At 34.9% G+C, this 72089-nt stretch overlaps 2 protein-coding genes across 6 annotated transcripts; both read right to left on the bottom strand.

Annotated features, from left to right (window-relative positions):
• Positions 1–21937: 21937 nt before the first annotated feature.
• LOC110101130 (ADP-glucose phosphorylase) lies at positions 21938–27679 on the bottom strand. Its single transcript, XM_020828921.2, has 3 exons — positions 27184–27679; positions 25975–26265; positions 21938–22469 (listed from the first exon to the last, which is right to left on the bottom strand). The coding sequence occupies exons 1-3, from the start codon at positions 27655–27657 to the stop codon at positions 22206–22208; spliced, it is 1029 nt and encodes a 342-aa protein (XP_020684580.1). The 5' UTR covers positions 27658–27679; the 3' UTR covers positions 21938–22205.
• A 1266-nt stretch (positions 27680–28945) lies between these two features.
• Positions 28946–58589, bottom strand: LOC110101127 (glutamate dehydrogenase 1, mitochondrial). 5 transcript variants are annotated; one of them, XM_020828916.2, is made up of 12 exons: positions 58160–58589; positions 57980–58051; positions 47328–47377; positions 47087–47213; positions 46385–46498; positions 36472–36693; positions 36269–36343; positions 32646–32762; positions 30965–31215; positions 30635–30710; positions 30369–30455; positions 28946–29361 (listed from the first exon to the last, which is right to left on the bottom strand). In XM_020828916.2, the coding sequence occupies exons 4-12, from the start codon at positions 47192–47194 to the stop codon at positions 29176–29178; spliced, it is 1236 nt and encodes a 411-aa protein (XP_020684575.1). In that variant the 5' UTR covers positions 47195–47213; positions 47328–47377; positions 57980–58051; positions 58160–58589; the 3' UTR covers positions 28946–29175. The 5 variants fall into 5 exon arrangements, with proteins under 5 accessions (XP_020684575.1, XP_028554996.1, XP_028554994.1 ...); XM_028699163.1 differs by lacking the exon at positions 47328–47377 and having other exon boundaries at positions 58160–58336; positions 58422–58589; XM_028699161.1 differs by lacking the exon at positions 47328–47377 and having other exon boundaries at positions 58150–58589.
• Positions 58590–72089: the final 13500 nt, after the last annotated feature.

Here is a 72089-nt window from a genome sequence, read left to right as displayed (position 1 = left end):
TAAAGAAGTATCATACATGAAAATTTTATAACTAATATACTTTATAATTATCAATATTTTATGTACATAGTTATCAATGCATTATTACATCTATATTTTGAAATTCTCTTGTATATCAAGAATGTATTTTAAAATCTCCCATTATACTGGGGACATTTTAAATATTTATTTGGGTCAACTTCGCCCTGCGTGCCAAGATCCCACGAATAAATATTTAAAATCTCAAAGATATAAAGCCTATCCAAAATGTCCCTACGAGACAGGGTGCATTTTAAATATTCATTTGGGTCGACATCGTGCTACACATCGAGATCCCCAAATAAACATTTAAAATATTAAAATCTAAATTTATTTTGTTTTGAAATGTCTCTATGAAATAGGGGTATTTTAAATATTTATTCGGGTCAACATCGTGTTGTGTGCCGAGATCCCTGAATAAATATTTAAAATTATTAATTCAAAATATTCTTTTATGCTAAAAAATACAAAGACTTCTTTTTCAAAGCATATGCAAGTGATCTTCAGAAAATTCAAGACATCACTTTCTCCAACGTACGAAGATTCAAAAGTTAAGAAAGATACTTTCATGACTATACACTCCTACAAATTGAGCCGAAAAAGATTGAAGTCTTTTAACAGCATGAAGCTTAAGGTTTGAATGGGTGTAAAAGGTCGAATTTCAACAAGCCCAAATATGGCCAGATTGCTAGCAGCTCCGTCTACTCAACATGCCATAAGAAAGGTCGTAGTAGCGAAACCCCCACTTCGTCAACCCATTAGTAGGGACTATAGGAAGAACGAAGGACAATTTGACTCAGCCAGTTCAAGTGATCGTAGTCTACCGAATTCTCCTAAATGACTGGAGAATCAAAGTTCTAATGGAAAGATGAGTCTTAAATAATTACTGAATATTCATAGGCTCCAAAATTTTAAACCACGAAGGATGACTCCAAATCTGTCAACTTCAATAAAATTAGCATTGGGAAGCGCAACTCCCATAGATCAAGTCTGAAGCTTAAATGGGTGTAAGAGGTCGGATCCAACAAGTTCAAATATAGCTGGATCGCTGGTAGCTCCATCTACTCAACAAGCCATAATAAAGGTCATAGTAGAGGAACTCCCATCTCAACAACCAAAGGATGAAGGGATATCAAATCCTAGCTCTCCCGATCTAATGAACTCAAGTGATTCAGATTAAAGTCTTCTCAAGTGGTTAAGGATCAAGATACTACCTACATTCGGTGCTATCAACTGAATACAAAACCGACAAATCCTTCAACAAATCTGCAAAGCACAAAGTGATGATCGAAGGAATTTTTCTTCAACAAGTCAACCAAAGCATAAAATAAAGGATCAAAGAAAACATCCTAAAGTTCACACAAAAACTTAGGCTAAACTAAATGGATTATGTCATCAGCAAGTCCATTATGCACAAAGCTCTGGACCGATGACTCCTCGCTGCTGAGCTAGTATAAACCCAAAGGATTTAGGTCACCGGTATCTACCCCTTCATCAAGCCCGCTAGAGCTAGAAGTATAGGGCCAAAGGTACAAAAATCATCTAATAAGTTAGTAATGACAAATCAGACAATTCTACATCAATATCCGTAGCACAATGCACAAGATAGAAAGAATAAAAATCTCAAGACTCAAGCCAAAGTTGTAGAATGAGCACCCTGAATAACATCTACAAATGTCTCTAAAGACTTGAGGAATTTTAAATATTTATTTGGGTCGACATTGCGCTGTGTGCCGAGATCCCCAAATAATTATTGAAAATCTTACCAAGATATAATAAGATGATAGAAAAATATTGAGCATATATAGAAATGCTATATACTAAAGTAATCGTGGTCATTAAGGAAAATAAAAGGTGGCGATGCTATCCACCATCGTCAATCTACAAAGACATGAAATCTCCTATTTATGGATACATCTAAAGATCTATAGAGAAAGAATACTAGTGTGACATCCAAACATAATTTTGAATATCCACTAAAGGAAAATCTTAGTGTAACATCCAGGCAAATTCTTGGAGATCCACTAAATGAAAGACCTAGTGTGACATCTATAATAAATATTTAGAGATTCATAAGGTCAATCAGCATACAATAAATGTGATTTGCTCTAGCCGCGTACCATATTTATTGGGGGGCATTTGTTGACCTGCTGTATCAAAATAAAAAAAAAATCAAATCAAATCTCACCTGCTCTGCCGAAGCCATGATCTTGGTACGACTCGCATGACACACATCATCACCCATATCGCACAACCCTCACCTTGCCTCGCTCATCGTTAAAAGGGGGAAGGGATAAGGCCTTTGGCCTTCTAGCTCATTCCCAATCTCCACTTCCACTCTCTAGCTCTCTCTCTATTCCCCTCTCACTCTCTCTACCGCTTTCACTGTCTCTCTCTCTAGCTCTTCTAGTGCTGCTCGACTTTGCTGTCGAGATGACCTCCCTTTCGAACGAATGGAAGTTATGACAGTTTGATTGGGAGCAACGATAAGAGCTCGCAGTGGTGAAGGCGACTTTCTCCCTTCACAAGCTTCTTAGCCAAATCCCAATCTCCAAGTGCCAACCTCCTTTTCCTCCCATCTTCGACGCCCTTTCTCTGTCAGATCAAAAATTTTGACACTCTGATCAGAAGCAAGAGCGAAGAGTCTGTTGTTGTGGTGTCGCTTCTTGCCTCCTCTAGGCTTGATATATTCACTCCATTGTCAACCTTCCTTACCTGTCAGATCTGAAGTTACCCCATTTCGTCGGGGAAGTAATAACTAGAGCTCGCTCGCTGTGGAAGGTAGCGCCCCCTCCCCTTTTTTCATGTGCTTCTGCGGCTTGTTCCCGGTGAACAAAGGACGTTAGGTGGGAGGGATTTTTATTTATTTTTATGTTATTAATTATTATTGTTATTTAATTTATTAAATTAGTTATTACTTAATAAAAAGTAATTAAATTAATGATAATATTATAATTCAATTTTTTAATTATATTTATTATTATAATAATAATCAATTTAATTAAAATGGATATTAGATTAATTTATAATTATTCTAAGTTAATTATTATTATTATTATTTATTATTAACTATAAGTTAATAAAATTATTATGAATTAATGTACTTTAATTTAGATTTATTATTATCACTTATAATTAAATATGATTAATTATTTTAATTATATTTTAATTATTGTTAATTATAATTAATTAATTAATAATAATAAAATAATCCCTCTATTACTTCGACATGCGTGTCGGGCCGGCAAACCATCTATGTACGCCTTTATTGAGCATGGTAGGAGGGAACCCTGGTGTGACACCTACGATGAGATAAGCGAGCAACCCCTCGGCCCCTAAAAACTTATCCTCGGTGTGTTCGACGAGCCGGCAAACCTCCTATGCACATCTTTATTGAGCGTGGTAGGTGGTAACTCGGTGCGATGCATACGACGAGGCAAGGTAAGCTTGGTGCATGCTTTTCTTAGTGTGACTAGAACAAGTCTTAAGTAGCCGTATGCGGCTCTGTTCGTACAGGGAAACAACTGCTCTTTTCTTGTAACAGGTACCATCAAAGACCCCATCTACGTCTTTATTGCACGTGGTGGGAAAAAAGATCACTACCGCGGTGTCTTCGAAAGAGGGCACCTACCATGCAAGCCTTCATTACGCGTGGTGGGAAAGGCCCAATTTTTCGTAGTTTTCCCCTAAACGGGGCAGACGCCGGGAGGCTGCCGAAATTTCGGGTGAAAATATACTCTACTCTGACCTATTTTAAACTCAAATAACAAGGACCTAGACTAAAATGAGCATGAACTGAATGGGCCTAAATGAACTCAAACTCGAACCCAAATAAAATGGAAATTGAATATAAAGCTTGAACTTAAACTTGCTTTTGATTTGGAAATCAAATGATATGAACAAAGATTTGAATATTTGGGCAAAATGAAAGAACTTGAGTTAGACTTCAAAAGACTCTGAACTCGTACTTGAACCCAAGGAGTTTGAGCTTGACACTAGATGAACTAGATTTAGGCCTAAATGAATACAAAAGAGCTCAAATGAACTTGGTTTTGCTTATAATCAAAAGAAAAGATTTATGTGGAACCATTATGCACGCTGCAAACAACATGTGGAGGCAAGGGGTCCACAATTATAACCAGTCTACGATCAGTGTAATAAAGTCACAAATAGAGGCACAAGAATCCTCCAAGGAGTATTACAAGCCATATGCAAGATGACCCATTTCCTATTGAAAGTGAAAATCAAGTTATCACCAACAAAGAGAAAGGAGGAAATGTAACTCGATTGCAACTAAACACTTGGACATGCAAGTCATACATGAATAATAGGGATAGATGTATGGCACCTACATCTATCTTAGCAAGCAACAATGTACTGAACAAAATATTCTTAAATGATATCAAGAATTATGCAATTAGATGTTCATGAAAGACAAGAGCAAATGCTAATATAATCTCCAATACAAACAAGTTCTTGTTGATTGAGATGGTAATACTGGAGACCAATAATGGAGGATCCGTCCACACAAACAGGTGAAAACAGTCACACCCACCTAAGATTGGTGAAAGGTGGATATGATACCGGGTCAAATGGCTCTCCTACAAACATTTCTAAGAAATCGTAGTGAATACAGTGGTCCCCCGCAAATGTACACATGCTACTTATGGATAACAACAATGGGTATATCATAGGCACAACAAACCACTGTGGACACAAGTACATATATCACCTACGATAATTATGATTAAAGATCTTCAAGTACGTCGGGTACAAGAGAAACTTGATGTACGAAAAAGGACACCTCCTGAAGGAATGGAAGAGATGCTTGAGCAAATTCAAACTAAACTTCTTGGTGTTCCAAAATCTTTTCCTGGTCCTATACTTAAGAAGAAAAAAATTCTGGCATCCATAAATATAAAAAATAATAGTACCACTACACTGAAGATCTTAGGAGTCCCTTTCGAGGAAGTGGCCACGGATTTCAAGAAAGACCTCACAAGTGAATGAGAAAGGGGGATTCAACATTAAGACCTTCCCGCCATCGGATCCACAACATTCATATTAGCGGATAAAAGGCGTGTATAAGCTCTCAAATGAAACGTTGTGTGCACTCAAATGATAATTACTTGCATAACTAAAATATTTTAAAATACCCCCGCATGTGCACCGTAGATTGTATACATATAGGTTCACTAAAGGGGTAAATACAATCATAACTTGCATGGGCCCTAGTGAGCGTGTTATTGGTATACACGTTACATTTAGGGATTATGCGCGGGTTAATAAGTGCATTCAAATTCAAACCCGATCTTTTATATAGATCAATAGGAATCGATAAGGTTATAACCAACAAATAAGTATATGGTCACGAAGACCGGTATATTTATTTTATTGCATTCATATTAGGCCGTCAAGGCCTATAATCAAAAGAATTCACTAACAATGGCACAAAGCCTATGAAACTTGATCCTCCTAAGCAGGTAAATATGAGTTGAATGGAATCAAACCATCGGATAAATATGTGGTCATGAAAATTTGCTGGAGTATTTATTTTTTTTACATTCATATTAGGCCTTCAAAGTCTTTAACAAAGAAAATTCACAAATAGAGGCATTAAGCCTATGAAACTCGATCCTCTGACGATAACCAGACAGAGTCGATAAGGTTCAAAGTACAAATGAAAATGCCCCCAAACACTTCAATGATGGCCATGTGAATGCAGATCTCAATCGCAGGGGTTCATAAATATTTTCAAATGCTATCCCAAATACCCACAAAAATCTCAAAATCTCAAAATATTTAAATTTAAATAAATCCATTAAAAATACTTAAAGCAAAATATATCTACCCTCTACAACAGTTTCTCACGTAGACAAATTAAAAACTACTTCAACTCACAAAGAGCTAAATGCCTAGTCAAAAATATCACTAGGATCCATTCTCAAACAATCTCCTACCAAAGACGTGGTATGTGTCCTCTAATCGATGGTTTTGCCGCCAAATGGCACTGCATGATAAATGGTTATAACCCGGGGCCCTCTGAACTGAGTGATTTTGCCACCAAATGGCACCAAAAAATACTTATGATAGTCAGAGTCAATACGTTCCTTAATGGCATCAAATCCTTGAGATAGAAATTAATAGGATATGATCAATAGGGCACAAAGCCCTTTGTTAACTAAGGTGGATTCAAATTTGTTCCGTTAGGCAAATATTCACCCCAGGTCTACAAGGTCTCCTTGGACGAAGCAACCCATGGCTGCCTCAAAGTTAAAACAAAAGCCCCTAAGAACAACAAACACAAGGTTTTCCAGGAGAAATAAAACGTGATGTATGAAGAAAGCAGAGAAGCCTATAAAGGCCGCCGGAGGGTGTTGGCGGAGGGCCAATCTTGATAGGCTTTGCTTCGGCGAGCATGCTATTGATGAAGGTGGTGCCGGCAACCCCTGCGATGAAAAGCCCAAGTATGGCGCGACGCCCACTCTGAGGTTCTCCCTCGGCCACAACCGGCAACCCGCAAACTCGTCAGACCCTTAAGCCTGCTTCCTCCATTGTGCTAGAGGCTTCCTTCCAGAATTTCTGCAAGGAGCCACACTGAGATTGGTGGATTCGGCATCGGCATGGGTGAATTTGGCATCGGGATGGTGGATTTGGCGTCGAGATGGTGGCTTCGGCATTAGGGCTGATTCAACGAGGATGATCGTGGAATGAAGATATGAAGTCGCGGTTAGGACAATGGAGATCGATAATATGACAGATTTATGAGTAGCATTTTGTCTTAGTCTTTTAGCAGCGGTTTAAACCGTTGCTCTAAAAAATTATAAAAACTTCAGGTTTAAAATAGAGATTTTAGTAGCGGTAAAAATTGCTGTCTATTTCTATCTATAGTAATTGTTAAGCCACACAGGCTTTCGACTCATCTACTCCAAGCTCCAGGCTTTCGGCTGTACACGTAATATTAAACTGCAAACTTATCGAGTCGGGAAGACTTTGGTCCAATGATAACTAGCCATGCAAACCAGCCATTGAACCGGATCAACCATCCGGAGTACCTTGATACCATGAAAGAGTTTGGTAAAGACAAAATGGAGACAGTTGGAAAACTATACTTGTGAAGCTTCATTCATTTTTGATACTGTTTACAGGGTATATATAGAGTTTAAGAGGAGACATTCTATTACAGAAGACAGAGCTTTAGCAGAATTATAATTATGTGAGTAAGTGGTGAAATGCTCCGTGAGCTGCAGCAAGCCAGACATTTCCAGTGGGTGCAGCCGAAAGCCTGGAGCTTGGAGTGGATGAGCCGAAAGCATGTGTGGCTTAACAGTAACAGTTTTAAAATCGATGCTATAAAATGCTGTGAAAATATCAACTTATTAGTAGTGTAATGGAGATAACTCTTAGCTAGCTAGACACTACAACGAGCATGACAAAGATGAGGAATATTTATACTCTGATTCACACCAACACTAAGAGAAACACTAAGAGAAATCTAACTTTCGCACTAATGAGTTTTTAACTATCATAGGTTCAAAGTTACTTTGATATAATATTTTTAGTTTAACACTTAGTTTATAGCTTTTATTAGCATGCCCTTAAATGTTCGCATGTAAGATAAATTTGGTAATTTACAGACACAGATCACACTCGTTGTTGTTTTTATTTTCACCCGGGATGACGGAACCATGGGATCTTGATCGGGTCCATCATCCATTCCCCCACCATCTACTTTAAGTGCAAGATGGTGAAATTTTTATTTTAAATATCAAATCTTCCAACCCTTTAAACTTCCAATTCTAAAACTCATTGGTGCTACTATATGCCAGATACCACGTACTTTTATATATCTCATTGACGACTGGCCTTAATTAAAAGTTCTCTCTCATTATCAGGAGGGATAATTAACTATAGGGGCTTACGCCTATAAGAAACCAGAACTCAGATCGTAAAGTCTTCAAAAAATGAGGGCAAAATCTTTAGGTAGTGTCTTATCTACAAATCCATCTACCTTCCAAAATTTACCCCGGAACTTAAATTCGTTAAAACTCACTCGCTAAAAAGAAAAAAAAACAAATAATTCGGTGGGGAGGCCGAGGCCCAATTTTCGGAGCCCACAGAGTTGTCACTCTTTACCCGTTGGCACAATAAGCATCTTCTTATAATTCTCAATCAATATCACGTTAATTAGTAGAGGATAACACCCAACCATAGTAATCAAAAGAAATTGTACATGTCAATATGTCTCCGGTCAACGTCATTGAATAACTAGTCTTTACTTGCTTTTTCCCACACATATTATGATCACAATACTATAATAGTAATAACGTCCAACTGTTACTCAATCACATTTACACATTTTTCTAAAGTAACCAAATTTTTAGGGATTGTATATAATAATATTCTGAAGCTTTAATTGAACTAAAACATTATTTTAAGATGTCAAAATAAATTTCTAAATAGATAAAAAATGCTAGTTTTTTTAAAATAATACAACAAAAATCTCAAATAAATACTTAAAATATTCACAATCTCGATCTCGATGACATAGAAAAAATTATGCAGTGAATATTTTACTAAAATAAAACTATTCTTATTTTCAATAACAAAAATATAAATTTGATCGAAAAAATACTAAAAAAGTAAAATTTATTAGTTAAGAGTTTGTTGATGATTTTTTATATGATGTTAGGAAGGGGGATTGGATAATAGTTGGTGATGCTCCTAGTATAGGTTGATTTAGAAAATAAAGTAATAGTTATGGCCTTGATATGTTTGGGAAGTTTCTTTTTTTATAAGAATAATTTAACAGTTGCACATATATCCTCACAAATGACATCCATATGAAGTTGTGAGTTGACTAATAATATTGGTATTTCATTGAGTCTTAATTTTGGTGAATAAGAATTTTAAGTCATCCTCACATCGTGTACCCATTTTGCTTTATCTTGTTGTGATATTCAACAAAATGCATGAAGAATATAATGTCATGTAATTTATTCAGGACCTACCTCTTGCCATTCATATTTTAAATGATTGGCATAGTCCCACACATGCAACTTTAAATTTTTATTTTGTGAATTTTCATTTTAAGGGACAGAGAAAATTTGGCCTACATGTGAAGTTGTGCCTTCCAAATCAAGACAATAGTAGAGAGAGAGAGAGAGAGAGAGAGAGAGACCATAATTCTTCAATTGGAATTTATGATTGAGGGTTTAGAATGAGGGAGATGTTAGCCATAATAAGATAGATTTAATTGGGCTGAACACAATGAAGTAGCACTATTAATAGTTGTATAGGAATCTTAATGTGATAAAATCATTATAATTACTAAAAAAATAAGCTTTCGTAGCACTTTTTATGACCTAATGTAGCGGTTTAAAAACCTAATAATTTATTTGTAGTGGTTTAAAAACTGCTACAAATCCGATATTTTTGCGTTTGCTGCAATGGCTTTAGCAGCGGTTTCATGAGTGCTGATATATGAAGGCTATAGAAGCGTTTTTAGCAGGTGTTAAAACCACTGCTAAAGGGTAGCACAAATTAGAAAATATATATATAATGCAAAAAAACTACTACATTAAAAGTAGTTTTCTTTGCCTTATCATTTCATTCTTCCATTCAACAAAAGAACAAATTAAAAAGAAACAAAATGAAACAATAAAAACTAGTAGTTATGATGAAAATGCAAAAACAAAAGTAACCTCAAAGTTAAAACAAAAGCCCCTAAGAACAACAAACACAAGGTATTCCAAAAGAAATAAAACGTGATGTATGAAGAAAGCAGAGAAGCCTACAAAGGCCGCCGGAGGGTGTTGGCGGAGGGCCAATCTTGATAGGCTTTGCTTCGGCGAGCATGCTTTTGATGAAGGTGATGCCGGCAACCCCTGCGGTGAAAATCCCATGCATGGCGCGACGCCCACTGTGAGGTTCTCCCTCGGCCACAACCGGCAACCCGCAAACTCGTCAGACCCTTAAGCCTGCTTCCTCCATTGTGCTAGAGGCTTCCTTCCAGAATTTCTGCAAGGAGCCGCACTGAGATTGGTGGATTCGGCATCTGCATGGGTGAATTTGGCATCGGGATGGTGGATTTGGCATCGAGATGGTGGCTTCGGCATTAGGGCTGGTTCAACGAGGATGATCGTGGAATGAAGATATGAAGTCGCGGTTAGGACAATGGAGATCAATAATATGACAAATTTATGAGTAGCATTTTGTCTTAGGCTTTTAACATCGGTTTAAACCGTTGCTCTAAAAATTATAAAAACTTCAGGTTTAAAATAGAGATTTTAATAGAGATAAAAATTGTTGTCTATTTCTATCTATAGTAACTGTTAAGCCACACAGGCTTTCGACTCATCCACTCCAAGCTCCAGGCTTTCGGCTGTACACGCAATATTGAACTGCAAACTTATCGGGCCGGGAAGACTTTGGTCCAATGATAACTAGCCATGCAAACCAGCCATTGAACCAGATCAACCATCCGGAGTACCTTGATACCATGAAAGAGTTTGGTAAAGACAAAATGGAGACAGTTGGAAAACTGTAGTTGTGAAGCTTCATTCATTTTTGATACTGTTTACAGGGTATATATAAAGTTTAAGAGGAGACATTCTATTATGGAAGACAGAGCTTTAGCAGAATTATAATTATATGAGTAAGTGGTGAAATGCTCCGTGAGCTGCAGCAAGCCAGACATTTCCAGTGGGTGCAGCCGAAAGCCTGGAGCTTGGAGTGGATGAGCCAAAAGCCTGTGTGGCTTAACACCACCCCTCAAACGAAGTATCCAGTTTCTGGATTGTGAGTTTGGTGCAAAGTTCACCGAATTGTTTCGGAGGGAGTGCCTTGGTTAGCAAATCTGTTGGCTGGTCTTGAGAGGAGATGTGATGAACTGTAATTTCTTTGGCGCCGATGAGATCTCTGAGGAAATGATAATCTATTTTGATGTGCTTGGTGCGAGCGTGGAAGACCGGGTTGTTTGCAAGTGCCATGGCTGAAATGTTGTCACAATGAAGAGGTCTTGGTGAATGCTGGGGAGTGTGTAAATCTGCTAGCAGACAGCGTAACCAGACAATGTCCATGGCAGCTGACGCTAAAGCGCGGTATTCGGCTTAGGTAGATGACTTGGCGACAATTGGTTGCTTTTTGACGCTCCAAGAGATGAGGGTGTTGCCGAGATATGAGCAGTGGCCGGAGGTGGACCTGCGATCGGAGGGGTCCGAGTCCCAGTCGGCGTCCGAGTAGGAGCATAGAGTCAGGTCGCCGGTGGTAACGGGTTGGCCAAAGTCGAGGGTGCCCTTTATATAGCGGAGGAGACGTTTTAGTTTTTGAAAGTGAATATTGAGTGGTTGATGCATAGCTTGAGAGAGGAGATTGGTGGTGAAGGCAATGTCCGGCCTGGTTATAGTGAGATACTATAGGGAAACAAGAATTGCTCGGAAAAGCTTAGGGTCGGAGACAGGTAGAGAGCTGTCAGTTGCTAGTTTCGTGTGAACAGAGAGAGGTGTAAGGGCTGGTTTACACATTTCCATGCCAGCCGATTATAGTATGGAGGTGGCATATTGGGTTTGATCAAGAAAGTAGGACTGCTCTATTTTTGTTACTTGAATCCCCAAGAAGAGGGAAACAGGACCGAGAGTTTTGAGATGGATTGTTGCTTAAGGTTGGAGAGAAGAGAGGAGATATGAGTGGGGTTGTTTCCGGTGATGAGGATGTCATCGACATAGAGAATGAGATATGTATGTGTGCTTTGAGTATGATAAAGAAAGAGAGATGGATCAGATTGACTTATAGAAAATTGTTGGGTGGTAAGGAACGAAGAGAAGGTTTGGTACCATTGACGAGGAGCTTGACGCAAGCCGTAGATGGCTTTATGTAGTTTGCAAACGTGATTGGGATGAGAGGAATCTATGAAACCGGGGGGTTGCTTCATGAACACGGTTTCGTGAAAGCATCCGTGGAGAAAGACATTTGAGATGTCACATTGTGTAATGGACCAATGATGATGAAGAGCAATGGTTAGGAGGAGCCTGATTGTCGGCATTTTGGCCACAGGACTGAAGGTTTCGTGGAAGTTGATGCCAAATTGTTGAGAGTAACCTTGGGCCACTAGCCGAGCTTTATAACGATCGATGGTGCCATCAAGTTTGAATTTTAGATGATATGTCCATTTACAGCCTAAAATAGGTTGGTTTGGTGGTGGAGATATGAGATCCCAGGTGCCTTGATTTTGTAAGGCATAAAATTCTGAGGACATGGCTGCTCTCCACTTGGGGTCTTTATTGGCTCGAGTGAAGGTAGAGGGAGTGCTAGTGTGTGTTTGGGTGGCCGAGAGAGTGAATATTTGTTTTGGTTTCAGATTTCCGGTCTTAAATCTGGTAAGCATGGGGTGAGGGGTTGGGTTAGGAAGTGATTCTATCGGTGGTGTGGGTAAGTGGTCTGAGTGATGGGAGGACTTGTTTAAGGAGGAATGGATTGGAGATGTATGTGAAGGAAATGTATGGCCTGGGTTGTTGGTTGATTGATCGGTGGGTGAAGGTTAAGTTTGTATGGATGTGGGAGTGAGGAGTAGAGGTGATACAGATGCAGGGGTGGAGGTGGTGAGTTATTTGGGTGAGATGTTGGCGTAGGGGAATTGATCTTCATAGAAGGTTACATGGAGGGAGGTGATAATTGTTTTGGTAGATGGGTTGTAACAGCGATATCCGTTTGAGTTGTTAGAGTAACCCAGGAAGGTACATGGAGCTGAGCGTGGTGAGAGTTTGTTGCTTGACAGTGGTTTAAGCCAAGGAAAACAGAGGAAGCCGAATATTTTGAGGTGATGGTAGTTTGGCTATTTTGTTGTTAGTAGTTGATATGGGGATTTGAGAGAGGTATTTTTGGAAGACGATTGATTAGGAAGATGGACATGAGGAGGGCGTCGGTCCAGAAGGTGAGAGGGAGACTGGCTTCATGTAGTATAGCTCGGGTCGTTTCCAGAATGTGTCGATGTTTACGTTCAGAGACACCATTTTGTTCAAGAGTGTACGGGCATGTTAATTGGTGAATGATGCCTTCGGCGGCGAGAAGATTTTTGAATGGTCCTGAAGTGTATTCGCCGCCATTGTCCGATCGAAAGTACTTAATGTTAGTGTTGAATTGATTTTTTAGCATTTGGAGAAAGTGAGCAAATGTGTGATACGTCTCTGATTTGGAGTGCATAAGATAGAGCCAGGATAATTTAGAGTAGTCGTCGATAAAGAGGACATAATATTTAAAGCCATTAGAAGATAAAATGGGAGAGGGCCCCCATACATTTCTATATATTAGTGAAAAAGGTGCTGTTACAGATTTTTGAAGAGGCTTGAAGGGTAGTTTGTGGCTCTTGGCCACATTACAAGAAATGCAGCAAAATGTTTGCGATAGTGCATTCAAGTTAAGTGATTTCATTACTGATTTAGTTATAGAATTGTGAGAGTGGCCTAAACGAGAATGCCATGGTTTGCTGGAGGCAGTACGAACAATGAGAGCAGTGGTTGTGTTGGCCGAAAGCGGTGGTGGAGCGACGATTGGGTAGAGACCGTGAGAGCTCGGGCCGTTGAGAAGGACTTCACGGGTGGTCAAGTCCTTGATACGGTAGCCATGGGAATCAAGCAAAACAGAGCATTTGTTATTTTTGGTGAGTTGGTGTATAGAGAGTAGATTATGAGAGATATGAGGAACGTGAAGAATTTGTTTGAGGTGGAGCTTACGATGAGGTGTAGGCGTGGGAAGAAGTCCGTCTCCTGTGCTATATATCGGGAGGGTGGACCCGTCGCCAAGAAAATCTTCCAAGTTACAAATCATCAGATGCCACACCAAATACAACAGACTCAAGAAAGGAAAAAGATTACAAACTGACACATACCTAGTCTACCCAATCTTGAGCTGGTTCCAAATTGCAGTCTGATCGTGTGAACCTGAAATGTCAGTAGAAAGCAGTCATAGAGAAAAAGAATGTTTGCTATCATCAAAATCATAAGCCATAGATCCGCAACACAATGTAGAGCAGAATGCCCGGACTTTCCACAGATTTGACAGAAGACGCGTTAATATGGTGTTGATTTTCCTCTTCCCCGATTCATTGGTGGTGTGGAGCGATGCGACTGTGAAGTGTCGCTGTAGCTTCGACCACGACCTCGATACGAGGAGTTGCGACCTCTGGTTGCTCTGTATGCCACGGTTGGCGTGTCCGCCGAAGTTAGCTTGAGGTGCTCTGTCATTAAGTTTATTTCTTCACTGCATAAGAGAGAGTAGAGTTCATTAAGATTAATGGGCTCAGATCTGGTTCGTATGGCTGTTTTGAAGGATTGGTAGGATGATGACAATCCGTTGAGTATGTAGAAGATGATATCTTCTTAATCATTTGCAGAGCCTGCAGCGGAGATATTGTCCACGATCGTTTTGATGTGGTTAAGGTATTGAGACATGGAGAGGTCTTTCATGGAGACATTATACAGCTCGTTTTTGAGTTGGATGACACGGCTGCGATTGGAGGGCTGAATTCACTTTTCAAGTGTAAACCAGATCTCGTGACAGGTTGAGAGATTGAGAATATATGGTAGTATGGGTGCTGTAATGGTGGAGCATAGGGCGGAGGAGAGGTTTTGGTGAAGAAACGACCAGGAGGCATAGAGAGGGTTCGGAATGATGCCTGAGGCGGTGGAGGGGATGTATTCCGGTGGACATTTGGAGGTTCCGGTGAGGTGGTCGTCGAATCGATTGGCTGAGAAGATTTTGAGAGTTTGAAGTCTCCAAATGGGGTAGTTGTCGGAGCTGAGGTGGATGTGAACGATGTTTTTGAGATTAGAGATAAGGAACTTCAGGGCGGGTGGAATGGTGGTCTCGGTGATCATCGGAGTTTGATGCGGGGAGCTGGCTTGAGCATTGTCGGATGTGCTCCCAGAGTCTGCCATAGTGGGATGTTGCCGTGAGGCTATTTGGGCTCTGATACCATGAAAGAGTTTGGTAAAGACAAAATGGAGACAGTTGGAAAACTGTAGTTGTGAAGCTTCATTCATTTTTGATATTGTTTACAGGGTATATATAGAGTTTAAGAGGAGACATTCTGTTACGGAAGACAGAGCTTTAGCGGAATTGTAATTATGTGAGTAAGTGGTGAAATGCTCCGTGAGCTGCAGCAAGCCAGATGTCCCCAATGGGCGCAGCCGAAAGCCTGGAGCTTGGAATGTATGAGCCGAAAGCCTGTGTGGCTTAACAGTAACAGTTTTAAAATCGTTGCTATAAAATGCTGTGAAAATATCAACTTATTAGTAGTGTAATGGAGATAAATCTTAGCTAGCTAGACACTACAACGAGCATGACAAAGATGAGGAATATTAATACTCTGATTCAACAACACTAAGAGAAACACTAAGAGAAATCTAACTTTTGCACTAATGAGTTTTTAACTATCATAGGTTCAAAGTTACTTTGATATAATATTTTTAGTTTAACACTTAGTTTATAGCTTTTATTAGCATGCCCTTAAATGTCCGCATGTAAGATAAATTTGGTAATTTACAGACACAGATCACACTCGTTGTTGTTTTTATTTTCATCCACACAAGAGCTCAATGTTATGGCATTGTCAATGCTGGCGTCTCGGCATACATAGAGCAATTTTGATGACTTCACATTGCACTTGTCCAATCTAATTATTGACTTATACAAGGCTCTCTTACGCACTCTATAACTTAAAACTTCTAATGAAATTAAAATTAACAATCATTAATAGAAACTACCTAGATTGTTATTGACAGATATTATAACTAGTATCAGTATGACCTCATTGCATCCATGGTTGGAATGTTTAAGAGTTGGGAGCTATATGGACACCCATGGTCAGTAGAATGTATTCCCTAGCCTCCTACCGATTGATTTTTACCTTGGTGTGACTCCGATGATAGCAGTAGCATCAGAGCTAGCAGAGGAAGAGGAAGATGAGTAAAGAGAAATGCGTAAGATATTGTGTTTTAATCTTATTTTTATTTCTTGCATTTCTTATTTTTTTACCAAGATATAATTTGGATGTATTAATGAAAATCACAAACCAGAAATTTCATTGCTTTGTAAATTTTAGTAGTTGTCTTTAATTATTTCTATTACAATTTTTTAGTAATACATAGCTTATCACTGCTTAAATTATGAAATTAAACATTCAAAAATGAATAATAATAATAATATAATTAACTAATTAACAGTACATTATTTGGCAATTTTATCAAATAAAGAAATTAAAAATAATAACTAATTATTTAATTTAAAAGAACATTTAGCTTAATTATAAGTCATACATTAAATAAGTAATTTGAAAATTATGCAATCTTTAATGAACCTTAGATATAATAAAAAGTGGAGCAAAAAGTAGGAATTCAAAATTATTAAAAAGTATTTACCAAATTAAATTGTTAAAGTGAAACTAAAAATAAAAAATAAAAAAAAAAACTAAGAATTGGACTATTAAAAATTAGTACCTATAATGTCAAGCCTCGATTAAACAAATAGTAGAGGCAATAAAAAAATATTAAAAATTATTATGTTAGATTCTCCTCTTTTTTCATCAATGACATTCAAACCTTTGTATAGTATATTGTAAATGACTCGCGATGCTTTGCCTCTCCTCCTCCGCTAGGGTTTCGGGGCGGCGTGCCTCTTTTCCCCCTCCGGGCGGGGGGTCCGTTTCTCAGGGAAGTCCTTTTTTCTGGGTTTTCCTTTCATTTTCTGTTGTTTTTGTCGGCATGCATCCGAATAAGTTAAGAGATCCTGGTTTTTTGGGGGGAACCTCTCATTCTAAGTCTTTTCTTCAAGCTCTTGCTAGCTCTTCATCTTCTTTTCTGGATTTGGAGTCTTCTACCTTCCGTGGCCTCCCTGCTTTGTTGGTTTCTGATGAAGAAATAAGGGCTTTGGCGGAACCTTTTAGGTTTTCTCTGGTTGGTTTTTTCCCTACGAAGCGTCCCTCTCTTGAAGCTATCCGAATTTTTTTTTTTAAGTTGAAGTTGATTGGAGAGGTGTCTGTCACAGTTCTTGATTCTACCCATATTTTGATCAAATTGGATAATGACTTAGATTATTGTAGAATTTTTTGCCATCGTTCTTACTTAGTTGTTAACTGTTTTATGAAAATTACGAAATGGTCACCGTCGTTGGATATCGGTGCCGAGTCGCCGATCATTCCAATCTGGATCTCTTTTCCTAAACTTCGTCCACATTTCTTCGCTCCGAGGATACTGTTTGGGCTGGGGGAATTATTCGGCAAACCGCTGAAAATCGACGAAGCTACGTCGGTTGGCTCTCGTCCGTCGAATGCTCGAGTTTTAGTTGAATTAGATGTTACTAAAACTTATCCTAAGCATGTCTGGTTGGGCTCGGAGTCGTTAGGGTATGTCCAAGAGGTGATTCTAGATGAGTTTCCACAATTTTGTGGTGTTTGTAAAAGTCTAGGCCATACTACTGGGAAGTGCAATTCTGTGAATTTAGCCGGTGTTCCTATTGCTGCTGGGAATGTTGAAAATGTTTCTCACTTAGGAGTTGTGAATGGCGATAAAAGCATTAAGGATAATGGGGTTATTGGTCTTGCAGAGGTTTCTGAGGCTGTGGAGGAGGTTGTGCCCCCGGTTGTTCATGCGGGTTGCTCTTCTATTGTTGAAATTCCTCCTGATACTTTGGTTGAAACAGTGGCGTGATTAATGGTAAAGGTGCTATTGTTGCTACGGATGAATTTGTTTTCTCTCCTTATGCATTACCTTTTGTTCCTGAGGTGTTGGATGGGAATGTTCGTCAGGAAATTCTTGTGGATTCTTCGGTTTTGCTGGTGCCGGAGGTAGGTCATGGGGCTGTGAATGTTGAAAATTCTGTTGTTTTGCCTGTTCAGGATGCGGTGAAACCCAATGATAATGTTATGTTGCTTGAGAAGGAGGGTGGTGATGCCGATGGTTTTGTTTCTGTTACTGTGGAGCAGGGTGGGAGTGATGCTGGTGGTGTTAAGTCTTTAAATTGTTTTGTGGAGATTCCTGTGAAACAGGTGGATTCAAAAGAAATGGATGATTGTGTGAGTAAGGATTCGGGCAAGGAGATTAGTTGCGCTCTGTTATTGGTCTCTGGACGCGTTCGATGTCCGGACACAATAATTACTCCTTGCAGGGACCTATTGGTGTTAGTTTCATTTAGGTTTTTTTGGAATATCTTTTTTAATATAAATTTTTATTGAAAGTACAAAACAATAGTAGTAAAAAATTATTCAAATGAATCCTAAATGGGAAGCCTAAACAAGTAGAATTTGATCTCAAGTCTTTTATGAAGATTTTAGTGTTATTTGGGGTAATTTTTTCTGTTTTCTAAAGCAACTTTTTAGCTGTAAAAAAAAAATATATTAAAAATTATTATAAGATACTTACCCAATTCAAAAGACAGAGAAAAACAAAAAGAAAAAAAAAGTTGAAAACAAAAAAAGTTAAATACTGGACTATTAAAAATTGATGCATGAAATGTCTAGCCCCACTTATATACTTCTAAGAAAAATTATTAGAATCAAAATACTTAAATAAAGCTTATAGTATGATTAATGAATTAACTAAATATGTTAATTTCATTTATTCCAAAAATCATTAGCCCTAAGTAAGTCAGTCAAAACTATCATATACACTCTTTGGAGTTTTATTTATAAGGAATATCAATTAAAAATTAAAAATAGGTCATTATGAATTATTTTACTGAAAAATTTTACAAGCTATGTTAGTGTATAAATACTTAAATTATTGATTTTATAATTTCCAAATATCATATTTTTGCAAAAGAAATTTTGATTTTAATTCAATTACGATATCAATTACTTGAGGACAAGTAAAAAAAAAATTAATCTTTCAAAGTTTATAATCCAAATTATACTTATTTTCACAAAAAAAAAAAAAAAAAAGTTATCTTAATTTATCAATTTGTGTAGCAACGAATAAACATATTTTATAATTGAAAGAGTCTCGCGGCGCCATAGATAGAGCACCACAAAACTATGCTTATCCTCAATACTAGAGCACTATAAGGCAACACTACAATGCTATAAGGCGTAGAAGCGCTAAAAAAGGAGTGTCACAGTGCCAGGACCAAGCGCTATAGTGCCAAATCGTCACAGCGCCATGGCGGGTGACAGTTACTGACGACTGAACTAGCGAATTGATATGATGACTAATGAACTAACATGTCAATTCAATAGCGTCGCAACACTACCTAGGTCAGTACAATGGCACTAGCTTAGCTATTTGTAAAAATTATAAATAGAAACCTTATTTCTTAGGGAGCTGTTCTTGTTGAAAAGGGGCTGGCCATTTATTCCTTTGTATAGAACTTCTTGATGATATATATATATATCATAACTTACCTCTTGTACTAGGAAGACCAGTGGAACCATAATTTTTTTATATACAACATTAATCTTTAAAAAAAACTAACGATTTTTAAACACATTTTAATATGATTTATATCAATATCCAAACAAAATTCTTTTTCCAGCAATATTATTTTGATAATGTATAAAATTTGGATGAGGATATATAATCTAAGTATAATTATGATAAATTTTAAAATATTTAAATTCATTTTGAGATGAATATATAATATTAATAATTAATTAACGTTTAAATAATATTAATTTTAAAATAAATTCAAAATTTTTAAAATCCAAGATTATTGAATTTAATTAGATTTTGAAAAGTGAGCCTCTCTGTTTATTCAACCAATTGAAGATGAAATATTTTGGTTGGTTAGATATGATTGAGGCTTCATTTGGGACGCATTTCACACTATTTTCTTCAAGACTTCTTCACCTTTTTTGACGACATTCCTTTTGGTCGACTCAGAAGCCACGAAAGCTTGTTGTCTTTAGTTGGATCAGCAGTAATGACGCCGACACCAACGAAAGGAAGGGAACTTGTTGCAAAAATAACCATTTTTTTCCATTCACATGCTTCTTTCATCAAATCACATCGTGGATAGGACATGTTCCCGGTTTTGTGTTGGGTCGGGTCAACCCGAAAATCCAACGGGTTGGGTCCGGATTGACATTTCTAACCTTTTTATAAAAATGGGTCTAATTCTGGTCGTGTCAAATAATGGCGGGTCAATATCGGATTCGTCTTGAACCCGACCAACAATCCGATTTTGACATCTTTAATGTTATTTAAATGTATACTTAAAGATTTTAATATTTAAAATGTAATATAATCAGGATGTTAAAAGTTTTAATTTATACAGTGGATTTATTGGACTGATTTAATTAAATCTGCCAAATAATTATTCGATTCTAGATTTGATAATCTCATTACTTAGACTTCATTGGGGCGGGTTTTTTTAATGTTTTCTAAAACAATTTTTTAGTTCAAAAAATTTTAGCTTAGAAAAATTAAAAAAAAAAACGGGTTTAAAAATTCCTTATTTCCTTAAACTTTGCTTTGGGAGAAGAATTTATGCCGGGGTGTAATATAAAACAAATCATGGTCGTTCGATTGACGGGATCAACGGTTTAGCTTGGTATAATTTTATAATAATAAAAAATAGTGCAAGTTATATAAACCAATCGTTTGTGAAAAATAAATAAATAAAATTTTAAAAATAAAGAGAATATCAAAATCTATTATTATCGGATATATTATGAAATTTAGTAGAACATTATATTTGAATTTCATAATCAATCATTATAATATTTTAACATAACTCATTTTTAAAATTAAATAAATTTAATATATATCTATACACACACAAAAAAAAAAACAATCTCCCAGTTGATCTCGAGCGAATATAAGCTCAACTCAAAATTAGCTCTAATATATGAGCCATTAGGGTTGGCAACCGCCACCGCTACTGCCACCACTTTACTGACTAGTCAACGAGTCGTCCAAGTAGTCTTCAAAGACCTTTATTCAACAAGGAGCTTCATGAGTGAGTGTTTCTTTGAGTGAGTGTTTCTTTGAAAAGCTTATGATGTTAAGAAGAGATTGCTAAAGTTGTTAAGATTGTAGGAAAGTCTTTGTGTATATAGTTAAAGAGAGAGGGTGATTGAATTGAAAATTGATTTTAATAGTGTTCCTAAATAATAATAATAGCAAAGGAATGTCATTGACCCACTTAATATGACAAGAAAAACCATGTAATTTTTTAGCCAAGTTATAATTAAACCTATAATTAGCCTTTAGATAAACTAGATTCAAATCAATATGATTGTCACTCACAAGTCTCACTTTATCCTTGCACATGTCAAACTAGTGAAAGAAATTACTTTCCCCCAATCACCAAATGCATCAGAGGAAACATTCACAGGAATGTTCTTTATATGACCGAGTGTTGTGATAAAAAGCATCTCTCGACTTAGATATAAAAGTAATCTTCCTATGTCACCGTCAATAGTATCAACGCCCACCATCACTAGCATCGAAGTTCGTCATAATCGGGCATCATCACCAGAAAAGTCGATGCTCATTGTCACCACCAAACCTAAGGCCCACTATCATTATTATTAAGGTAGACACTCCCCTTCCGATCACCAAACCCCCTCTCCTATAAGAGAAAGACCAAATAAACCATCAATCATCTTTTGATGATCATTGTGAGACATCAGGCACCTACAACTATTATAAAAGATATGTCATACAATTCATATATATTATATTGCATTAATGAATTCTCCAATCACAGAAAAAGACACCCTATGTCATATTCAACTTACAATAGTAGAATTGTACTAGGTCCAACGATTTTTTTTCTTCCAGGATTTTCAATATAAGAAAACTTCAATCTTCTTTGTGCATTAGAATTTTCATTCGACACTAATATAATAAAACTCTGATTTTACTGCTATGTCTATTCCATCCCACAACAGTCATCAATAATGTCAAAAGTCCTTTCAGCACAACAATAAATAAACATCAAGACATACTATCCACTAAAAGTTCATAGCCAACCATTAGAATGGTAAAAGACTGACATACTTTTTAGAATAAAACCCATACAATCATGAAGCCTATTTTGGTCAATCCATTATTCTTAAGAACACATTTCATTCTGGTGTAAAATCTTCATGGTGCAATTAAAAAAGTTTACAGGATACGACCTTTCTATTTGTTTAACATAAATACAAGAGGCAAGAAGAAAACCTGTATATCTGCACTGATAGGATAATTGGCTCAATTAATTGTACAATTAACTTCCCTCAAGACCTTGGCAGCATCCTCTGGGAAGACTGGATTGATATAGCAGCCACTTCCAATCTCAAAGCCACCAACAACATTCAATTGGGGAACAATTTGCATGAACCAATGGGCAAAAGGCAAGTGAGAAGGTGGAAGATGGAATGGTGAACTATGTATCATGAAGTTGTATGGAGGATCATTCAGCTGCTTTGACAGTTTTGTAAGTATAAGTTTCAGCAAACCACCAAAATCCATAGCCTGAAAAGGAAATCAAGTGGTGATGAGAATCTTTAAATGAAAACACAGGAAATACAAGATGAAGTTGGATAGAATGTAAGATAACAGACAGGCCAATATAGGATGACTAGTTAATTGAAAGCCCAGCAAACAGAAAATTTAGCTGATCTAAAGTAGGGCTGTATATTGAAAGCCCAACCAACATAAATACAATCAATATGAACCCAGTTTTTTTATCATACTAGTCAAAATTTTAACCCAAACCCAACTATCAGGTTAGTCACCTCAACTAGAAATTAACATGATCACCATTTTGGAGACAACTCAATAAAATAATAAAAAAAAATCAATTTAATATGAGCTTTCCATTGCAAAGAAAATCAAATAATCAAATAATTATTTCTAACTTGACTTGGACCTAACCCAATTTTTTTAATCACTTAAGTTAACACAAACCCAGCCGAACATTCCAAGAGTTGACCCAAAACGAATTTTTGGGAACGAATTTTTATGTCAGTTCCACCCTTAGTCTAAAATTTTTTACACCACAAAAAAAAAAAAATCAACTTTCTTTTTTGTAATGGACCTTCGCTTTGGATATCAAGGCAATACCACTCAACCAAATGGTTGATGGTACGGGTCTCTGTTATAATCGAAAGTTCACAAATAAAGGCTTCAACACTGACATAATGATGATAAAATACGCCAACTAGGATTAGATTCAGGAGTTTGGTTACAAACAAAAGTCGTGAAGTGCTCTGACAAAGACGTGTTGATTAAGAAAACAATATGAATTACCAAAGAAAGCAGTAAAAATTTTCCTCCCGAACTAGTTAATCAAAATTCTCCCCTATGAGTTAGACAGTTAGAGCGTGTTACAGTAAAGGTCTGAGCTATATGATTGCATAGGATCAACCTAAGCTATATGATTTCTTGAGTTAACTCAACAGGGTGGTCTATGAGTAAGGTTTGTGGTGGCTGTTGGTCGGGATCACACCAGGGCTCAAAATGTGAAGTGTTGGTCTTGATTTGGTGGGTCTCTTAGGGTTATTACCTCAAGACTAACTAAGTGGGCATCTGTGCAAGCAATGTAAGCCTCTAGGGTGATCCTGAGAGAGCTAAGTTAGCCTAGGGTAGTTGAATCAAGCTAAGTTAGGTTAAGAATTAGTCTTGGCAAGTCTTAAGTTCAAGGTTTACTAGATCAGCCTGGGACTTCAACAAATTTGAGGGTCCATGACAAAGAAAAAATCTTTTTGGAGCGGCTGCAATTTTTTATAAAGATGATTGTAAAACTTTATAAAATTACTATAGATATTATAAATATTTTCTATTTTGAAAAATTCAAAATGAAGCTTTCTTACAACTACCACACTCTGGCATATCTAATTTTCTAAAAATAGTTTTTCACCACAAAAAATTTCTGAAAAATAACAAGAAAGCAGTATAGTTGCGTGGCTATAGTTTGATAAGCAAAGCAGTGAAGAAGCCGCTTGCATGTGTGCAGCTTTGTGAATTGACAAAAGAAGCAACATCCATTGGTTTCCTATTCAACAACTGATAACTAGCCATCCATAAACCAATTAACAACCTGTTTCTATCCTAATGTGAGCTCCGAAAAGTAATTAATTACTAATCATACTTAACATATTAATTACAATTATAATTAAATAATTACTAAAATAATTAATGATAATTAAAACAAAATTAAATCTTCCCTTTTTCCTCTCTCTGTTTCTCCGGGTTCACTGGGTATGGCCGAAGAAGAGCGCGATACGGGAGAAAGTTACCTACACTACCGCGAGCTCCTGTTCTTGGCTCCGATCAAAATGTCCTGACTTCTGATCCCACATGAATGGAAAGTCGTCAAAGGCGCAAGGTCGGACGTCCACGAAGGAGTCGAAGAAGCGACGTACGGGAGAAAGTTAACTTCACAGCGGCAAGCTCATCGTGTTGCTTCCGATCGAACTGTAGTAACTTCCGATCCTGTCAGGTAGGGGATGGCGTCGGAGAGAAGGGAAGAAGAGCACGAAAGGTAGAAGGTTATCTTCACAGCCGGCGAGCTCCGGTATTGCTTCCGATCGAAATGTCGACTTCCGATCCGGCTGGGAGGAGAAAGACCGAGAGAGGGATGAGCGATTGCGAGAGTCTGAGAGCCCCGACTCTCTCATTCTTCCGCTACTTAACGCGACAAGGGGGTCGTGCAGACGACGTGCGAGGATGCGACTTCGGCGTGCGAGCGACGTGCCGAGGTCGTGGGATGGCAGAACAGGTATGGTATTTATTTTAATTTCTTCTCTTTTTTTTTTTCCTTTTGGCAGTGATATGGAGGTCAACACCTAACTGTACTCGTTCCCATATGACTTGATCTTAGCCATTGGCTTAAATCCAATGACCATGATTTCATCACTGACATCGAACTATGGTATTCCATGAAAAACTTTTTCCCAAACAATTTTTGTAGTTTTAGATTAAACCCTATTTATGTTGGTTCAATATGCAATGCTAAGTGACCCCAGAAATTTACTATAGTAAGGTCGAAGTTGGCAATATATTTTAAAGTTGCAAGGTTAATCCTTATCGGATTTGGATCAAAAAGGTTTTCTGGATGCCTGAGGAGTTAAAATGATAGCTAGATACAAGCGAGGCGTTCGAAAGGATTTGTATAGGCACTGGTATCGCTCGAGAACTCACCAGGGCTTGTCTTGTGGTCAGGAGATTATTACAAATAACACGATGTTTGTCTCAGGTTGTTAGACCGTTGGGATTCAATAGTAAACCAGTAACCATATCCTACCATATGTGTCCATAGAAATGAGTTTATAAATTCTCATTTGTTCAATAATGTTATTTGTATGTAAGAAGGGTTATTGTAAAGTGTGCAATGAATAATGAACCAATTATAACAAGGAAATATTACTTATCACATGACAGTTCGTTTGATATAATGCACTATGGAAGGTGTTCATAGTCATATGTAACCAAAATAGTATAATGGTATTTGTATATGACGGATTGCAGTATAGTTAAGAACCAAATTTAAGAGAACTCACAATTAAAGATAACTCACATGATAGCATTTCATTTTAACATAATGCACTAGGAAATGTGCAATAAAAAGTGTAATATATTTTAGCTAGATTCCCTGGTTCAAGAGACAAATTTATTGAACGAAATCACTAAAGATTCAGGATAGTATTCACACTAAGATATTTATTACAGTCTACTTATGTGTGAAATAGAAAATACAAAAGGGAAACCAAACCATCACAATTTGACTAGTTCCAGTTTCTAAGCTTAGTCAACTTCAAGAACCATTTAACCTCCTATATTCCATAGTTATTCATGAACCAAAATTAATTACCCGTCAAACAACTACATTCTATTCAACTTGCCCTTTCTTGTTGTCAAAGTAGAACCAAATTGGATGCGGTGTTGATTATTTTGCAATTTATTGCATGCTTAAATCGTTTCACATCAAAAATAACCCACGAATTAGCAACATTGGTATGAATTTGACATGTCTTACCTTCTGTTCATTCAAGTCATGGAAATATGAAGCATGCTCTCTTGGAACAATCCAGACCTCAAAAGGGAATGATGCCGCAAAAGGAACAATTGCCAGAAAATAGTTGGACTCGTTAATCAAAATGTCCTCACTTGAAGCCTCACAAAGGCCACATTTTCCGGACTTATCAAAAACCTCCTTCAGGCTATCAAGCCGTGAAGAAACTGTTGGAGGAACCAATGGAAGACCAATAATCTGACTATGTGAATGAGTCATTGATGCTCCAGCAGATGCACCATAGTTTTTGAAAACCTTTAAACTCAAGAAAATAAATCAGCAATCGTCATCCTAAACCTTGGCAAGAAGAAGCAAGTACCAATCCAACGAACACTAAAAATATTGTACCAGCTGTATCACAGAAACAGGTCAAGTATATACTGCAAGACAAAATGCACGACACCTTATTTTTCTTTTTTTTTTTTTTTTTTTTTTTTTTTTGCAAACTTAAATGCAAAAGGGATAGAAAAGAAGCTAAAAGAATTTTTGTTTTCATCAACTCTATCTACATTCGGGCATTCAATGAAAAAAAATTCATAAATATCTTCACAAGATCCATGCTTTTGTAAAGATTAACTTGGCCATGGAGTGTTATATCTTAGGAGCAAGAAATGTTGAGAAATTTGCAAGATGGACAAAATCTCTGCTGTAAGGGAAGCTTCATATATATATATAGACAGAGCAAGAGCATCAAAATCATCAATTGATGCAACTCTCTTTCTCTCATAATTTTGTTTTTCTTCAATTTTCTCTCTGTGACCAATTTTGCAAAAAGTATAAAATTATTTTTGTTTTCTTCAACTCTATCTACATTTATGCATTCGATTAACAAAAATTTCATAAATGTCTTCATAAGGTCCATGCTTTTGTAAAGATCAACTCGTCCATGGAGTGATATATCCTGGAGCAAGACATGTCGAGAAACTTGCATGATGGACAAAATCTCTGCCGTAAGGGAAACTTCATATTTTTAAGTGTCTCACTGCAACAGGTTTATCCTTCAAAGCTTAACTCTTTTTTTTTTACTGTTACTTGCATGATTGTTATTCGTTTTAAGTTGAATTTCAAAATCACCATAACTGGATTTCGTTTTAACAGTATTTTCATAAACCGACCTCGTTCAAAAATGCAAAATTCACATTTTTCGTGAATTCGGTATATCATATAACTCACCTGCACATACTCCAGCAGCCCATTCCTCGCCAGCTGGCAAACGCGCTCCTTGTACGCTAGCACCACCTCGCCAACCTCCGCCTGAGAAAGGTCCGGTAAATGAATTCCGTGAACAGGCGTCTCGATCACCACGTCATGGAAGCCAAACCCGGTCACAACGCCTTCGCAGCACGACGACGGCTCGAGGTCGCGGCGGACTGCAGGGTAGAGGTTTTCGATGACGCGGATCTTCCAGTCGTCGGTGTCACGCGGAATGCGAAAAATCTCTGGAGCGCAGTCGTGCTCGCGGCCGAGGCAGAAGGGACAGGACAGATGCTTAGGGTTAGGGTTTGGAGATTTGGTGGGGGAGTGGGATTTGAAATCGGATGGGCGGCGAGATCTCGCCGGTGAGAAGATGACCAAGCGATTGAAAACGGCGTCTTTTCGGATCTCTGGCTGTCGAGTTGAAGCCGAGGAAGCCGAGGAGGCTGTCATTTTACGGTGGGAATGGTGACTTGGTAGTAGTCGGGTAAGTTGGCTAAAGAGCCACAGACCCCCGACAACTCGGGTCGGGTTGTATCACCATCTATGTGTTGGTCTCAAAGCCCGACCCGACCCGACCCGATTCGAATTTTCTTACTACGAATCTACTCTCTTCCTGTGAATTTTCTGGCATATTTCTTTAGTGATGATCACACCGTGTTCTGTTATCTTCTGATGCCATTGGGATCTTTTGTTTTCCTTTTGATAAAATAGCAGAGTTTTGGAGTGCGGATTTTAGAGAGAAATTATTTAGATTCAGAAGCATCATCCTCTTTCTACTTCCTTCCAACCTCCGCTAAAGCTTCAGGTATAGCTTGGAAAGGATTTTACAATAAGTGAGCTCTTCATCCAATTTTTTACTGGATCTGTGAAGGATATTAAGATTTTGTTTGAGATATTTTTTATTATTTTTTGAAGAAGATTTTTAATAAAATATTAATTAAATTAGAAATTCTTATATCTAAAAATTACTTCTGAAAATAATAAAAATATTATTACAAACGAAACCTATAAGCTCACTCATCCTCAAGCATTTAGGTATTCCCCGAGCTATCTTGAGAGAGAGAAAGAAAGAGAGTTGCATCAATTCATCATTTTGATCTTCTCTGTGTGTCTAAAATTATTAAATTAAAAGAAGAAAAATAAAAAAGAGATCATTAAGTAGAAGAGTGAAGACTCGCATCTATATAAAGACATGAATTTTCCCATATATCTGTGATTATAAAATTAAAGTCCACTAACATTTCCGTTGAATCATTTTATTTACACTCTATGCTGGAATACTTGTTGGACGTGATTACCTCAATACAATTGGTGAATACAAACTTCTAGCTGAAACTATCTCGTTGTTCTAACACGATGCTTTAATTACTGTTTTCATAGGTTATTTGTCACATCCATATTATGTAATTTTAATTATTAACTGCATGATTAGTAATTTATTGTCTGAGAAAATTTTCTATTTCTTTGTTTTTCATCCAAGGGGATAATTTAGGCTTTATTTGGGACGATTTCTTACTGCTTTCTAAAATAATTTTCTAGTATAAAAATTTTTTGTTTCAATAATTTATGTACTAGAATTTTTTTTTTATAAACCAATAAAAAACTTATCCCAAATAAAACCTTATTATCTAATTTATAACTTTTTAACAACTAATTAGACCATATGTTCATAATTATGTACATCCCATCTAAAAATTTGGATAAAAAATTTAAAATTCTAAAATGTTTTGTATCAAAATTTATCATGCAACTCAATTTATCATGAAGCAATACCTCAAATCAGGCACATGTAAAATCTTACAACACTTGAAGATGATTATCATTTATAAGTTATGCAACACACTACAATGGTGGTAACCAAATATTTGCTTTGCAAGATACATATAGAGGGGAAAAAACATCATAATTTGTATGAATATATATATATAAATATATCCCTACCATGGGGGAAGGTCAAGAACCTTAAAATTAGGCCTCCCAACCTCTGAGGACCGTTGCTCGGGCAACTCGGTTGAGTCCAAGAGTGAAAGCTCCCATGCGAAGATCACAGCTATGGGTCTTACACATCTCCTTAACATACTTGAAACCATTAGTCATATATGTTTTGAGCTCCAAGTTCACCTTCTCTTCATCCCACATAAATCCTTGTATGTTCTACAAAAGGCGTGTTGTCGGTGTAATAATATAGTGTTTTTTGTTTGAAGGATGAAAATCCATCTTATATTTTCACTAGGTGAGGCCAATATCAGCATAAATGTAAAGTTAACACAATATCAGATATATAGTTACAAGGTGGGCACAAGATTAACTATAGAGCATAATATTGTAGCACAGACATAATTTTCATAGAGATAAGTGTTAGTTCGCTGTCTTCTATCATGCAAGATACAAGATCAAAGAGATGTGCATTTTGACATCTCATGGTTTATGATTGCACGCCCTTTAGTAGGAGAAATTATTCTATGCGGACATTAAAAATGCAGTCCAGAGATCAACCAAAATGTGCCACATTACCCCCTGCTCGATACCCGACTCGATACTGCTCGGTACTGCGGCTTGGTACACGACTCAGTACTGCTGACATGGTGCATTTTAGTTGATCTCCGGACAGTAAACAGTGTTCGGCATTCACACATAATAATTTCTCCCTTAGCAGACGCCTTCCCTGTGGGTGATAAAAAATAATTCTACATAACTTATAATTTTTTGTTGGTACTATAAAACCAGCCACCTTATTGTCAAATCCATAATGACATTGTAGAACCAAAATTCCCTAAACTAAAACTAGGTTATATGGCCTTATCATAATATTATATTCAGCTGATTTTTGGGCATTTCCCGCAATTTTAGTGGAACTATAAGACCTTACAACAACTACTACTACTACAACATCAAGCCTTTATACCACTACGTGAGGTCGGCTACATGAATCAATTTTCTCCATTGGAACTATAAGACCCTCCTTCTAAAATAATTTTCATTCAACATAAAATGTTCATTCCTAAAATGTTAACCACCCCTAAAATGAAATTAGATACAAGCCACGAAGATATTTTTAGATAGGAAATGGGTCGAGTCTTAAAAATAGCCCTTCACAGACGAAAATTCATGTGGGAAAGGGTAAGTGAATGAACTTAATACAGAAGGGAAGAGGAAACTACCTGAACCCATTCAAAATAACTCACAGTGACTCCACCTGAATTTGCAAAGATATCGGGTAGAATAATTACACCTTTCTTTGATAGAATCTGGATACAAACAAGCAAAAAATTTAGTAACATAAATCTCAATAATACTCAATAAGAAAATGTTATAGAATACGGATAGCCTTTTAACCCCAGACTCCTATGGGAGTTAGAACTGAGGAATTTTTCAAAATGGACAAAAAGTCTGATTGAATGCTGCATGAGAGACTTAAAAAACCAACCTCATCAGCCTCTGGATCTGTGGGATGATTGGCTGCCTCAATAATGAATTTAGCTCTAATGTCATTTGCATTTTCCCTTAAAATGATAAGAATTTCAAGTCAAATAAAGAAAACCATTTTACAGGGAAGATTATATACAAAACTCTTCCAAGTCCAAATTCAAATGAATATTGAGAAATTTGCAATTGAGACGATTATAGATAATTTAAATAAAAATATAAAAATAATGTTCAGGTTCCCTTTTTAGGTCCCAAAAAAGGCATTTTACTGCAGTCCACATGCCATGAGAACTTTATCGTTGGGAAATAATGAAAGAAATGAAAAACGAACCTGTTTATCACACCACCAAGTGCAGCTGGAATAAGCACATCACAGTCTTCAGTTAACAGTGACTTTGGATCAAAAGCTTCTCCACCACTGAAACCTTTAATCCCACGATTCTCTAAGGCATGTCTAATTAATTTGTCAATATCCAGGCCCTTAAGATTTTTAACTGCTCCACTCGCATCACTAACTGCAATAACCTTCCCTCCAAATTCATTGATAAGCTTGGCTGCCCAGGAACCAACATTTCCAAACCCCTAAATTGTCATGGAAGTATTGAAAACAATTTGAAAAGAAAAGAATCAACAACTGGATTTATCTTATACATGAGAAATTGACTGATATGAAACACTTGTAGATCTCAAGTATTTCCTATCATCTTCGAAAAACAGCGAGAAAACTCTTCCAAACTCCAATAAAAATCAGGGAAAACAATAGATTTTATTGCAAGAAATCAACTAACGGAAGAAAAACAAACAAGATATAAGTGATCCTCAATTTGAGAAGAATATCAATCTCTCCCAAATCTCTAGACGCTACTAGAGCCCAAAAGAAAATCTAAATCTAAGATATCTCAAATTTCAGCCAAATTCAAGAAGCCCTAACCCTAGGAAACAAACTATTTAATGCATACAAATCAAAAGGAAATCTCTAAGCAGTCCCTACATTTAATTTCCCTCCTAAATACCATTCAAAAACCTTCCTAAATGGCTCTATGAGGATTGGCGGTTAGACACGCGTACAGGAAAAGGCGGATTCTTCCGCCTCTGTTCCGCTGGGCCGGTCCCGCATGGATTGGATTGGACCGGTCTAACATTGACCTTTCCTTTTCATCGGCTTATTTACTAAAAGGATGTATAAAGTTTAGTTTGAGGGAATTGGAGGGATGTAAATGTACTTCACAACTTCATATTGGGTGTATTGTTCCAATGTAATTAACAAATAATGAATTTGCCAAGAAAATATGAACTGTATTTTTTCAACAACAATCCCACATCTAAACCTAGTGAAAAAGAGAAGATTTTATTGGATCAGCTTTATGATCTCCATATCTCCTCATAGGAAACATAAACTTTAGCTCTCATCAACCACCAGAAAAAACAATATATATTTTTATTGAATTCCTCTTAAACCAAAGAAGCGGGGGAGAACTAATTTAAATTTAATCCCTTTAACATTTTTTTTTTCTTTTTCATTTTCTCCTTTCAACACCTTCAAACCAAACGGAACCTACGAATATTGATCTTCAACAGGCAGATAAAAAAAGTCAAAGTATTAGCAGAGAATACTAACCACAACAGAAAACAATTCCAGAAAACCAATGAAACGATCCATCATAATCTAATATGTTATAATAAGAGTTTCTTTCCATCGAATTCATAATGAGTGTATGGATCAAATAAACCAACTCTCCTATACATTTGGAAGCTATAACTGAATCCCAACTTCAAATAAAACTATAATTTTCCATTGTAATTTCATTTTTCAAAGTTTGTGAAAGAAACTATAAAATAGAGAAACCAGTTTATAATTAAACATGAAACTTATAGACATCTAACAAGCAATCCGTTCCCTACGGTTTTTTCCCTCATAATTGTAGCTATTTTACTCTCTCAAGAATATGCAAATCACGTGTGTTTGGTGGAGCCATCAGTAAAAGGTATTCCAATGCAAGAATAAAACAAACCTGTATAACAAATTGCTGATCTGAGATGCTCTTTCCATACTCTTCAAGTAAAGCTTGAGTAGCAAATAGGACTCCCCTTCCAGTAGCTGCATCTCTACCCAGAGATCCACCAAGGTCCTTTAAGAGAAAAAATCGAAGGAGAATGAGCACATTTACACAAGAACAAAGTAGCTTGGGGATAATGCACAAGGAAATTTGGAAGGACTTGATATTATTACACACAAATCGAGATGCCTCTATATGTAAACTCACTCATCCACCTGAGCATCCTTATCTCTATAACACTTTCTTAATGTTATGCTTCTCTTTCAGTGTCCAACATTTTGTGTCATAAAGCATTGTAGGTCCGCCATCATCTTATAAAATTTTCCCTTAAGTTTGAGGGGCACTTTTCTACCACAAAACAAGTTTGATGCATTCCTCCACCTCAACCATTCAACTTGAATTCTACTAATAATATCGTCATCTATTTCACCATGGCTTTGAACAACAGCCCCGAGTTATCTAAAACGTGCACCCTTTTTAATGATTTCATCACTCAATATCATAATCACACCAATAGATCTACTCCTATTAAAATTACATTCCATATATTCAGTTTTGAATCTACTCAAGCGAAAATCTTTGGACTCTAAAGTTGACCTCCATAACTAAAGTTTTTCATCAACTCTCTTTGTAAAGCATACATGAAAAGTACATCATATTGCAAATGTCTAGTAAGAACATCCATGACTTAAGCAAAAAAATATGGGAGGAGCACGACCAACATTACTCCAAAATAATAATAATAATAATAATAATAAGCATGATAACTAATATATATTGAATAAATATCTTGAGTTGCACAAATCAATACATTAGAGAAATATGATTATTATTTCATCCCGAAAAAATGCAAACTCCTTAGACACCAAGCAGGAAAAATGAAAAATAACTAAATATGGATAAATTAAAATCACTCAATAAGGCTCCTAACAAGGATCACAAACGGGGAGAAGTTCATGTTTTCCATAAAAGCCTAACCTTAAACTAATTGATAGAAAAGAACAGCACTTCAAAATAAAATAAAATAGAAATATGTATAACCTTCGATTTTAAAACCCCAGACACAAAGTTTCAGGTAAAATAGAAATAGGGTATGGAGCTTGACTACTTGAGCTTCTTGTCACTGGAGTTCCTAGTCCAAAAAAACTACAAATAACCCTAACTGAGCCAGCGGATTGAATCCTAACGGTAGTTATCATCGTCTGCAGTCCTCAACGTCGTCGAGCCGATGATCCTTCGAATAACCCTATTTATTTAATAGAGACTTATTCGTTGCATTAGATGATGATTTCTTAAAAATATTTGAAGTAGTAATTTAAAAACTCTGTTCGACTATTTGTTCCCATCTTTATAATCCAAATTCTTAGATTGGGTCATAATAATTTACTACCAAAATGATTCAATCATATCATTGAGATAATTTAAATGACTAATAAAGTATCAAGGATATAAAATTATGAATGGCATTAGTAATGCCAAAAATCTGATTCTTTGATTAATCAAGACAACTCATTGGCTGAATATAAAGTCAAGTAAACCCATGAATTTTAGAAAATATCAAACACCATAGCTTATTTAGTTGGGTTTTTCTCTTTCAGAAATGACTCTGCATCAGCAAATAGGCGTTTGAATGGATATTTTGTAGGTGTAGCATGAGAAGTTAGCTACCAAATATTCTAGTGTGAAACTGGTTTCTAATAGCCATTTTAAAACAAGTTCTTGTAAGCATTTTATAAAACAAGTTGGTCAAATATGAAAATATCATCCAACAAGTACCCTCAGCTCTTTTAAGGGAAATATTTTGGAATGATAAAGCGGCTCTACGGGCATCTTTACCGAGCAATAAATGTGTCATTTATTTTTCTTACAACATCTGCACCACAGGTGCAATCAAATAGCTACAGCTACCCAAAAAAAAATCTTACGGCAATTTTCATAGAGCAACTTCTCAACCCTCTATATCAACACAAACAATCAAACTAAATAAGCCTTATGTCGCACTCTTGGGTTGTTTCATTACTGAAAGGTATGAATGTGCATGAATAATGATCAAATAAAAATAAAATCCTATAGATTGCAGCCCCTTCTTGATCTTAATTTCAGATCCAAAAATCAATAATTTTGACTGAGATTTGGCAGCTCAGAAATCAAATTGATTTAAAAGAAGATGATGGACCAGCTAAGCTGGGTGGACAACGGACAAGGAGAAAGGGGGGTCAAAGGGGGATTAATTACTTACCATAAAATATCAAAATTAGGAGGGATTAGGAATGTTTACTTAGGGAAAGAAGACTGATTTGATTCGGAGGAAATTAGGAAGGTTTGTTTTGGAAAAGAAGACTGATTTAATTGGAAGAAAATTAGGGATGTTTCTTTAGGGAAAGAGGGTTGATTTGATTGTGAGGGAATTACGAAAGGTTTAGGAAAAGAGAGATGATTTGAATTCAGATTTGAAAGAAAATTAGGAAGGTTTATTTAGTGAAAGGGGGCTTATTTGAATTCAGATTTGAGAGGAAATTATTTAGGGAAAAAAGGCTGATTTAAATTCAGAATTGGGAGGGAATTTAGAAAGCTTATTTAGGGCTAATTATGTTGTTTTATTTTCAATATGTGATTTGTGTGTTGCTGTAGTTATTCTTTGAAGTTGTTTCTAATGCGCCTAGGGTTTGTTGAGAGCCAATCAACCTCTCGAATAGTAGATCAACTTGTATCTTGTTTTGTAGTGCCTACATCAATAAAATTAGCCCATAATTGCTTTCTATCTCATTGATTTATGCTGCATTTTCTATTCGTTATTGCTTCGTAGAGATCAGATTCCTATCAAATGACTAAAAAAATAGCATTTGGTAGGGCCTTTGTGTGCGTGCTGAAGTGTCTAGAAAGGTGAATGAAATCCTTTAAAAAACAAGATTTTCAAGGAGGTAATTACAACTATTAATCCTGCAAAAGTCATATAAGCTCCTGACAGTTCGCACAAATCTCTCACTACTAGGAGGCATTTTAAAACACAAACATGATAACCACATACATGGAGTGCATATAAGTAAAAATAATGCAATTTGGTAGACTTGCAATGACCTACAACATAATATGAGTAAAAATAAATACATGCTTTGGCACCAAATGAGCTTTTCCTGTCTAATTCAGGTATAGGATTTCAATTATACGCTTGCTCTCTCTCTTTTTGGGTTGACAAATTTCTACGTACTTGCTGATTAGTGCATTGAGTATCATGAAAAAGTTGAAAATTTTGAAGGGAGAGTAACAAATAAGCAAATCCATATATTTACAGAAAACTCGAGACACTTGAAAAATGACCATATCCTATTTGCATTTACAAAGCTACCATTAGCCTACTTTTAAAAGTTATTAATGAAATGATATATATATATATATATCAATGGAATGTTCTTCAGAACACAAACATGAAATGCGTAAAAATTATATAGGGCATTTCTATTTATAAAGTGGAAAAAACCTCTCTTCCCTCGAAGATAATCATAATAATGACAAACAAAATTGCAAAATCAACGTATACTCAGAGATGACTTGACAATTCTGATGGTGCAATTACTTACGATAGGTTTCCCTGTTACAACTGCAGGAGAATAGCCATGAAATTTAGAGTATTCATCCAATATCCATGCCATTGTCTGTTTCAAGTTTGCAAAGAACAGAAATGTAAGCATTGCTAAGTATTAAACATTTAAGTGATAAAAAAAAAAAAAACATTTAAGTGATATGCAAAAAAGGAGAAAAATCCAATGTTGTTTACAGAAACCTGTGGGTTTGTTCCCATATCTGGTGCTGGTACATCAATATGAACTCCAATCAAGTCATGTATCTTTTGTGTGAAAACTCGGGTTAATCGTTCAAGCTCTGAAACACTTAACTCTCCCGGAGCACATCCTATTCCACCTTTTGCTCCTCCATAAGGGATATTTGCTACAGCAGTCTTCCAAGTCATTAATTGTGCTAGGGCATTTACTTCATCTGGGTCAACCTACATTGGCATATAATTCTTGAATGTTAAATTCAAATAACATTTGAGCTCTAATTATGAAAATGCAAATTAATAATGGCATTAAAAGAAGAACATGTGTTTTAAGCTGAGTAGCCTAATTGAAAGAAAATCACAACAGATGAACCAACCTAATAATCTGTGAACTAAGCACCCAATAAGAAAAAAGATTTTAAAAGATATGATAGAACAGTATCACATGTAAGTATAAAAAATAAGATAAATAAGATTATTAGAGTTACTTAATGGAACACGGAACTACCCATTTTGATCATACAATTTATACCATAACAAATGAGCTGTAATGTCAGCTGCAAACATTTTGATCTCCCTTTGTATAGGCGGCATGTTAGCAAAATAACTATGCACAACGATATGGGTGCCAACTAATCCACTTCATAAGCTCCTGAGAAATAGTAGCTTAAATCTTGAGTTTGAACCTCACTGCTATAATAAATCTTATCATGTGGATTTTGGAGTGGCAAAACATAACTATACAAAAGAATGTCAAGCACACCATGCATTTTTCAAAAGCACCACATGGCAAGAAAACTACAATTACAGCTGAATAAAGGCATGAAGCAACATGCAAATTGGTTCTATTCACCAGGACAAACAAATAGCAAAATATAAGCCTTGAGGTATAACAAACTTTAATTTAGCAGTCCCCCTAATATATTTCATTGCTTATTTTAATTCTCTGGGCTGAAAGCTAAGACAATCCGTATCTCATCTAGGCTAGTGCATTACATTAAAAATGTAGTCTAAATCTAGTTAGGCTTAATTTAGGCTTGATTTGACTAGAAATTATTAGAATTTACTTCAAAATATAATCAGAGCTCAATTGGTCATAGTTTGATTAGAAAAAAAAAAAAAAAGCATACTTTTTTCTTTTTTTTTTACGAATTGGAATTGGATTTAGTTCCTTTTAATTTGGTTTAGCCTTATTATCACAAGGTCTTTATTTTTAGTGGAAAGGATTTATAACTTTAGTCCAAGTTGTTAAACAATTACTAGATGACAAACTATTACAAGATGACATCATTTGGAGAGGGAAAAGAGTATGATTCTCTTATACTTAACTGGAAATTTTTCTTGGCCACTCGCAACACCAATTGGAAGCTTCACAATGAACCTTAATTCACGGCTATTCACCCTAATATCTATGACTGGCTCCAGAAATGTTTTGGCATTCAAAATCAGTCAAAATTTCGATTTTGGAACTTTTCTTCTTTTCTCCCTTAAACTACCAATCAGTCCAATTGTTAGGTGAGGCAACGATGTACAACAAAACTCTGAGAGACTGTTATTAGCTCCACACTTCTTCAAAGCTTGGAACCAGCCTTACTTGCTTTCTTTGACAGGCTATCTTAGATCACTCTTTGATTTCCTAGATTTATCTATGGACGATTAAACATACTTCAATTTGTATTCCTACATTCATAGGTTCCTAAGTACCCTAGCTTATGTGCCATTGGGATTATCTTAATCAAGTTGTACACATGAAGAGCTAGTCTTTACTGGCATTTTTTTAATTTTCTGTTAAATTTCCGACATGCATGGTTAATTATAAATCTTATTTAGTTGTTAATTTATTAAAAAACTATTAAAAAAAATTGTGGTTATAAAGCCACCATTGTTGGTCCAAGCCTGAACCGAGATAAGTTGAGAGTTGATGTTAAATCATTTAACAGTTCAAAATTTTAAGTTAAAATTCTTAGAATGACTATCCATAAAGCCAGCCCCAAATAATTAAGATAAGATTAATAATGATTGTCAAGATCTCAAAAACTCTAATCAAACTATATAAAGAAATACCATCAAAAGTCCTGGATTAGATTCGATCAAGGTGATATGGTTGTCTGAAGCCTAAAGCACTAGGTGAGATGCTAAGCAAAATAGCCATTTCACTTATGAGGAATACTATTGGGGAGTTTAAAAAGATAAGCTAGCGCAAAAAACATGTTGGATAATATAACAAATATTTAGAGTTCATAGCATTCCAAATTTTCAAAATCTAATTATAGAGATTTTTTTTAACAAGCCACCTAAAAGCAGGCTTAAATAACTTGAAAGAGTAATGCACGTTTGTTTGTCGCATCAATAACATAAGGTAATCTAATTTTAAATATTATATATTATATTTTTTTATCTTACTACATCACTAGATGTGTATTCCATCATCTCTTCCTTCATCTTCATCACCATAGACTCATCCTCTTCATCCTTAATATAAGCTACTCAATTTACTCTAAAACTTGAAGCTTTTACACTTATAAGTGATATAACATATTTTTTAGTATGCGTCCTTATTTCTCCAACTCCTAATGCTCATTCCATATCAACTTATGTCAAATTCTCATCGTCAAAATCTAACTCATCTTTCATATTTAAAATATTAGCATCCATCTATCCAATCATATAACATGCTTGTCTCACTGCCCAAGGCCCTAGAGAACATCTTAGTTATGGTATTCGCATGGGAGATATGCAAACTGCTAAATCCTCACCTAACAAAAGTGACTAGGCCAGCGCCAACTTGCCTTTATCACCAAAAAGATAAACTGCTCGAGTCATCAATGTTTACTTCTATTTAATGTACTTTGAAAAATGTTTCAATTCAAGTGACTTCTTCAGATACTTCAATGCATTCGTGAATGTTGTCATCTACTAAGCAACATAACTGGTAGATAGAGGAGTAATTCATGAATGAATGCTACCAAAGAGGATGTTAGACATTATTTTTCAGTGTTTGGGAGACAGTATAACAACCTAGCTTGATGAGCCATGACTACCACATCTTTAAAAATTATGCAACACAGCTTAAAAACTAATTAAAGCCTCCACCATTGTTGGTTTTAGACCAAGAAGAGATTAGTTTGGGATAATTATGCTAAAATTCATAAAATAATAAATTTATAGCATTTATTGAAGGAAATGTGAAAGGAATATACTTAAAGTGATTTAATCTGTATAATGATTGCTAGAAATATACGATTAGAAAGGAAGATTCAATTAGTGTTAAATGATCAGAGCTGAAAGATAGTGTTAAATGATTAGAGAGTAAACGGAATCGTAGACCTAAGCTAATATGCACAAGTTGTTAACAAAGGTACGTGCATAATAGGTTTAACACAATATGTAACACTGCAGAATTAAATGAAAATTGGGATTTCATAAAGCCGATCTCAAATTGGTTGGATAAGGGTAATGGTGATGATGATTTAAAAGCCAATTCTAAGCAATTGTGTTCAGTATTGAAGTTGCCCAAATCTAATTTTTAGATCAAACTAGGGATAATTGATACTTTCAACTAAAATTAATTTTAAATCAGATTTGATCAATTGAATTTAATTTGATAGGTAATTGGTTTTTATATACTCTTACTAGAATTTGATTTGTTTTCTAACCATTTTGTTATCCTACTTGTGAGGATAGACCATTACTACATATTTTCAGTTGATAAGTAAGCCATATGCACTAGGATTATGTCTATAAGTAAACATCTTAACAAATCAGCGGATGATTATTGGATTGATTTTCTTTTAATTTTTCAAGATTTCTTCCCTCTTCTACAATATAAGCCATGTTATTATGATAAACTTGAGAACTGCCTCAAATTTTCATGTAAACTTTCTTAGAAGTCCAAGAATACCTAGAAATTTTTCTCATCCCATAAAAATAATTTTGGAGTTTTTTTATTCTTCCTAGTAAACTTTTTGGTATAAATCTAGGGAAGATGGCAAGCACAGTCCCTTAAGAGCATGTTTGTGACTATTGAGGTATCCTGCGAAGCTGCTAAGAGAGGCCAAAGGAATGATTTATTCCCATACTTTGTGTCAAGAAGTATTACAAGCATTGTTTAAAATTGTGCAATATAAGGCTCGTCTTGCGTAATTCCAGTGAAAAATGCTTCGAGGCTTACGCCTCGAGTTTTTTTTGTGTTATATGATGCTTTTATGCAATTTCTATATTTAAGAAGCTGCTAAGAGAGGCCAAAGGAATGATTTATTCCCATACTTTGTGTCAAGAAGTATTACAAGCATTGTTTAAAATTGTGCAATATAAGGCTCGTCTTGCGTAATTCCAGTGAAAAATGCTTCGAGGCTTACGCCTCGAGTTTTTTTTGTGAGGCTTGCGCCTCAACTTGGTTGAGGCCCGCCTCACCTCACTGGCGTGAGGCTTACGCCCCACCATATATATATAAACTTACATAAATCCTAAAGTAAAGCACCGAACAAATCACACTTTGTGCGCCCCCAAGTCATAGCACCTTCCTCTCAAATGCCTCAACCTCCAGCTCATCACCTTCACCACAACCACCACCGTCATATCCGCCGTCAAGCATCACTTCAAAGCCGCATACCACCACCACCTCTAAAAATTTTGGAGTATTAATGTCATCTTTATGCTGATGAAAAACATTTAAGAAAGGAAGATGCCTGAAATAAATGAAGAAGAAATATATTGTGAGGCATTGGACTCCACAGGATGAGACAAGGGAAAGATCAATTTGTTATAATGACGACTCAAATAAAGATCCCTTCAATGATGACAATATAGATGATTTTCTAGTTGTTGCCAACTTTTTAGTATTTTTTTGAAATTAATTGTGGATGAGTAGGAAACCAAGAAAGAAAGAATTTGAAGTTGAACTTAATATTATATGATGCTTTTATGCAATTTCTATATTTAATAATTTTTTACTCATGAAATATTTGTATTTCAATTATATTTCATGCAATTTATCACTAGCCACTTTACGTCTTATGCAATTTTTTGTTAAATATGTCATTGTGTAACTTCATAGTTCAATAGAAAGATAATATGTCATCTTTTAACATATTATTTAAGTATTATATACAATTTTATTTTTAAGATTTATTTGCACTTAACGCAATTTTTTATTTTGAGGCTCACGCCTCAAAATGCTTTGAGGCTTGCGTCTCGCCTCACGAACAAAAAATGCCTCAATACTTATATACGCAATTTTAAACATTGATTACAAGAATAACATACATGATACTACTTGCAAACTTTGGCAACAAAATTTATTCTTACACCTATTAAAATCCTAATGATAGAAAAATAATTAATCAAGAATAACATACATGATACTACTTGCAAAATTTGGCAACAAAATTTATTCTTACACCTATAAAAATCCTAATGATAGAAAAATAATCCAAAATATCATGCAACATTCGTTTATATGTTTGCTTAAGGATTATAATGTTGCAATTCTAGAGCCCTACCTTGTGTTTTAATAATCAAAATGGTATTGATGCTATCTTCTTATTCCTACTTTATATATTGCATATTTTTTCCTGCGTGTCACTAACCTTTTCAGATACAACATATACTTAACAAAAGCAAAGAATCCAAACTCAAGATAATATAGCGTTAGTACATAAGTCAGTCTGTGTTTTATAGAGATTGTACTTTTTATTGTTTGAGTCATTTTATGTACTAGTGGTATGTTGGCAAGGGAACTGTGCACATACGCAAGGGGAGTAAAATTGAATATTTGAATTCTTTTGTTAACCGTACTATACAATCTAAATCGTACTATACGATTCAAATCGTAACATGTGATTTGTTCAAACAGAAATTAATTCAAATATTTGATTAAATGATATTAAATTAAATTAGGCTATAACTAATCGTATTGTACAACTACCACATCGTACAAGACGATCAGCTATTTTGAGAAATCCCGCCGTTAAATCTTAATTACTTAAATTAGATAAATTTGAGATTTGAACTATGAAATGATCATACTGTACAAACGTTAGTTAAAATTTTCTGATTTAATTCAGAGAACTAAGAAATAGAATCTAATCAAATTATTATTAATGATTGTATTGTACAATAATAAATCGAATTATATGATTCACTCGAGAATTTTGTACGATCTGTGCATCGCACTGTACGATCTGTGCATCGCACTGTACGCTCTGTGCATCGTACTGTACGATTTGTTCATCGTTTTGTACGATCTGTGCATCGTACTGTATGATTTGTGCATCGTACTGTACGATCATAAGGATTAAAATTAAAAATTAGAATTTTTTTAGAGCCCACTTTATAAACTCATTATGTCTTAAGGGATAGTAGTTCTTGAGAGCTTCAGAGGTTTTTTTTCTATAAGAGAGCTTGGAGAGAGTTCACATCACAAAGGAGAGAGAGGAGGTGAGGTTGAGAGAGGAAGAGTGCCTTGAAAGAGTCAAGGGTTGTGATAGGAGTCACATAGTTGCTCAGGCTAGCCTGCACCTTAGTCCTCCTGTTGTGTTTGGTAGAGCTATTAGAGGAGAGCTCTAGGAAGAAGAATCTTTGGGTGAAAGACTCCTAGCCGAGGAGGTTAGCGTAGGCATCTCTGCAAGCCGGGAGGCGAAAGGAGAGATGACATCTTTGTTGGACCGAAGAGCTAAAGGAGGGACGACATCTCCGCCCAGTCGAAGAAGCGAGAGTAGAGAGATTCTTAAGAGTCTGTAAATGTCATTTTCCGCCTGTGGTAAGGGAGAAGGGCTTCTCTGCCTAGCAATGTGCTGAAGGAGTCTGAGTTAGTGCAATATCCAAAGAAGAGGGCCTTTGGGTAGTCTACGTAGTTCGATTAGACTAAACCACTATAAACCTGGTTTGCACGTTCTTACTTTTCTGTACTTTACTTTTCTTGCAATTATTCTACAGCACTCTAGTTTTATTTTGATTATCATTATGAAAGAGACTTCTAGTGAATGATCTTTGGTTAAACTTTCTTTTTAAAATTTTGTGTAACTTCATAGTTCAATAGAAAGATAATATGTCATCTTTTAACATATTATTTAAGTATTATATACAATTTTATTTTTAAGATTTATTTGCACTTAACGCAATTTTTTATTTTGAGGCTCACGCCTCAAAATGCTTTGAGGCTTGCGTCTCGCCTCACGAACAAAAAATGCCTCAATACTTATATACGCAATTTTAAACATTGATTACAAGAATAACATACATGATACTACTTGCAAAATTTGGCAACAAAATTTATTCTTACACCTATTAAAATCCTAATGATAGAAAAATAATTAATCAAGAATAACATACATGATACTACTTGCAAACTTTGGCAACAAAATTTATTCTTACACCTATAAAAATCCTAATGATAGAAAAATAATCCAAAATATCATGCAACATTCGTTTATATGTTTGCTTAAGGATTATAATGTTGCAATTCTAGAGCCCTACCTTGTGTTTTAATAATTAAAATGGTATTGATGCTATCTTCTTATTCCTACTTTATATTTTGCATATTTTTTCCTGCGTGTCACTAACCTTTTCAGATACAACATATACTGAGCAAAAGCAAAGAATCCAAGCTCAAGATAATATAGCGTTAGTACATAAGTCAGTCTGTGTTTTATAGAGATTGTACTTTTTATTGTTTGAGTCATTTTATGTACTAGTGGTATGTTGGCAAGGGAACTGTGCACATACGCAAGGGGAGTAAAATTGAATATTTGAATTCTTTTGTTAACCGTACTATACAATCTAAATCGTACTATACGATTCAAAGCATACCATGTGATTTGTTCAAACATAAATTAAGTCAAATATTTGATTAAATGATATTAAATTTTAAATTAGGCTATAACTAATCATATTGTACAACTACCACATTGTACAAGACGATCAGCTATTTTGAGAAACCCCGCTGTTAAATCTTAATTACTTAAATTAGATAAATTTGAAATTTGAACTAAGAAATGATCATACTGTACAAACATTAGTTAAAATTTTCTGATTTAATTTTGAGAATTAAGAAATCGAATCTAATCAAATTATTATTAATGATTGTATTGTACAATAATAAATCGAATTATATGATTCACTCGAGAATTTTGTACGGTCTGTGCATCGTACTGTACGATCATAAGGACTAAAATTAAAAATTAGAATTTTTTTAGAGCCCACTTTATAAACTCATTATGTCTTAAGGGATAGTAATTCTTGAGAGCTTCAGAGGTTTTTTTTCTATAAGAGAGCTTGGAGAGAGTTCACATCACAAAGGAGAGAGAGGAGGTGAGGTTGAGAGAGGAAGAGTGCCTTGAAAGAGTCAAGGGTTGTGATAGGAGTCACATAGTTGCTCAGGCTAGCCTACACCTTGGTCCTCCTGTTGTGTTTGGTAGAGCTATTAGAGGAGAGCTCTAGGAAGAAGAATCTTTGGGTGAAAGACTCTAGCCAAGGAGGTTAGCGTCGGCATCTCTGCAAGCCGGGAGGCGAAAGGAGAGATGACATTTTTGTTGGAGAAAAGAGCTAAAGGAGGGACGACATCTCCGCCCAGTCGAGGAAGCGAGAGTAGAGAGATTCTTAAGAGTCTGTAAATGTCATTCTCCGCCTGTGGTAAGGGAGAAGGGCATCTCTGCCTAGCAATGTGCTGAAGGAGTCTGAGTTGGTGCAATATCCAAAGAAGAGGGCCTTTGGGTAGTCTACGTATTTCGATTAGACTAAACCACTATAAAACTGGTTTGCACGTTCTTACTTTTCTGTACTTTACTTTTCTTGCAATTATTCTACAGCACTCTAGTTTTATTTTGATTATCATTATGAAAGAGACTTCTAGTGAATGATCTTTGGTTAAACTTTCTTTTTAAAATTTTTTTTAAAAGAAAAAAAATATTTGCTTTCTAAAAGTTAAAAAAAAAATTCTTATTTGCTTTTAGTTTTTACTTTGAGTTGTTTTATCCTCTTATGTGTCTGCATAAAGTTTTATTTTTAAGCAAAAGATGTTTGAAATATCAATTCATCCCCCTCTTGGTGTGCCATATGTACTTTCATATAAAAATATTCAAATCAAGAAAACATCATTGATGTTACTTAATTACTTCATGCATTACAACGTAGAAGGCACGGGATTTATATTCGCTTTTATGCATTGAATAAATACACTTTTTCTACAGGTTCTCTAGTTTAAGAATAAGAAAGAAAATTCATTATATTTAAGCCATAACAATTGTGATATGTTGCAGCCATTATAGAAAGTAGGAAATTTTAACAAAGACCAGAACTCTAAAAAAGAAAAATTAACCAACGCAACTTAACAACTACTTCATCACTGTCTCAGTAATTTACGGTCGCAAAATAAATAGGAATTGGGAAAAAAAAGGATAAAATATTAAAAAAAACATGTTTTAAATGAAGTAAATTGTTAAAAATTAAGACTTTTGGGACAGACAGAAATACCTAGATCAATACAGCGTTAAGCCGCACCCACATAGACCTTGCGGCTGTAAAAGCATTATAGCTTTCCACTCATTCTATTTATTTATTGTTCTCGTGCAACATAGCAAGTAAAGATACTTGCTAACAGTATGACTCCTTGTAGGAGATTCTTGCGCAACAGTCATCATTATTTTTAGATTAACACTAATATGCCTCTTCATCATAGTGCAAAGTGAAATTAATATAATAAGTAGAGAGCATATAAATCCGGACATAACAGGCAGCTTTAATTCTAACAGCGAATCATAATTCTATTGTAAAGTCTGGATCATGAGCCTCGCCTTAAGGTATTATATTTGTATATGATAATTGAAGATAATAGCCAATAAAATATACAGTGATTGTTCTTGCTTATGATCAACAAGAATATTTCAACCGAGAGAGAAAGTTAAAAGAATCATAAGCACACCTCAGGATGGTATCTGATTCCACCCTTCATAGGACCTCTAGCATTGTCATGTTGCACCCTGAATCCCACAAAAGATGCCAAGGTACCATCATCTTTGGGGATTGTGCACTCAACCTGTAAAAAAGTTATTAATATTGCTTAAGAAGCATGAAAACAAACAATATAGTTACGTAATATAATGGAAAACATGACAAAATTTTCAACATTAAAAAAAAAAAAACAATGGATTGATGAAATGCACCTAGGTTAAAGAGTTAAACAAAAACTATTACTGTGAAACATAATAATCTGATGAGTAGATCAAGTCCATTTATATATTTTCATTTTGAGCTGTCAAGAAATATAAAAAACGCAAGTTGGCCTTGAGAAAACAAAAAATTGGTTCTGAAAATACAAAATAGTGAGACATGAACTGACTGGTATGTGAGGCTAGAATCAGACTATTATAAAGAATGAAATGACGACAAATGGCTCCTAAAAAGAAACATTCTGAACAGAAGACATTCCATAGCCCCTAATTTGATAAAAAGGGTACAAAAAAATCTGAACAGAATGAGAAATGTATGCTTATTCTAAGGGTTTACAAGAAAAGTTCAACAAATCAATATCTGGCCAACTAACTTGTAAATAAGCAAACCAACTCGGGAGGCGAGTGGTGATTTTGGGAAAACTAACATGATTCAGCTTTTTTAGCTGCCTCACCTTGATCTCTCGAAAAGGGATGAGCAAACTCTTTTCCAGCTTCGTGTCCAAACCCAGCAGTTTGGCCGCTTTCTTGAAATTTCTACTTGTCGCAGCTAATGCGTTCATCTTTGTTTAGCAAGTAGACCTTAAAAAAAAATGGATGAGAATTAAATGCTAAACAAAAAAGTCATTAACCTTTGCATGACAACACTTGCACACTATGACAGCGTGTTGCTTACTCGAAGCTTTTGATACTTACCTTCTACTACTCTTGCCCAGTCCCCTTCTTTCCTCTCTAAAGATCAAAGCCTTTAATGAAAAGATCTCAATCAGGAAACAAGTAATTTTAATTGGAAGAAGGACGAGTATAGTACATGAGAGGCGTGCAAAAAAATATCAATGAAACCTAACCCTTTTTACAATAAATCACAGTAATTACCACGCTCATCACGTGTGTTATGGATTTATCTTCCAACAAAGTGAGTAAACAGCTAAACCTAAGGAAGTTAGGGGCTTTGTAGAGCTTGGTACTTAAAGTATCAAATCGAAAACAAGTCTCATCGAAGCACATTAAAGTTCAAGAAACATTATTCACACTCGACTCATTTATTAGCAAGAAAAATCCAAGAACAAAAAGCTAATTTCATAGTCATCAGATGAATCAATAGTTTCTCAATCTTTACCCACCTGATAATTTTGATCGAATAAGAAAATATTGCGATTTTCATGATGTCATCTTTTAACATCATAAAATTCAAAACATTTATTATTACTGATTTTTCCAGAATATTTTATGGATTTCGCATGTAAAATACATGTAGAAATGAACTTTTTAATATTATTTTCAGTTTTTCTATTTTGTTTACTATAATATTATGTGAGAGATAGATTACTACCCTTTAAAATGATAGAGCATCTATCCTCGCACATCATATAGCGAGCATCTGTGGGCATAAAAGGCTCAAATTTAAAGTTGCATTAAGCTAATAATAACAATAGAAACCCACCCATTGTATGGCATCCAATAGAGAATCATTCATCTCTTAGATGAGTTGGTAATTTCTAAGGAATCACAACAATAGGAAAAAAAAGCAATCGATGCTTTCAACAATGGAAAGCGCCAATGAAGAACAGTCCTTTCATAGGGAAGGATAGGTTACACTTAATCAGAAAGCGACAAGTAAACAATGAGACAGCATTCCAAACATCTTCACTACAAAAACCACAAGAGTTAGTAAGGACTAGTTATGGATACTCTGCAAATGTGTAGATGGCATGCAAAGGGTTGCATGTCTGCAGGAAGAAGACGTGGGAAATTAGGCTTCTCGTACAAGTTCTCAACTGACAGGATAAGTGGTGAAAATAGACCATGTGTCAATATAGAAATCTGACTCAATTGGATATATACAAAGGACACATTGATTTTATCAGGCACATGATAATATTCAAAGACGTGATGTTAGCATGGTAGTCTACATAGAGTCAAATGTTCTTGATAACACCCAAAGATTCTATTAGAGTGTTCTCAAAAATTGCTTACTAATAGCATTGCTTCCTCATGACTCCATAATACATCTTCACATAAATCTCAAGCACTTAACATCAATTAAAGAGCTCAAAGAACCCCCTTTGCATAAAGCAAGAGCAAAAGAAGTTGCTAATGAATTATGTAACAAAATTCGCTTGAGTGACACGTGAAGTCAAATAATCGAATCCATCTATGGCCAAGGTTACATTGATTCTCAAGCTCAAGAAAAGTCTATTCATACTCGTTGTGGCAAACAACCCTTCAAAGACACGAAGTTACTATAAAAGGCTGAAATATGTGAATACCAAAGAGAATATTGTGATGTTCATTCCTCCATCTATTTTGGCCAACCCTCTACCATAATAGAAAAAGGATAATCAAGTGAAAATAGTATAACTAAGTATAAACCAATTGAACTTTACCATTGATGAAGATACACTTAGAAAGCATGACAATCATGCGCACCCGAGTGTTGTAGTTCATTATTGTCATTAATTTTCCTCTCACAATTTTCATGGTCATTATCAGAAGCATAAAAGTTCTTTACGTGGCCCAATCTTGCAAGGGCATCATCTTCTAAGATAAATAATACTAAATTATGCCTCTATCATGATGACTACAACCATCTTATCAATGAATGTTAGCAACTAAAAGCCCTAATCAAGAAGTTAATTTAAGAGGGCATATGAAGTAATTCATGGGTGAGGGACGCCAAAACAAGCAGAATGTCACGTCGAACCAATCGTGAAGTGGTTAGGAGGGTTTTTTTTTGTTGGGGGGAGGGGGAGCAAATGGTTCAAGCTCTTGCCAAAAAATAGTTTTCATAGATTCCCTAGGTTTTTTTATAAGGGGAGTGAGGGGGGAAGCAAGCGGGATTCAAGATCTTGTCAAAATGGTTTGCCTAGATTCTCTAGCGCTTCACTTGTGAGTTGTGTCCTGTTGGAGCAGTCCAGCAATTTTCAGTAACAGGAGGTGGCTCCAGTGGCAGATTTTGGGTGAAGACTCTTCGACAACTTGCAGTTTTTGCACCAGATTCTATCCAACAGATTCCACAATCCAGAAAAGCTAGCAACCTTTGTTCTTGCACTCTTCCCAACATCCAGGACAAAAGTCCAAAGTCTGTAGATAGACTTTTGGAGGAAATGCTAAGAACTTGCCTGATAAAACCTCAAATCTTGCAACCAAAGGAATGATGGAAGAGCCAATTGAGATAGAGGCCCTCACCCTAAGAAATAGGAAAATTAAACTTCAAAGGATTCTTTGACATCACTATTATTGGCGGAACAATCACATTTAACACTAAAACCCTTGGTTCTTCCAACTTCATAGAATTCGAAGATAAAGGCAACAATATGGACGAGGGTAGCAATAAAGCAAGTTTATGATGCCAACATTATAATTTCTAGAATACCCATAAAAGTGATATCGTCCGATGATGTCGTTCAAATAGGAACCTGTTAGACCGGTCCAGCCAGTCCGACGAGACCGGCCCAGACGCTAACAGAGGCGATTTCTCCGCCTCCTGTACGCATCAAATGCACGCATGGCATGTATAAGCTATTTTAGGAAGTTTTTTTGAAGTTAGGAGGAAAATTTGAATTTAGGGATTGTTTAGAGATTTTCTTTTGATTTGAAAGCATTAAATAGTTTGTTTTCCTAGGGTTAGAGCATCTTTAATTTGGCTAAAATTTAAGATCTCTTGAATTTAGGTTTTCTTTTAGGCTCTAGCGGCGTCTAGAGATTTGGGAGAGATCGATCCTCCTCACAAATTGAGGATCAACTATATCTTGCTATTTTTCTGCTTCTATTTCATTAAAAAATACAAATTATCTACTGTTTTCGTGGTTTTGTGCGAATTTTTGTGAAGAAGCTCGTTGTTTTTCGAAGATTGATAGGGAATACTTGAGATTTATAAGTGTTTCCTATCAAATTGGTATCATAGCATGTCAAACGAAGGGGAACTAATGGTCGGAAGGAAAGTGGAAGTTTTGGAGGAAGAACTTTGTCAGCTCAAAAGCAGATTTTGATGAGAAGATTGTTGATTTTCAAAATCAAATTGCATCCGTCAATGAAAGGATGGAGGAAACATTCACCATGGTGGAAGACATGTTGAGGAAATTTCTTGAAGCCAAAATCAAACCGGTGACATCGGAAGCAAAGAAAACTACCGGAAGTAATGGAAGAGATGAGACCCCTAACACGTTTTGGAGAAGAGAAAATTCATAAGTAGAGATCCTGGAGGGAGAATACGGAATGCCTCCTCTAGAACCACTTTCTAGGGAGGAGATGAGCATTGGCGCGCCAGGTAGGGGTGCTGATTTGTAAGTAGAGGGGATGATTTCGATCACCGGGGTGCTGATTTTGAAAGAAGAAGAGGGGATTTTGATGGAGGGTTTGAGTATGATCGCCGAAGGGAAAATCTTGACAATTGGGGAGCACCTCCTCTTCGAGGAATGAGGGGCTATGGAAGATTTTGGGGAAACAAGTGTGACCCAAGAGTGAGGAAACTGAAGATGCCAATCTTTGAGGGGGAGGATGCGCACGGGTGGATCTACAAGGTAGAAAGATATTTCGCCGTCAATGGGTTGACAAAGGAAGGGAGACTGACGACGGCAAGCCTATATTTGAAAGGGAAGGCTTTGTCTTGGTATAAGTGGAGGGACATGTGACGACCCATTCGGAGTTGGAGAAAGTTCAAGGATTGTTTGGTAGAACATTTCCAAACTGGCAGGGGAGGAGACTTCTACGAGCAGTTCTTAGCCTTGACACATGAGGGTTCGGTGATGGAGTACCGAAAGATATTCGAGAATCTTGCCAGCCGATTGGACTGCCTTCTTGAGATAGTGCTAGAGGAAAATTTCATGAAGGGACTGACACCAGAGATCCGGGCAGTGGTTAGAGTAATGAGGCCTCATGACTTGGGAGAGGCTATGGAACTAGCTTAGTTGGTGGAGGATCAGAGGCACCTGGAGAAAGAAACTGAAAGCAATAGTTCAATAGGCTCGTACAGAATGACCAACACCTTTTTGGCACCTAATGAGCCAACACCGGGTACACTTAGGGAGACTTTGAAGGAGAAGACTACCGGAGGAAGACCTGGGGACAACTTCAAGATGCTTACAGAGACTGAATTACAGGAGAAGAGTGCGAAAGGGGCTCTGTTTCAGACGTGACAAGAGGTATACGCCAGGGCACATGTGTAAGGACCGAACTCTTCAGGTTCTTACCATTTGCGATAAAGAAGGAATGGAGGGTGTCATCTTTCCACCTTGCGTACAAGATGGATCTTTGGGAGGGGAGTATTATTAGACCGGTCCATTGGACCGATCCAGCCGGTCCGACAGGACCAGCCCACGTGCTAACAGAGGCAAATTTCTCTGCCTCCTGTAGGCACCGAACGCACGCACAGCGTGCGTAAACTGTTTTAGTATATTTTTTTGAGGGAGTTAGGAGGGAAATATTAATGTAGCTATTGTTTAGATATTTCCTTTTGATTTATATGCATTAAATAGTTTGTTTTCGACTTTTCGTACGGTTAGGGCATCTTGAATTTTGCTGAAATTTGATCTCTTAGATTTAGGGTTTTTTTGGGGGGGGGCTCTAGCGGCATCTAGAGATTTAGGAAAAGATCAATCCTCCTCTCGAATTGAGGATCACATTTCTATTTCATCAAATAATACAAATTATCTACTGTTTTTTGTGGTTTTGTGCTGATTTTTGTGAAGAAGCTCGCTGTTTTCCGAAGATTGATAGGAAATACTTGAGATCTACAAGTGTTTCCTATCAAATTGATATCATAGCATGTCGATCGAAGGGGAACCAATGGCCGGAAGGAAAGCGGAAGTTTTGGAGGGAGAACTTGGGCAACTCAAAGCATATTTTGAGGAGAAGATTGTTGATTTTTAAAATCAAATTGCATCCGTCAACGAAAGGATGGAGGAAAAGCTAGACATGGTGGAAGACATGTTGAGGAAATTTCTTGAAGCCAAAACCAAACTGGTGACATCGAAAGCAAAGGAAACTACCAGCGACAATGGAAGAGATGAGAACCCTAACATGTTTAGGGGAAGGAAAAATCCATAAGTGGAGATCCTGGAAGAAGAATACGGAATGCCTCCTCTAGAACCACTTTCTAGGGAGGAGATAAGCATTGGCGCGCCATGTAGGGGTGCTGAATTTGTAAGGAGGGGATAATTTCGATCGTAGAGGTGCTAATTTTGAAAGAAGAAGAGGGGATTTTGGAGAGAGGATGATGATCACCGGAGGAAAGATCTTGACAATTGGGGAGCACCACCACTTCGAGGAATGGGGGTTATGGAAGATTTTGTGGAAATAGGTGTGGCCCGAGGGTAAGGAAACTGAAGATGTCAATCTTTGGGGGGAAGGATGCGCACGAGTGGATCTACAAGGTAGAAGGATATTTCACCATCAATGGGTTGACAGAGGAGGAGAGACTAACGGTGGCGGGCCTATGTTCAAAAGGGAATGCTTTGTCTTGGTATCAGTGGAGGGACATGCGACAACCCATACGGAGTTAGAGAGAGTTCAAGGACTGTTTGGTATAACATTTTCAAAATGGTATGGGAGGAGACTTCTATGAGCAATTCTTTGCCTTAACACATGAGGGTTCAGTGATGGAGTATCGGGAGATATTCAAGTACCTTAATAGCCGATTAGACTGCCTTCCTGAGATAGTGCTAAAGGAAAATTTCATGAAAGGACTGACACCAGAGATCTGGGCAGCGGTTAGAGTAATGAGGCCTCGTGACTTGAGAGAGGCTATGGAACTAGCTCAGTTGGTGGAGGATTAGAGGCACCTAGAGATAGAAACTGGAGGCAGTAGCTCAGTAGGCTCATACAGGATGACCACCACCTTTTCGGCACCCAAGGAGCCAATACCGTGTACTCTTAGGGGGACTTCAAAGGAGAAGACTACTGAAGGAAAATCTGGGGACAACTTTAAGAAGCTTACAGAGATAGAATTACAGGAGAAGAGAGTGAAGGGGCTCTGTTTCAGATGTGACAAGAGGTATACGCCGGGGTACAGGTGTAAGGACCGAACTCTTCAGGTTCTTACCGTTTGTGATGAAGAAGGAATAGAGGAGAGTGTCGTCTTTCTACCTTGCGGACAAGGTGGATCTATGCGAGGGGAGTATTGTTAGACCGGTGCATCGGACCGATCCAGCCGATCTGACGGGACCAGCCCAAGTGTTATCATCTGCCTCCTGTAGGCACCGAATGCATGCACGGCGTGCGTAAGCTGTTTTAGGAAGTTTTGTTAAAGGAGTTAGGAGGGAAATTGAATGTAGTGATTGTTTAGAGATTTCTTTTTGATTTGTATGCATTAAATAGTTTGTTTTCCTAGGGTTAGGGCATCTTGAATTTGGGCGAAATTTGATCTCTTCGACTTAGATTTTCTTTTGGGCTCTAGCGACGTCTAGAGATTTGGAAGAGATAGATCCCCCTCTCAAATTGAGGATCAACGGTATCTTGCTATTTTTCTGCTTCCATTTCATCAAATAATACAAATTATCTATTATTTTCATGATTTTGTGCAAATTTTTGTGAAGAAGCTAGCTATTTTTTGAAGATTGATAGAAAATGCTTGAGATCTACAAGTGTTTTCTATCAGAACCCTCATGATTTTGCTAGAAGTAGCCACCATTGAGGATTGGGAAGAAGAATCAACTTTCTTCCTTTTCAGGCACAGAGCTATAAGCAACTACATTATCTAGTATTTGATGTCTCACTAACAACATGACATTAAGAGTGAAGAAACAAAGAGCAAAGAAAACTCAATAAGCCAAAGACCTCAAGGCTCATTTCAAATTTAATTCAAGTATAAATTTATTTTGAAATGAGATGAAATAATTAAGGTGGTTCATATTCTTCCACCAAATGATAGAATCAAAGTCGCTAACATGACCTATATTGAGTGTCAAAATTTAAAAAAAAAAACACTATGTACTATGTATCAAAGACATGAAAGATCACCATGTGTCATATTGATCTTAAAATTACAGAATTTATATGATAAATAAGCCAAACGGGATGAGTTTAAGTTAGTTGAGTCAGGTTTGAGTCAAATATTTTACAAGTCAGACACGAACCAAACAACCAACCCAAATTGATAACCCTGTGGCTGATCCTCTATGATTTTGACAGAGAATGCATTTGAGTTTGGTCAAAGACAAAGTGTTTTAGTGTTGCTTATTCTGAGAGATAAGTTTAAGCAAAAATTGAAGTAAAGGCAATGGCTCTTAGGCTTGGTTAATGTTTATGAATCAGAGAGTTGGTTTGAAGAGCCTCAAAACGAGGACCAATTCATGGAAATAGCTCCAAATTTTCCTGAACTATTCTCATAAAATGGTCTTCCATATGAATGAGTTGCCTAGTAGTTACATAATCTTATTGTTCTACTTGCAGAGATCTCTTTCTTTCACTGTTAAGTTTCATGGCTTGAATTATTGTCCCTGGCATCGTTCATGCTCATCACACCTTTTATGATGTTGAATGCAAATCTATCTGTGGGCAACATCAAAATTTTACTATCATTATGTCAGTGGATTACAAAATCTTGATTTTTATACTTGAGGAGATCTAACACCCTTTTGTCATGGTATTTCATGTCTTGGCCTCTTATCATCAATATCGCCAACACCCACCACACCTTTTAGGAGTTAGATCCAAATATGTTCATAGGTGACACCATCACCTTACTATAAATCACAATTCAAGCCTAAAAGATAAAGATCTAGAGAGAGAAGATCTATGAATCACTTAAATTTCAGTTTCAAAAGTATGTGAAAAAAATAATATAAGCATGTGTTGACTTAATCCACTAACCTATTATTTATCAATTTGGTTTAAGATAACATTAAAAAAATTTATGAAACAACAATAAAAACAACAACTTCAATGAAGGACGTAGTAAACAGGATATACAAGGCCAGATGTTATCCCAGAGTTCAATGACTTTTGTCAAATTGTATGTTAAAGGCAAGTTCTCTATAATGTATTATATAAAATTCCATTGGCAAGTTCCTATGATTGATAAGCAAGCATCCTTAATTGGCAGGAAAGTACTCTTGAAAAAGTAGCTGAGATCTTTGTGAAAGCTACTTATAAATTATGTACGACTTCAATATGCTAATCTCTAGACATAAGTTTTCTATGGGAGACCAAAACTTTGAGGCAACTTATGGCTTTGGGTAACTTCAACATTGGTGAATACCAGTTTGATTTTTAGATTGGTAACTTGCTAAATCTGGTTCAAGCTCAGACGGTGACTTGATTCTCTAGACCCAAGCAAGTATGGGAGTTTAGCACGATCATATGCAACTATGAAATTAAGCAAAGTTTCTCCTACCAAATTTTGAGGTTGTTTGGCAACAAGTAGGATTTAACTTTAGTAGGATTTAGTAAATCCTGTAAATTTGAATTTAGTAAATCTTGAGTGCGTTAAATCCTAAAAACTATTTGGCAAGATATTTATTAAATCTCGTTAAATCCTGTGAAACTGTTTGACAAGTAAGTTAGGATTTAAGGTGCTTAGTTCAATAAAAATTCAAATTTAATTAGTATTTTTAAATAAGAATTGCTAATTAATTCTAATTTTAATTACCATCAATAAATTATAATTAGAAATAAAATAATTAGAAGTTGACTCTATCAAATAACATAAGTAATGATTTAATTATTAATGACAAAATTAATTATCTAATTATTCATTTAGATATTGTTCTAATTAATATTTGATTACTAACTACACTGAAAATTATATAATTAATTATTTTATTATTTTTTTGAAATAATTAATTATTTAATTACTACTTATACTATTAATTATTTTAAGTGTTATTTTAATAAAATTTTAATTAATTAGTATACTATAATTATTTATTTATTTATTTAAGTTTTCTCTTGCTAAAAAATTATTAATAGTAATTTATATAGTTAATTCTCTTATTAGTTATTTATATTTTAAATTATATTAATTAAATTAATTAGACTAATTTCTAATTAAGAAAATAAAATTAATTTAATTCTTCCCAATAGCTTAGGAGGCGTCTAGGGTTTGCTTTCACTCTATTTCATCATTGTTGTTCGACATCATTGCTTCATGTGAGGTATTACTTTGCACAAGTTGCTACTTCAGCTCCTTTCTGTGTTGTTGTTCGAGTTTGCTGCAACGATTCTCTTATTCGGCTCCTTCAATGATGTTCTGCTCCTTTCAGATCAGAATTCTTGACATTTCGATGATGTTCTTCATGTTGAATCGAAAATAATGATGGGAACTCACTTGCTATGAAGATAACTATCTTTCTCCCTTTCGCATGCTTCTCGGCCCAATCCCGTAAATCTGTCGAAGTCCAAGATTTAGTAAGTCCAGGATTTATAGCAAAAAGAGTAAATGGAGGATTTATTCCGCCGTGAGATTTACCTAGTGTTCACATGTGAAACCCCTTACGTAAAAAGAAAATAAACTCTTAAACATCAAGGCTCATTTTGGTGTAATTGTTGAAAATTTATTAAGAAACTCTGCAGTTAAGCAGGCTCATCTCTGAGAAATCATAGGATGGGTGACCTCCTGAGAAGTTAGCCAACAGACCAAAATCGTGAGACTCTTAAGCTAAAACGGGCAATATCTCGATAGTTTAGAGCTTGGGTTGTTACAAATGGTATTAGAGCAATACACCTGCCGGAACATAGGAACTAAGTATCATGCAAGACAAAGTTCTACACCATGGGAGCCACCTCTTGAACCTTGTATGGGACAAAGTGCTACGTGGTGGTCACCACTTGAATGTGTAGGGGCCACCTCTAAAATCATATCTATTGGTGGATGATTATGGCATAAAGATACTGACGAGTAACGTACAAAAGCTTGTCACAACCCAATCTGACCAGGACAAGTCCTATCATGTTGAGCTATGACATAACATCCTGTTTGGCAGGATTTAACATAAATCCTACTCAAATCCTACATAAATCCTATTGTCAAACAGCCCCTTCTATATTCCACCACATACCATCAAAAAATTTTCAGACCTATCCATTCATATGAAAATCTAATCTTTACTGCAACCCAGTACGAAATCCAAGCTCTGATTTCAGCAACCTTAAATGAAGAAAAGATGTGGAAGAATAACTCAACCACAAAAGCAAAAAACCAAACTAAGCATAGAGCATCGAGATCAAAGCGGCATGATACAGAATTTCGCATATATTTCCAGCCAATCAACAGAATTCACACAACCATGAATCATCATAATTTAGGAGTGATCAAATGGATGACGTCCACATGAATAGGCATACAACGCAAGATAACCAGCTGACCATGGGAACTTAAATTATTCAAAGAGGACCCAGAGGAGCCATACCTGCAAGTCTACAACTGTGGCAAGCCGCAGGCCTCTTATCCAATCTCCCACAATAAATCTCGAAATAAAGCCCTAGAATCAAGAACGTAAATTCAGTATTCATTCGAGATAATTTAAAAAAGAAAAACATTTAAATTTTCCATCAGGAGATTCGCTCTGGTGAGACCAACCAAAAATTACCAGAAGAAAAAAAGACCTGTTCTCTTCCTATCTCATAATTGTTATGGTAAGCTACGACCGAGCAGAAGAGGTGAATTTAAAGAAGGAATGAATTATGGAATTCATTCCAATGAGTCGCAGATTCGAATCCAAGACCCATTTTTATCCTTTTCTTGTAACCCAATGTCTGCTCGGGCCCTACGCAGATGGAGGAATCAGCTCCCATTAATTTCTGACGAACAATCTGGCGTGGATAATGACTGAGGACGGCTATAATCATAACCCTAGCTCTAGAACTTGGCGAGGTGGATCCAGCTAAGTACCCACTCCCGCGAGAAGCCGTCACCTCGAGGCCCTCGCCTACCCGAGCAATTCTCCGCCATGGAAGACCCGCATGAACGCAGCGAGATCTCGAAGACATCTGGTTTTTTTATGAGGACCGCGGGAGACTATTTGAGTACACATTCCAACTAATAACTGTTTGGAGATTTACATAAATATCATAAATTTTTTATTTATATCTAATATTAAAATTATCACATTTTTTATATATTATTTAATTATCTATATAATAATAAATACATGCATAATAAATATATATTTTATTTTAAACAAATTAAAATTATTAATATTTTTAATATAACTTTGATATTTGAGCATTATATAAATAAATAAAAATTTTGAATGTTATACATAACATTTGAATTTTGTGGTATATATTTAAATCCCTCTAATTTTTTTGTGCTCCAATATTTTTGGGTCAATATATCTCTTTTTTTATTTTCTTAGAGAATTATACTCAAGCTCCTTTCAACTCAAATAGCTTCACTTTTAACAAATAGAAGTTGAAACCCTCATTGAACAATTACTCAAGCTTTCAAACGTAAAAGCTCAATGGCGCTTACTCTTCTAAGCACCTTCTACAAATCAAGTGATGTTTCTCTATAGGAGGCATGAAAACATGATTGAACCATCTTTAAATCTCGATTAGATCACATTTAAATTATCTTTGAACTGTGTATAAACTTCAAACAAAGTTTGAATTATATTTGGATATGGTTCGCATAAGGTTCAATCATAGTTTGAAGATGATTTGATTCGATCATTGTTAAACATGGTTCAATTATTATTAAACTATAGTTTGTTTTATTTTGTCCTCATTCTCTTCTCTGTAATTCATTCATTTGAATTATTTTATTATATGATTTTGGGTTTTAAATTGATCAAAAAAATATAAAAGACGCGATATCTTAATTTCTAGGAAATGTTCACTATGTAACTTTTAGATATTTCATGGGGGCTTTTCATATTTGATGCATACTCAATAAGAAAAGTAAGATAAAAATGCATACAAAATTGATAAATGACTACTAAATTAAGATAATTTAGAATTAGTTATATCCATAGTAAATTGGCATGATATAAATAGATAGTGATAGAGCATGCATAGTTGGCATAACATATATAATTGACATGAAATTATTTAATTGGCTACTTTAATTTGTACATGTGTAATTAAACTAGTTAGTAGGTATAACAGTCAAGTGGTGGCAACAATGAGGGATTGATCTTGAGGTTGTGATTGTGATTCATTGAGTGAGACTAAGGTGTAATAACTCAAATATGTGAAATAATTTTTTTTTGAAAAATATATATGAAAATTCTAAAGAAAAGCGCTTTGGTGCTGATTTGATGAGCACTATTGTGCCAGGCTATGAATAGTATATATATCCTTGCCTCATCCCACTGACTCCTTCATTTGATTGCTTGGCCATGAAAAAATTGAAAGAGGGGAAGAAGAAAGAGGAGATAGAAAAGCTTTTTGATTATATTTGTCGGTTATTTTGTTATAAATTTTTATTCTATTATTTGTAAGTGATTAATCTCTTATTTTTAATATCAGTTATTTTAATTTATACGAATTTAATCTCTCATAAATCTGTCAAAAATATATTATCTCCTTATTTCATAAGCTTTTACTATGTAAGTTTGGATATATATGTTATAGATTTGATCTTTCTGAATAATTTGATATAATTTTATTACATTTTTAAATAAAGTACTGAATGATATTAGATACATGATATGATAACTCCATGTAATACCCTAGTGATCCACATGATTCACTATTTAGGAGTCATAAGAAACTGAAGATTGATTGAGAGTTATAAGGAGTCGGGACGACTGATTCATATGATTTAAGGGGAGTTATAAGGAGTACATTGATTGGGAGTTATAAGGGGAAACTCATTGGAAGTCATAAGTGTAGGAGCAAGATACCCTTAAGATACGCTCATTAAATATCTGAATACTAATACCGACTGCTACAAATATTGTACTGATATTGTGAGTAACACTAATAATATTTACTGTCATTAATATTATTTAACATTATTGATCAAGATATTAATATTATTATTAATTTAGTATTATTGACTATTATCATTACTATGATTGATGATATAATGGATTGAGATACGATGAACTATAGAAGAATAAATTGATACCGATAATCAATATAGACATTGATGCATATATTTCTTAACATAATTTAAAGAATATTATTCTCTTTTTTCTTGCATTGATTTAAGTTGTAAGATTTTAGTTACTTGTTGGGATATATACTCGTTACGTGATTTTACATATTTTTAGAAAAGCGTAAGGATCCTATGATATGAGACTTCGGACAAGAAAAAAATGTAATCATATTTTTTTATGCTATTTATTGGTAAGCTCTGGCTAAATGATAAAGTTGAAAGATAGATGTAATTCTTTCAATATAAATCCTGAAGTGTGATATAAGATGAGGGTTCTGAACCTTGGAGCAATACTGTAACTTAATGTGGGTTGGTCCCAAGTAGGTTTCCATGGTTGGTTAATCTCAAGGAGCTCATTTAGACAACCTTTTAGGAGATTCTAATCCGAACAATTGTTTTCCATATGTATATTTTGAATTGAGTGCAATAAAAGTAGTAAGTATATAATCATGCTCACTTATGCATATATATATACCCACACACACACACACACACCTACATATACATACCCATGCACAAGAAAATGTATATTTTCATATGCACACATAATTAGATGCAAATTCATGCATGCACTCATATACATATAGATATATTCATATACAATGAGGTTTGAACTTCTAATCTGATCCACTTTTGCTTTGTTATCAAGTATATGTATTATTCATATTGTGTATACTAGAATATTCACTGTAGTAGAAAATGAGAGTTTGATGTCTTCATTGCATGAAGATTCAACACATTCATAGATAAAAAATTGTTGCAAAAGACACCAACTTTTTTTGGTTAAAAGCCTGTAAGAAAATCATGTATCCTTGCCTAATTAAAATAATTTTAATGGTGTATATCATTGATTGCTAATAATGCCCTTCCCCATAATTACAAAAAACGTTAACACAGTGTAATAGACATGAACTATAAATAATGGATTTCATGCAGAAAGTTTGAGGAGCTTTAACAATATTAAAGCTATTTTCAAAAAAAAATTTATGATATATTTGATCATTCTCATTTGATGAGAGAAGACCTGTGATGAAGAAGTCCAGCATAAATCTTAATGTTGATATCGGGAGTTAGATTTGATGTCAACACCATGCATCAACTATATTGCCAATGGTATGAATCAATGTTATTGAACTTGGAAAACAAACAAGTTGACGAGGTGTCAATATGAGTATTAATGGTGTGCATCAACTTTATAGAATATGAAATACATCGATGTTACAAGCGATGACAAGTGGTAGAGCCAAAGGGGATCAGCATTTATGTTGATATCAAACTTTTATCTTATAATTAAAGGCGTGCATCATCATATGGGTGATGAAGTCAACAATCATTGATGTGTATGATGATGATATTTTTCAATTTTATCAGTAATGGTAGCTAATAAAGTAAATGGATACCGATGTCTATATTAGCATTATGCATCAACCTTATAGGTAATGGTATAAATCAATATTATTGACATGATGGGTGATAAAATAAATATGTATAGATATTTGTGTAGATAATATGCATCAACCTTATAGGTGATACAGTGCACCAACATTGTTGGTGATGATGGGAAACAAAGTTGATAGATATCTAAACTTATGCTGAAAAAATGCATAAACCTAACAAAATAGTGTGTGTCAATATTATTGATGGTGAAAAGTGATGAACTCAATGGGTGTTGGATGCATTGGTCTTACTAGTGATGGCATGCATTGATGTTGATAGGGATGGCAGAAAACCATAATTAGGCGACAATTGTAGGAAGATCATAACATGCAATGATTGTAAGAAGACTATATTCGCATGATGGGGATAGTAAACTTTAGTCAAGTGATTGTGGTTTGGAGACTATATTCAAGTAGAAACAATCATTATAAGATGGTAGCCGGATGATAGTAATTAGGAGATTGCAATCATATGATGATGCTTAGAAATTTATGGTCAAGTAATGATGGTCATAGGTCTGTAATTGGGAGACAGTGATTGAAAAACTGTAACCTAACAGTGATTATTGGACAATGCTGGTCGAGGAATGAAGGTTATGTGATGGAAATCAGATGACAGTGGATAGGTGATGATCAACATGCAATGATGATTGTTTGCAATGATTGTCAAGGTTGAACATTAGGTGGGTGATGAGGGCGATGGAGTAACTTAAAGAATTATGAAAATAATTTATAGCTCTATTAATCCTGAAATAATGCTTAGGTTTTGTTTGATATAAAAATTATAAAAATCCCCACTTAATATACGCAAGCATATGTGTCAAATCAAATAATATAGTGATAGAGTAGAGTATCGATCCCATGAGGAAGAATGCTTACTTGTAAATACTAGTACTTTCTATTTCAACTATGACAATTATCTTACTCAATTAAAATAAGTTTTAATAGAGATTCAATCACTTAATTTAAAATAAAAAAGTAACTAAATAAAATACTGTTTGGATAAATTATTTTGGATTGATAGAATACAAATACAATATATTTCCTAATGATTCTCTTTTATATTAATGTTATTTAGAATATATGCATCACTGATCGCTCAGTCAAGCGTGCAGAGACAAATGACATATCAAACTCTTTCAATCTTAATACAACTCTAAACTCCCACAATCTATCACCCTATGAAAATCTAAGAAGAGTAAGTAAAATATGTACTGCTAAAACCCTCTCATGATAATTCATCTATATAAATTTGATACATGACAAGCACCATGTATATGCTTACATCATACCAATCTAACATACTTGGTTGTGCAAGCTTTCCTATTCCTAGGCTTTATATTACATCTAATATGAACTATACATATGACCACTATGTATATTAAATGAAGACGTTATATATTCAAAATATTATGAAATTATTAAAGAAGAGAATTTATTAGCACTCCATATTTCATTCACACCATCAATCCAGAATTAGAGAATTTAGCAAGACATGAAGAACAAGTGAAGCAAATTCATTTTCATTAATTACACAAATGAAAGAAAGTACATAAAAAAAGATATCACCGGATGATTCAATGATCTCCTCTACACTCCTCTTTGAACTTACATAATTGCTTCCACAAACATAAACCAAACTCTCTAAATGAATGTATTTAGTATTTCTCTGAATTCTCTTAGTTGTCACTCCTAAGAAAAAATTAGATAAGCACTATAAAGACTGAAATTAAACAAGTGACTGAACTCATCTATTAACATTACAAATAGACTATCTATAGAAAAATATAGAAAATAAATTCTAGAATCGTGGCGCCCATAAAATGAACTAATGTCACATCACTTAAGGGTTTCATCACTTAAGGGTTTCCTCCACTATGATGCTTGCTGACATGGATCCACTATTTAATGAATTAATGCATCGCTTCGATGGTAGATCGTGACCTGAATAATTACAATTGTGACGTCGCAACGTTGCTAACGGTTGAGCGTTGCGATGTCCACGTGACACTTCTTTGACTTAGTGGCACTAGAATTTGGCGTCGTAACATTGTATAGATAGAGGCTAAGCTTTGCGACGCTGACTCCTTTGGCACTACGACGCTAGGATAGTTTGCTTGGCTTTGCAGTGCTGACTCCTCCGATGCAGTAATGATGTCAATTAGAGACTAGGTACCGCCATGTTCATATTTGAGCGCTCTAACGGGGTTAATTGTGGTGTCGTGATGGTATTGTGTTCAACATCGTGACATTGTATCATACTTGAAAATTTTGCCTATTTCATGTATTTTTCTGCACAAATATAACTAAAATAATATGTTTTTATTAATAAATTAACACATAAAATATAAGATTATACTAATCAAATAATTCCTAGCTTAAACTATTACTTGTCCTCAAACAAATAAAAGTTTGTAATTTTTATTAAGTGATTAATCAAAATAAAAAGTGACAATCTAAAATTACAAAAATATAAGATAATAAATCAGTATCTAAAATTAGTAAAAATGAATCAAAACTATACTTCTAGTTTGGAAAAAAATACCAATAGTTAAATTTTAATCAATTATTCTTGTTTTTACCTAATTAGAAATTATAGGTTATAGATGTAATCATTAACTTTTGAATGTTGAAGTGAATAATATAGTTTTAATAATAAAATATGGTTGTAGTTAAAATTGTATTTTCATTAGTTCACCATCCATTACATTAGTTGTTTCTCATATTATCCTTCATAGTTTTTGTATAAGATGTATTTCAAATTTTAAGCTTTTATTGATACTAATTTTTAAATGTACTCATCTTTTTCTTTTAATATTTTTTCTTTCTTTTTCTTTTTTTAAAAACTATTTATAGCTCTTTTTCATTTTTCTTATGTGGAGTATATAATTAATGATTATGAATACTAACTTATGCTTTAGAATTCTCATACAATCTTAATAATTGTAATGTATGAACTTGATGATATTATTATTTTCATATTCAAGTTAGCTATGATTTCAAATTTTAATATATTCATATCTAATTTTCAATACTAATTATTCATTTTATTATTTTTAAAAGTTAAATTCATAAAAATATAGCTTATAAATTCAAATTAGGATAATAGCTCAAATGGTTGAATGAGTTAAATATTAGTTTTTTCATCCTTTTTTTATTTTTTTTATTTTTTTTAGTTTTTTCATCCTAGTTTTTTCATCCTATGAACTTATTCAAACTAGGATTTAGGGTTTTATTATTATCCTAATTTTTCATAACTTTTAATTATCATTTTTATGTGGGTTAATTAAATAATCATAATATGAAAGTAATGGGAGGACAATAATAATTTAAGCATGAAAGGAATTTGCTAATATATAAATAAACACACTACACAAAATTCAGGCATTACTAGTAGTTTTTTCCGACGGTTAATGATAGATTTCCGGTGGTTTTAGGTGTTGTGGCGCCATACCTAAACCACCGGTATTACCGGCGGCTATAGGACCGCCGGTATTACGGGCGGCTATAGGACTGCCGGTAATAGCCACCGATAATAACTGAATTTCATGTAGTGACACATAAACAAATATTACAAACACATGCTTTCATATACATGATAAAGAGCGCATAAAATATATGTTGATATGTCATAACATTTTTAACTTGACATGGTTACAGGAAAACCAGTGCACATGGCACCCAATATTCAATAATGACTCTCAAAGCCAAAATTTTCAATTATGTTCAACTACACAAGCCAATATCTCTCATTACTTTATTCTCTTCTACAAAATGATAAAGTAGAACAACAAAAACACAAACACAATCTTAAGAATTCTTCACTCATCTAATCACATGGTTTCAATCTATAACCATTGACTTTGATGATTTGTAAAGTTTTCTTGTCATGTATCCTGATGGCACCATCAAGAAAAAAATTAATGACAATGAAAAGACCAATCCATCCAAATATAATTTTTTCATGCAAATACTTTCTCTTATAATCAAATAGTAACACATCTTGCCTAGGAAAGAAATCATATAAGAAAACTCTACCACCATGCATCTTCCTTATTTCCGTCATGCACTTCTTATTATTTTCATGCAACTCCTCTTTGAATTCTTTCAACTTAGTAATAATGGCGTAACTTTGTATGTGGAGAAGTGAAAAAGAATCCTCATTCTTAGTTTGATTTTCATCATGAAAACTTTTGATTTTAAAGAGAAGAAAGTATGATACTCACTCAAGAGTAGGTAAGAACTAAAAAGAGAACTTCCCCCTAATAAGTTTTATAGATTTCAGTGGGAGGAAAGTTTGAAAATTTTGAAATTTCAATCATTAAGGCTCGTCGGAGCGCTGTGACTTTCTAAGGTATGGCGCCGCGACACTTCTTTATTCTCTCTCAAAGTTTTTTTTGAAGCATATTAAGCCAAACTTGACTTAAAAGATAGAGTTGCCTCCCCAAAAGTGCTAAGTTTATAGCCTTTAGAATGATTGGATAACTGACTAGACCTAAGATTGGGTAATTTCTCAAGCAGCACTAATTTTATAGCATTTAGTCAAGCTTTGCCCAAATTTTTCATTTGGCTAAGGTGGATGATTACTATTCTTTAATTGGGTCCTATTGGTATCTCTTTCCTTCTTATTAGGATTAAATTCAATATTATTATGAAGAGATACAATGAGTCTACTACTTATAGAAATTACAAGTTGACTTAGTTGAGTTTTCAATTTTTTAATTAAAGCAGCTTGGTTTTGTAATTGATTTCCCAATTGTGTAACCACATATTCTAGTGGTGTTTTTCTAGTTCCATACTGATTTCTTTGATGAAATTCTGGAGGATATGCTGGTTTTTAATTATTCTTAGCTTCATTTTGATTATTCTAATTTGTGCCTTAGTTATTTTGACTGGAATTATATTGATTTTCACCATTATTATTTGACCAACTAAAATTTGAATTTCCTACACCTGGATTATATGTATTTGAATAAGGATTATTTTGCATCCTAATCAAATTTATATTTTCAATCCCTTGGATTTCATTTTCTTCCATTGAGCTTGTATCTTCCAAATGTAAAGATGAATTATAATTTAAGCCTAAAGTGCTCAATTTCCTTAATATTACTGCAACTTATGGAGTCAAAATAAATAAAGAACCATTTTCATAAACTCTAGCCACTCTCTTAGGATTCACCCTATATGCAGGCCACTAAAATTATTTATCATTTTTTTTAATTAAATCATAAGTATCTTCAAAATGCTTTAACATCGAAGAACCTCTAGCTATAACATCAATTATGGTTATAAGGGATCCTCCTAATCCATTGTAAAAATTTTAAATTGTCAACCAAATAGGTAAGGTATGATGAGGGCACTTTCTAAGCATTTCTTTGAATATATCTCAACTCACATAAATAGATTCTCTTTCTAACTAGGTAAAAGAAGTAACATTATTTCTAAGTTTGGCAATCTTATAAGGTGGGAAATACTTTCCTAGAAATTTATGGGCCAACTCATTCCATGTGGTAATAAAACCTGGGGGTTAAAAATTTAACCATACTTTTTTCATGTCTCTTAGAGAAAATGGGAACAAACTAAGTCTAATGACATCATTATTAACACTATTATACTTAAATATATTAAACAAATTTCTAAGAAACTTTCTAAATATAGGTTATGGTTTTTAATGAGAGTTTCCTCAAACTAAAAATTATGTACCATTTGAATGATTATAGGTTTTAATTCAAAATTATTTGCTTAGATGGAAAGTCTATTATACTTTGGTGAATTCCGTCTACTAATTACAAAATCCTTAAGAGGTCTAAAATGACCTAAGTTTTGAACAGGGTAGGTCATTTTAAAAATCTTTTTGGTGGTTTTAATTTAGCAAAGTTTCTCTCAATTTCAGAATAAAAATTTAAACGTGACTTCCATTTATGTCTTGTAAGCATGTAACCACAGATATACAATCAGTAAATTAAAATAAAAGAATATAGTATGATCATACTATATTCTTTTATTTATGGTTCTATCAATTCCTAAATTGTCATGACTAATTATGTAATTGATTCAACAATATAGTAAATTTGTAAATAAAATAAATTCTTCCCCGACAAAAATGCCTAAAGCTTGATGGGGGCGATGGAGTAACATAAAGAATTATAAAAATAATTTAGGGCTCTGTCAATTCCTAAATAATATTTAGGTTTTGTTTGATATAAAAATTATAAAAATCCTACGTAATATACATAAGTATATGTGTCAAATTAAGTAATAAAATGATAGAGTAGAGTATCAGTCCCACGAGGAGGAATGCTTACTTGCAAATACTAGTACTATCTACTTTAACTATAATAATTATCCTACTTAATTAAAATAAGTTTTCATGGAGATTCAAGAACTTAATTTAAAATATAAAAAGTAATTAAATAAAATACTATTTTGTTAATTATGTTTGATAGATGAGATGTAAATACAATATGTTTCATAGTGATTCTTTTTTATATTGACACTATTTAAAGCATATGCATCACCGACTGCTCAGTTAAGCGTGAAGAGATAAAGAACAGATTAAACTCTTTCAATCTCAATAACACTCTAAACTCTTATAGTCTGTCACCCTATGAAAATCTTGGAAGAGTAAGTAAAGCATGTAGTATTAAAACCCCCTCATGATAATTCATCTCTATAAATTTGATACATGATATATACTATGCATATGCTTGCATCATACCAATCCAACATACCTGGTTGTGCCAGCTTTCCTATTCCTAGGCTCTACATTAAACCTGATATTAACTACACATATGACCACTATATGCATTAAATGAATACTTGCTATATTATAAATATTATTAAATTATTGATGAAGAGAATTCATTAGTACTCCATATTTTATTTACACTATCAATCCAAAACTAGAAAATTTAGCCATACATGAAGAATAAGTGAAGCAAATTTATTTTTATTAAATGCATAAATGAAAGAAAATACAATAGTAAAGATATGGATCCACTATGATAAAGATATGATCATATTATCATAGTTTGTCCACCCACTGCGGTGCTTGGTGACATGGACCCACTGTTTAATGAATCAACGCATCGCTTCACTGATAGTTAATGGCCCAAACTGTTACAACTATGGCGTTACGACGTCCACGTGGCACTCCCTTGAGTTAGCGGTGATGGAATTTGGCGTTGCGATGTTGTGCAGATAGAAGCTGGGCTTTGCGGCGCTGATTCCTCTGATGTTGCGGTGCTGGAATAGTTGGCTGGGCTTTGCGGCGCTAATGCCTCTGATGTTGTGGCATTGTGATAGTTGGCTGGGCTTTGCGGCGTTGACTCCTCCGACGTTGAGGCGCTATTAAGTATAAACTAAGCTCCACCATGTCTATATTTGGGCGCTCCATCATTGTCAATGATGGCGCAACAACTGTATTTTGTCCAATGACACGATATTGTAACATACTTGAAAATTTTGACCATTTTTTGTATTTAATTTCCTGCACAAACACAACTAAAACAACACATTTTCACTTACAAATTAACACATAAAACATAATAGTATTTATACTTATCAATGGGTCTCTAGAGTTCATCAAATATTCAAGCTCTCTTTAATTTAGGTCAAGGTTTAGGCTCCCTTTCAAGTGAATAATGGGAGTTTTATTTTATAGTTTATTGTATGCATTTTGATAAATTTTTCCAAAATCTCTAAAACACTCCATCAAATGACCAAAGCTAATTCCTATGGTCATATATTATTATTATTTAATATTTAAGTACCTTAATAACCCCTAAATCAACTGGTATTTAATTCGTCTGGTTAGATTCATCTTATTAAGACACTCGGTTTGACTATAATTATGCAAAATTTATAGATTTTTTTATGCAATTAAACATTATAAAAATTTCCATTATATTTCAAGTGTTTGATTCAAGCTCATTTGGAGTCGAATTGTATCAGTTTTGGTGTCGTTATGTTCATCTCATCGATATGTTTAATATTCTCTTCTCTACTCTCTCCACTATATTATATATAATATATATTATATATATATATAAGAGAGAGGAGAGAGAGAGAGGAGAGAGAGAGGAGAGAGAGAGAGAGAGAGAGAGATGCCAAATTTATGCTTATGCACTCAACTTTAGAGCTATAGAGAGAGTGGGTGTGTGGAAAGGGTGGCTAGAATAGTATTCTCTAAAGCAAATAGTTTGGTAGAGAAGAGAGTGGGTTGCTTTTGCTTCCTTGCTGATGCCATTAATTAAATAAACATGAAACGCAGGTAGGATTCCACCAATTAGTCTTTCACTTTAGCAAGCTAAGTAAGATTCCAATGATCTCAACACCCACCAAGCAGACCAAAATTCCTTGCAAGTGTTGCATTACTGACTAGCTAGGGTTTTTCTAATGAGCGAATTATTATTGATGTGTTGCCTTCTGATAAGTGCTAATTAATATTTTTAGTGTTTTCTTCATATTAATTTCATAATCATTAAAGTTTTTTTTTTTAGATTATCACATATTTAATTGCTTTTCTTCAGTACTAAATATTAAAATATTATAGCACCATAGTAAAATCACTTATTTCCGATTGGAAAAAAATTTACAAGTAAAATGAGCATCGGAAAACAATTTCCGGCGGAAAAAGAATCTACTAGAAAATTTGTCCACAAAATTATAAAAAAAAATCACTTATTGCTAGAAAATTAAAAAAGAAAAAATTAGGGGTGAGTAGGCTGGGAAATTGGCGTGAAGTTGTGGTGGGAGGATTAGAGAAAAATATTGTAGAATAAAACAAAGAGGTTTTATGAAAATTTTATAAACTTATCACTCACCAAGGTGACAAGATATGAAGGCAAACTCCTTTAATGTTGTGGACAACTACCAATAATCCTCCCTTTGAAAATAAAATATTATTTCATATCAAAATTTATTTCTGGCCTTTCTTCATTCTAGGAAATTAATATTTACATAAGTTAATAATAGCTTAAAATTAATGAAGAGAGAGAGAGAGAGAGTAGGCCTTCCAAATGTGTTGCTATGGATGATTTGATGACCCATTGTGTAACTACCCCTTCAAATTATCCTTCCATTTCACAAAAACATATGATATACGTGTTATTTATTGGAACTTTTATTTGGTCCGGTGACCTGACGTAGCTCTACGTTCAGTCACCACTAATATAGCGCCACGTAGCAGGCACACCTTATCTATGATAATATAATCCATCTCAAAGAAAGAATGCTCTCAGACACCTATAAATAATTATTTTATCAACTTGCAAAAAAAAATCTTCTTATAAATTTGGAGATTTATTTATGAAATCCATTATATAATATTAAATGCTCTACATTAAAAATAAGACAAATAAACATATGATGTGATAATTCAAGAATAAGCATTAGTGCCAATTTTTCTAATAATCTTAATGACCCCACACCATATGTTGCAATTTCTAAATTTTGTAGAGGGATTTATCTAAGATTGGATCCAATCAATACATTATCCACAATATTGTATTCTTTGAATATTCTATATTTATTTCTCATTCCAACACATTTTATATTAGTAAATTCTAATTATTGGCTGACATTATCATGAATATTTTAAAAATCTTCATGATAATGTTAGTCAATAATTAGATGAATCTTAAATGCTTCATGAATGATTTTTAAAGAAATAAGATTAAGTCTTCGTTTGGTTATTCTATACATTTTCTAAAAATTAGTTTTAAAATTTTTGACAGAGAAGTTAATATAAGAAAGCTTTTGAAAACAGTATAAAAATATTGTTCTCTAAAAAGCATTTCGGCAAAAGTGGCACTTACAAAACAATTTCTGCCATTTCGAAACTAAAAAGACAAAATTAAGACGTCTCAAATGATACATAAGGCTTTATTTGAAACAGCTTTTTTAGTACTTTCTAAAACAGCTTTTTGATACAAATTTTTTGAACTTGAAAATTATATATTTAAAAACCATTTTGAA

Source organism: Dendrobium catenatum, unplaced genomic scaffold (assembly GCF_001605985.2).
Source record: "Dendrobium catenatum unplaced genomic scaffold, ASM160598v2 fragScaff_scaffold_1220, whole genome shotgun sequence".
In the NCBI taxonomy this organism is placed as follows: Eukaryota; Viridiplantae; Streptophyta; class Magnoliopsida; order Asparagales; family Orchidaceae; genus Dendrobium; species Dendrobium catenatum.
This window is presented reverse-complemented; position numbering and strand designations above follow the sequence as displayed.

Coding starts and splice junctions, on each gene's coding strand:
- LOC110101130 (XM_020828921.2), bottom strand. CDS start 27,657: ATGACAGCCTCCTCGGCTTCCTCGGCTTCAACTCGACAGCCAGAGATC. Junction 26,266..27,183: donor GGCTGCTGGAGTATGTGCAG/GTGAGTTATATG, acceptor TTGAGTTTAAAG/GTTTTCAAAAACTATGGTGC. Junction 22,470..25,974: donor ATGACTTGAATGAACAGAAG/GTAAGACATGTC, acceptor TTTCCTTTTCAG/GCTATGGATTTTGGTGGTTT.
- LOC110101127 (XM_028699161.1), bottom strand. CDS start 47,194: ATGAACGCATTAGCTGCGACAAGTAGAAATTTCAAGAAAGCGGCCAAA. Junction 31,216..32,645: donor ATCAGCAATTTGTTATACAG/GTTTGTTTTATT, acceptor ATGACAATTTAG/GGGTTTGGAAATGTTGGTTC. Junction 30,456..30,634: donor CAGATCCAGAGGCTGATGAG/GTTGGTTTTTTA, acceptor GTTTGTATCCAG/ATTCTATCAAAGAAAGGTGT.